Genomic DNA, 72,089 nt, shown 5'->3' with positions numbered 1-72,089 from the left:
AAAAGAAGAAAAGGGAGAAACAGCCTAGTGTCATGAGCATTTAGTTTGAGGATGTGAAGTAAAACAGTGTGTTGGGATGGTCTCCACAAAGCCCCAAGACAGAAGAGGAATGAAGGCCACCCAGTTAACCTGGAAAAAATGAACCTCAGAGTCCTTGTCAGTCTAGCAGGCGCGACTAGCTTGAGGCAGGGGAGGAAATCTAAGTAGGTGGCATAGCTTGAAGAAGGAGAGAATTTAGGCTTTTTTCTTTTCTTCTGCTCCCCCCAAGAAGTGCTGGTTAGATCTGTGATACTTTACCCAAGCCCTTAAAAAGCAGCACAGTATGTGTGACCACTGCAAGATGATAGGGAAATGTCCATCCTGTTATGGACTACTGTCTACCATTCATAACTTAAAGAGAGGTAGGCAGTGAGGAGGCTGAAATGGGATTGATGGTAGCTCATGTTTATTTGGTAAAGACTAATCTAAGTGCCTGGGGTGTTGATTGGCTGGCTGTAAACTGATGATGTCTACAGCTAGCAAAAATAATGTTGTTCCATTGGGTAGAATCATAATTCAATTCTTTAAAAAAAATATAGCTTAAAAGGAGTCCTTGCTGTTAATTTTTCCTTACAGACTTTGGAAGACCTCGATATAGAGGAGTTAAAATGTTAATAAAGTCAGTGGTACAAATGTTGGAGCATTAAACTATCAGTCTAAACAGGTCTTCAGATGTATTCACATAATAAACATTTACATATGTTCTGTCTGTTGTGGGCAGTGCTGAGTCTGCAAATGAATGAGTTTCCATTGAAAAAGTTCCAGCTAAGGCTGTCTGCAAAACTCTGCCTAATATTCATGTTCTCCTACAGAACCACATTTGCCGTAAAGCTCCAGTGAATACAAATGATTGTGTACAATATGTGTCTCCTACTACCTCCAAATCTCCAAATTCTGTTTAAAAAAAAAAAAAAAAAAAAGAAAAAGAAAAAAAAAAGAAAGGGAGTAGTTTGAAAGTTTGTAAGGAGTTTTAGCAGGGCATGGCTGTGGCAGTGAGCAGTACTGTGACTAGGTGGTGCACTTGCCATATGGTATGTAGAAACTGCAACTAGAGTGGTGATAGCTGCTTATGCAGGTATTTGTGAAGGCTCTGATAGTGTTTATTGTGTGCATACCTGTCTTCATTTTTGGGGAAGGATAATTTCAACCATGGAATAAGTAGGAACTCTGGGGTTTGAGCTCTGAAGGCACTAAGAACATATATTCAGTGTAGTAAGTGCAAACCCCAAAGAAAAACAAACCAGAAAAAGGCAAAAAAACCCCCAACCAAACAAAGCCAACCATGACACATCACAGTGTTTCTGTCCAGTCATCCACCAACTGTATTCACTTGTCTGACAATCCTCTTTCTAGGAGCCTGTGCTGGGGCTGCAATGTCAATGCCTTATGCAAGTCATCCACATTCAGTTTTCCCATGATTAATGCCTGGCTCAGGCTAATATTGTTTTAGGTCTCATCTTGGTTTCCAAGGATGAAAAGAGATTGTCTCTTCTACCTGTTATTTAAAAATAATAATCTGACAGTCATGTTGAAGTATAACAGCAGTATTCTGAAGGCTGCTCATACAAACTTCATGTCCATTTACCGTAAGTTTTAGTAGGCTGTCATGAATTCTAGTCTTTATGGAATAGTTAAAACAATAATTGTGAGGGATGCAAACACCAGGTTTATTGGAAACAACCAATCCAGGTAAATGTCAAGTATTAAAGTAGAAGGAGGTGATCCAGCCCCTCTACTCTGCTCTCGTGAGACCCCACTTGGAGTATTGTGTGCAGTTCTGGTGTCCTCAACATTAAAAGGACATGGAACTGTTGGAACAAGTCCAGAGGATGATCAGGGGACTGGAGCACCTCTCATATGAAGACAGGCTGAGGAAGTTGGGGCTGTTCAGCCTGGAGAAGAGAAGGCTGCTTGGAGACCTCATAGCAGCCTTCCAGTATCTGAAGGGGGCCTACAGGAATGCTGGGGAGGGACTATTCATTAGGGACTGTAGTGATAGGACAAGGGGTAACGGGTTGAAACTTAAACAGCAGAGGTTTAAACTTGATATGAGGAAGAAATTCTTTCCTGTTAGGGTGGTGAGGTACTGGAATGGGTTGCCCAGGGAGGTTGTGAATGCTCCATCCCTGACAGTGTTCAAGGCCAGGTTGGATGAAGCCTTGAGTGATATGGTTTAGTGTGAGGTGTCCCTGCCCATGGCAGGGGGGTTGGAACTAGATGATCTTGAGGTCCTTTCCAATCCTAACTATTCTATGATTCTATGATTCTAAGTACACCTCCTGCTGGTCAGCAATCAACCCTCCCAAAGCTTCTGACTGAAATGCATTCTCTCACATATAACAAGTTATTGTGCCTTAACTGGCCCTGGTTACAGGTTGTGTGAAGTTGCCCATCTTGGAGCAAATTAAAAAGTAATTTGTGCTGGTTTGTCTTTCAGTTTCAGTGAACTCCTGATGCTTTGGGTTTGCTGTGAGGTCACAGGGAGCAGCTGCCCCTGGTGATATCCAAGAGTAAGTATCTGTATCAGGAGTGTGATAGACCTGAGATCCTTACTCTGAATTCCTTCCAGTGCCAGAGATCAACATTTTACGACTGTCAGACTGAACACTTCATAATGTTTATTGAAAGCTTGTCTGAGATCCTTGCTCATGAAAAGGGCAAGTAGGAAGAAAATACACTTGCAGTTTGATCAAATTTTTTTTAATGTGTGTGTCTCAATAAAGATTTCAGGACAAAGCTCTTATTCTGAAACTAGAACTGAAACTGAAACCACAAGAGGGTCTTAGTATTACATTCTCATTTTACATGACTGCATTCTTCTCAAAGTTCAGTGAAAATACTGTGTGAGGATATGTAAGTTTAGTACTTCAACAAAACAATGTGCATCACAGATATGGAAAACTTGTTTTGCCCTGGCTGGTGCTGCTTGAAAGGTTTAATCCTGTCCAAATGGTCAATTTTTTTCAACAAGTGAAATCTAAAGAATCAATTTCTACTTGTAACATAGCATTTTGATATGAAGAAACAAAAAAGGAGCTGTGAATTTCACTCTTTTGTTCATTCTCAAAAGTGTAACTGAATTGATTTAGAAAAAATAAATAAAAAAGAAGTACCATATTTTCCTCGAAACAACGCTACTGAAAGGTTAGTGTTCCTGTATTTTATCATTTTGGATCCTCCCAAGACAACTAAGCCATTAGGACTTGACAGTGGTGGAGGAGGGCTGAAGTATTTCCTAGGGTACAAGTATTTCAGAAGGATTTATAACCAAAGTCAACACAAAAAATCAGTGGTAGGATGAGTTCAGGTTTTGAACTCTTTATTTCCTATGAGAAACCCAGGTGTAAATACTGTTTTCATTTGTATCACATAGAAACATGTCTGAATAGAAACATGTCCAGTCAAAGCATGAGATTGACTTATATAAACCACACATCAGTGTGCACTGGTTTTGATTCTCATTCTGAACTCCTGTCTGAGTTCCTTTTTTTAATCAGTAACACTGAAATACTTTTAGAATAAGTTCTTCAATCAACAAATGAAATTTCATTCTTTTGGTTCTCCTCTGACAGGTAAATATTTTTATTTTCCTCAAAATTAAATGACTAATGCCTTTCCAGGGTTCTTCAGTTCGGAGTCTAATTTCTGCATCAGGCCCTTAGACTTATAGGTCCTCAGCTTTGGGACACGTTTTCCATGTGCTTGCTTTGCTCCATGAGTGATACAGCAGTTGTAAGGGAACTGCTAACTGTCCTTTGTGGGGGAAAAAAAAAGTTGATCACTCTCTGTCTACTACCTTAAGGCTGCTTCTTGAGCTGTTGAAAGATGTGCTCCAGAGTGAAGATTTGGAAAGAAATTTCAGAAGTTCAATTCCTGGTTTTTGTCTCTCCATCACTTAACAGCAATGTGTACTAGTTTTGTGCCTGTGGTCAGATGGTAAAATACACTGCGCAACAATCAGTGGTGTTGCTCGCAGCTGAGTAAACCATCTTCAAACTTAATAAACCAAACGAAATGGCGTTAGGTTTTCCTGCAGGCATATAGACTCTGTTAGCATAAAATAGTCAAAGGGTATTTGATGATACTTATTTACCAGTGCAGGAGTGAGTTTGAGCTGGTAAAGCATATGTGCTGAGGAGGATGAAGAAACAGAAGGTTTCACAGGGGCAGGGAGGTTATTTTAACTGTCATGTTATGACGGCATGTGTTCATTACTTTTCTGGGCATGGCCCTTTGTTCCAGTGCCTTGCTGTATGTGTTAAATCCTACGTAGTGCTGAAGCTCTGCAGTTTCAGAGTACAGTAAAAAAATAAAACCCATCATGCAGTGCCAGGCTGAGTGTTGACCTGCACAGTCACAGAGCATGGAGCAGACATTCAGCTGGATTGGGAGAGCATCATTGTGTCAGCCCAGTGCTATGAACTCATTCTCCAGCTGGGTTTTTGATCAGGGCAGCAATGCACTGATGGAGCTGTGCTATTTCTGCTTCCAGACCCTGCACAGTCAGCACTAGCTTTCTTCTGCTCCACCAGGTACTGCAGGTTTACCCAGACTGGCTGACCTATGGCTCCTGAGTTATTTGGCTTCCTTGAAAATCCTGCACTAAAACCTGCCTTAGTGAATCTAAGGGAGAAACACTGAAAGTCTGGCAAAAAAAAAAAAAAAAAAATTGTTCTTTCTCATACATTCAGTTGCCCTCTTCTCTTTTTCCCAACTGTGGCATTTAAAGTAAACTTAGCCAGTAGTAATTAAATCTGAAAATCTGTGAAGATTCTTTTCACAGGTACTGGTATCATAAAAAATGCAAAGTAAGACATGTCTGTTTTGACTGCCAGTAGACTGCCTTTACCTACGTGATAAGACTTAAATTGTGCAAGCTGGGAGGAAAGTGTATTTCTCGTTGTGTGGAAGCAGCAAAGGTTGGTAGAACAGAGCATTCATGAAGAAAAAGGACTCTCCATTGCTTAACAGCTTTGCAGAGGTCTTTGGAGGAAGAAAAGGGAAGACAAACTCAGATGCAGCATCTATATGAAAGCATGTCATGGTACTGAATAGTAAATGGATGAAATTAGGATAGAAACACTACTGTATGTCTGGACATTCACATGAACACTGCACAGTCACCCTTCTTTAGTTCACTCATTCATTTCAGTTCCTTATATAGGATCAAACCCTATGTTAGTGTTTGCTTTCTTCTAGAATAAATCTTTAAGATTACACATAAAAATAAATTCCTTTTACTAACAGGTAAAGTTTTTAACAATGCTAAAAAGAAAGGAAGATCAGTAACGATGTCCCATTCATTCTCATGAGAGTGGAATATCAACTACCCTCATTCTTCTTGGAGCTGAACTTGCAAACCTTTCTGCTGGTGTTACAGAAAAGGTCATGAGAGACAGCAGTTGCATTTACCACGTGTAGGGAGAGGATTGCAGTTTGAGCACCCAGTTCAGTTCAGAAACTGAAGTGAACGTTTCCTTTGAACTCAGACTGATTTTGGTTTTTTTTGGGGTTATTATGTTTTGTTTTGGTGCCAAGTGCAAGAGTTATTGCAGAAGAAAATTAAAAACACAACCTGATTTTTTTAGATCTCCATTCTGCTTTTGTGAACCAGAGATTTGGCTGACTATCCAAGCATCTGGAAGCTTCCTAAAAGCATCTTCAGAAGTTTTAAAGTCCGCTCTGTTACGAGATGATTTCTAATGGATTGTGCACCATTCCATAAATAGAAAGATCATTTGTATGTCTGCACATATAGCAGTTACACTGAGTCTACCTGAAAACAGGTGTTTTTGAAAGTGATTTTTGTCACCTTCTTTTCATTTGCAATAAATCTCAGATTGGCTGTGTTCGCACAGGATTATTTATTTTGCCTGCAAAAAAGCTGAAATTTTTCTTTTGCTATAACTTTGGGCTTGAGTGCCTGGTGGGTTTGGTTTGGGGTTTCTGTTGGTTTTTTTTAGAAAGGGGCACTAGCATACTGGGAATTGTATTTAGAAAGTGTACATATGCAATGAACAAAATTAATCTGTGCTAATGACAACAGTCATTAAGTAGAGTTTGAAGTACGTGTGTTCTATTTCAGCAGTCCCCATTTCTCATTCTATTTTAAACTCCCTGGTGATATGTTCATACCCTGGACATAGGGAAAGGACAGATTATCTAGGGAAGGGGTAGTTATCTGATTTCACTGACATTTACTGAACATCAGAATCACAACAAAGCTCGGGTGAGAACTCTTTTGGCAGCCACTGCAGTCATATGAATTCAGTGCCTAATACTGATGACACAGAACAGATTTTCCTGTTTATATTCCTAAAACTTCAAATTCACTCAGAGCTGAGCCTTCTCCCATTGGTACATATCTGGTGAACAAATGGGACAAACTTAGCCAGAGCAAAGAGGGGGTCTTATATGAGTTTACAGACTATAGACTTTATTTCAAGAAAGTACACATATCAATTTTATATATGAAGAAAATTCTTGTGGTTCTATCTTACTACCAACCAGTATATAGAACCACGAAATGTCTTTCTTGTCCTTAAGACTAGCTCAATGTAAGTTTGTCAAGGTCCCTGTTTAAATATTCCTATTTGTCTCTTGAATCCTTCTGGGGCTAGAAACCCCCTAAACTGATAGCAAGATTAAAAAAAACACAACCTGTTTTCTTTCCTGTGACCCTACCCAATTCTCTTCCACAGCATCTGCAGACCAACACCCGTCTTGCCAGGGCTTCCCTAGGTGATTTCAGGAATTCATGCCAGTCAGTAGAGGATAGGTGCAGAAACAGCAGCGAAGTTAAACCCTAAGCAATACCAACACTTTCTGAAAACATTCTGTGGGATGGAATGCAGGAGCTGTGAGAAGGGACTGAAAAATAATAATGTGGCATTTAGAATTCACTGAAGCAAGGGACTGAAGCTGATGGACAGAAATCCCAAAGATAAGGATTGTTACAGAAGAAGCCAGGAAACCTTGTTCAGTCACCCCAGTTCATAAAATAAGAAATTCTAGGTGTAACTTCTGAAGGCTGAGCTCTTGCAAAACTGCAAATCTTCTGTCATAAACTTAGACTAGAAATGTACTTGGTAATGTGGAACTATTTGTGCCATCTGGCAGCTGTCAGCTTTCTCTATTCACTTCCCCCCTACTAATGCAAAACACAGAAACTGGACCTTTTACATCTTGCTACGTGAAAAAGGTTGGTGTCTAGAGGCTTTTTAAGGCCAAACCATTGCACTGTTCTGATGCCTGCTATCTGGGCACACACTACAAACATCAGTAGTGACTTACCCTGGTCAGCAACAATCATATATAGTCCTCCTTTCTCTAATATTCGTTTATGGCAGCTTTTTTTCCAAGAAAATTGCACTGAAGATACCTGAAATTCACCTCGTACAGTGCTTCAGGAGAATCTTAAAAACAGCTGGTGTTTATCTCATAGCTATATCTCCATTTTTAGCTGCAGTTTACTGACCTCCATAATGTTTATGGAAGATTACATTCTTTTTTTCCAGAACACTTACAGCTATTCTCAAATTGTCTTAATCAGTGCTGACACTTTGCTACAACCCACCTGTAACATGAAGTGATTAATTTGTGTTGTGTCCTTGTGTCCTGTGAGGACAGGCACTTGGGTCAGGCAGAACCTCCAAGTGGTTATGGAGACAGGTGCTTTCCCTGGAGGACAGAGCAGGGGCAGAGGCTTAGTAGCAAGAGGACAAGTCAAGGCAGCAGGCAGGGATAGCTGTAGCAATTAGCCAGGAACTTGCCCTGCAAACAGACTGCTGAGAAGGCAGTGAGCAAACCGCAGATGAACCTTCATGGTGAGGGAAAGACACACTCACTGAGAGCAAAATGATCTCTTCATAATCTGAGTTGGTGGAAACTAAGCCAAGAAAAAGGGTTGCTCCCATAAAGAGACAGCAAGAAAATGCAGCATAGTTTATAAATCCCTTTATTCAATTGTGGAGTAACTAGATTTCTACATGTCTAAAAGTGGAACATTAGAAAGCTAGATTTTTCAGGTTAAAGGTATTTTCCTTTGTTATTTGTATGTTTTGTCATTGTGAAGGTGCATACGTATAGGGAAATACTCAATATACACTCATTTTAAAGCTCTGTTGTGGGCATGGTCCTGCTTTGCAGTGCAAGACAAAGAAAAGGCATGACTTCTATGGTGGCATTGACTTCTGCAGGTTGGATGTCAGTATGAAATGTGCCGTGAGAGTGGTGATGAGGCACTGGAACAGGCTGCCCAAAGAAGTTGTGGCTGCCCCATTCTGAGAAGTGCTCAAAACCAGGTTGGATGGGGCTGCAAGCAACCTGGTGTAATGGAAGGTGCCTGTGCACATGGCAGGGGAGCTGGAGCTAGATGATCTTTAAGGTCCCTTCCAATTCAAACTATTCTGTGATTCTGTGTTTTCAATATAGCAATAAAAAATAAAGCATGAGGAGCTGTACTGAACAACATGCTCTGAATTGACATTTCATTACTGGGTTCATCCCTGCCTATCAAAGATGTGCTGGTTCTGCTCTCTGGAAGCAGCTCTGAAGTCAAAGGCTTTTGATGTTCATTATGTGAATTAAAGTCTCATGTATTTCACAAACACGGTGACCTTACAGCACCTCTTTTTGCCCTGAGGTGCTCAGCTACCTGGAGGGCCCAGCTCAGTGCACAGCTGAGCTTGCTCTAATATCTGTCAGAAAAAGAGAGATCTCATTATATTTTTTCTCTGCTACTATATGTTTCAGATGGGAATAGTATAGGGCAAACAGCAGCAAGTAAATCCCTGCTGTTTTTTAGAAGAAAGGTAAGATGGCACATGAACCTTTTTTGGAGTTTTGTGCCTTTCGATTGGAACTAGCGCTCATGGAGCACTGCAGAGTGGTGAGATTTTCTGCATCAGGATGTCACAGTGCTGTGAGCATGCATCGTAGGCAATTGGTTGCCAATCCTGACAACAGTGCCAGTTTCAGAAATGAAAGATGTTGGTGGGGTGCTGCTAACCACACATCTTACGTTCCAAAAAAATAACATATTACCTGGGCAAAGTCCATCTGCTGAAGCTGTAAAAATTCTGAGCTCTCAAAGGCCATAACAAACCTCACTGTGGAAACTTGATTCTTCAGTATTCACAGAAATTTTCCCTGTTCAGCATCTTGCCAGATGCATACAAGGTTCTGGCTTTACAAATTTCTGTAGGTTCTTTCTTGGTTCCATTTTACTTTTATCCTACTCCTCCAAGACACCAGGTCATCTCTGCTTACAGCGTTTCCTATTTTTCCATTGTTACCTGATTTCTGAATAGCTGTTCTCTGAATATCACTGCTTAATTGTAACACAGCATTATCTGTACTACTCAACCAAGACCAGGGTCCCATTGCAGCACACTCTATGGAAACAAAGAAGGAGAAAAATCGTTGTCCCCAAAGCACATAAACACGCCATAACAGAATGAAGAGTAAGAAAGTAGGAAGAGTTCTACAAAGGGGATGAGATTTGGTTAACAGACAACTGTAACTCAGGAAACAAGTTTGAGCTGGATAATAAAGGCTGTTGTTTTACACCCAGAGCCTAGTGGCATAATCCCAGCCTTATCTGCTAACGTGGTGTGGTAGGTTTATAAGATCCCCAAGGACTGGCTCCATGCAGCATTATTTGAACCAAGAGTGTGAATATGCCAGTTCTGATTCCACAACTTCTCTGCAGCACTCCTCTGTGATTATTTCCTCAAAAGCAGAACTAAAAGAATTCAGCCTGATAGAAACTGTTTTATTCCATTTCATATGTGAGCAGCTCATACCTCCCAAGAATCTGTTCAGCTTGCTAAAAAATGAAATTGCTACAGATGGATATTTCTTTCAATTACTGTAAAAACATGTAACAAAGCCTCTGGCATGCCAAGAACCAGGCATCAAAGTTCAAGAGCTTACATTTTCTATTAAGTAGTTTAATATTGTAAAGAAGAACAGAAAAAATATAGTGTTTTGTCCCTCATGACCTTCTTTAGGAGACCTCAGGGGGAACCAAAAAGTTGCAGTTTTCCTGTCTCCCTGCTCTAATATTAAGCCACTTAATAGAATATGTAAGCACTTGAGCTTTGATGCCTGGTTCTTGGCATAGCAAGTACAGTTCATACTGGTTTAATGATTTGGGGTGGTCTGTGGGAGATTATTTTCCCCTCCTGTTGAGAAACCACAGGACTGGCGCACAGACTTTTCCTTTTTGTCTTGGGGTATAGCTTGCTATTAGTTTTCCTTGCACTACTACTTGTTACCTCATGAAAACTTTTCATTCAAAGTGAATAACTGCAGCAAAGGTAGACGGATGGGCTCAGAGTTGTTATTCTACAAGCGACCTTCTCTTATGTGGGCCTGTTTTGAGGGTGGGGGCTGAGCCACCCATAGTTATAAAACGATAGAATGATTTGGGTTGGAAGGGACCTTAAAGATCATCTAGCTCCAGCTCCCTTGCCATGGGCATGGACACCTCTCACTAAACCAGGTTGCTTGCAGCCCCATCCTTGCTTGCAGCCCCATCCAACCTGGTCTTGAGCACTTCCAGGGATGGGGCTATCACAACTTCTTTGGGCAACCTGTTCCAGTGTCTCATCACCTGTAGAACAAAGAACCTTTTCCTAATATCTAATCTAAATCTACCCTCCCTCAGTTTAAAGCAATTACCCCTTGTCCTATCACTACATGCCCTTGCAAAAAGTCCCTTTCCACATTCCTTGTAGGCCCCTTTTAGGTACTGGATGGCTGCTAGAATTCTCCCTGGAGCCTTCTTTTCTCCAGGAGGCTGAACAACTCCAACTCTCACTCAGCCTGTCTTCATAGGAGAGTTGCTTCAGCCCTCTGACCATTTTCATGGCCCTCCTCTGGACTCTTCCCAACAGGTTCATGTCCTTCTTATGTTAGGGACCCCAGAGCTGGACACAATACTCCAGGTGGGGTCTCACAAGAGCAGAGTAGAGGGGGAGAATCACCTCCCTTGACCTGCTGGCCACATTGGTTTTGATGCAGCCCAGCACACAGTTGGCTTTCTGGGCTGGAAGCACACACTGATGGTTTGTTTTGAGCTTCTTGTCAACCAACACCCCCAAGTCCTTCTCTTCAGGGCTGCTCTCAACCCATTCTCTGACCAGCCTGTATTTGTGCTTGAGATTGCCCCAACCCATGTGCAGGACTGTGCACTTGGCCCTGTTGAACTTAATGAGTTTTGCACAGGTCCATCTCTCAAGCCTGCCAAGTCTTTTCCCTGGACTTTCGTCTATCACCAATGTACCTATAGAAGCTTTGCTTGTTGCCCTTGACATCCCTGGCTGCTCAAAGAATTTCTCTGTATCTCTCCCAGGCTGCCTGTCTTTGTTTCCACCCTCTGTAAGTTTCTTTTTTGTATTTAAATTTGTCCAGGAGCTCCTCATTCATCTATGCAGGCCTCCTGGCATTTTTGCCTGAGTTCTTCTTTGTCAGGATGCATTGCTCCTGAACTTGGAGGAAGTGATCCTTGAATATTATCTAGCTTTCTTGGACCCCTCTTCCCTCCAGAGCTTTATCCCATGGTACTCTACCAAGCAGATCCCTGAAGAGGCAAAAGTCTTCTCTCCTGAAATCCAGTGTGCTGAGCTTGCTATGCACTCTCTTTCCTGCCCTAAGGATCTCCTACCACACCATTTCCTGGCTACTTAGTAGCCAAGGCTGCCCTTGAGCTTCACATTGCCCATCAGCACCTTCTTGTTGGTGAGAACAAGGTCCAGCACAGCACCTCCCCTTGTTGGCTCCTGTATCACTTGGAGAAGGAAATTATCAGTGCATTCCAGGAACATCTAGATTGCTTATGCCCTGCTGTGCACCAGAAATGCAAAGAAATCTGAGTACTGCCATAGACCTGAGATATCCTGCGGCTCAGTGAAAATAGACCATATGTCATCATGAGCTGACCAGAAGGACATTTCGCCATGTTCCCATCAACTGACATACTCCTGTGCTAGCTCTGTATTCTTTAGTCCTGAAGCAGGTAAAAGACACTCTGAAACCTATAGTATTTTGATTTATTTTTTCAAAGGACACATGTATTGAAATTGTAATTGAGTGAGAGTGGGAAGTCCTGCTCCAGAGGAAATTGTTTCAGACTCCACTGGAAAAGCTGAGATGAAAAAATATACTAAATTTGGAAATGTTAATTTTCATTTTCTTCAGAGTCTTGTTCATTTACATACATTTAAACATCAAGTTGTGTTTTGTGAATGACTTTGTTGTCTCAACAGTCTGGGACCCAGTGCCCGTACACCCCAGGATGGATGCTCAGCCATGCATCAATGACATAGATCCCATGTTGTGACACATGGTTCAGAAGTAAAGCATGATATTGCTAATGGAAAAAAATCCCCTAACTTGAAACAGGATTTGCTCTAACTTGTAAAAGCATTGACAAGGAGAAGCCTGGACAGTAGACCCAACTGCACTTCTGCAGAGATAATTATATTGTAGCAAAGCGCTCGGTTAATATAGCAGAAAGGGAAACAGACTGCATTGGCCAAGAGGGAAACAAAATATAGCACCTTATTGGAATTAAATACTGTAGACCAGATTAAGGAGTGGAAAATACACTAGTTTGGGTAAAAGAAATATTTACTCATTGATATTTTGAGACAACAATTATTCTCACAGAATCATCTGTCTTACTAAAATTTCAGCTCACTTTGACAGAAAATTCTTTCACCTGTCTCTTTTCTGAAACTAAGCTCAAGAGACTTGCTCTGAGAAGCTTTGATCATGATTTCAATACTTTGTCTTTGGTCCATCTCTTCTTTTAATGTTGGATTTTTCTCTCTTACTGCGTCTATATTAGTACAACTTTAGGCACTTGGACACCTAACAAAGACACAAATTGGTCTATGACCTGAAAATATGCCAATCTCTTCTATTTTTAACAGCAGGAATAACAAGCATTTCCTAAGTCCTCCATTCCTCTTCTACCAGCTCAACAGTGGTCTAAATGAAACTCTCTTCAAATGTTTTGTGATTGCTTTAATGAAATATTCTGGCTGTGTACTAGACGTGGAAACATTCTTAAGCCTTGTTTCTTATTTTAGAAGGAGTATTAAAAAGGATTTTTTATTCCTTGTTTAATTTAAATCTGATTTAATAGCAATAGAAGAGGCTATTGAAGGAGGTCACCAAAATACTCAGCTCAGCTTTGATAAGCCTGTATTTCCCTTATTAACATAGGGGGAATTAATTGTTCATGAAGTTTCTTTCATTTCCAGCTGCAATTTAGGCCAGTTCATAGCTTGATTTTTTGTAGCTCTTGAATAGTTCTTAGCTACACTACTGATTTTATACAGCAACAACACACATATAGACCTTCACACCATCTCTGGAGCTCTTCAAAAACTTGTAGCCAAATTCTTGTCTGTGCCGGAAAACCTGTGATAAAATCACAGATCAGAGAATAGGTAAGGTTGGAAGGAACCTCTGGAGCTCATTTGGTCATCCAACCGTGCTGCTTGAGCAGGACCACCTGAAGTCAGTTTCCTAGGATCATGTCCAGGCAGATTTTCAATACCTCCAAGGTGGGAGAATCCATAACTTTCCTCGGCAATGTGTACCAGTGTTCAGTCATCCTTACAGTAAAAAAGTGTTCCCTGATATTTGGGAGGAACCTTCTGTGCTTCTGCTTGTGGCCATTGTTTATTATCGTGTCATTGAGTACCACTGAAAAGAGCCTGGATCTGCTTTCTATACAACCTCACTTCAGGTATTTACATACATTGACAAGGCTAAAAAGTCCCACCTCTCTCAGCTTTATTTTATGAGAAAAATCCTCTAAACTTTCAATCAGCTTTCTGGCTCTCTGTTGGACACCCTGGTACCTCCATGCCTCTCTTGTACTGAGGACCCCAGCTGGATACAGTGGTCCAGGTGTGGCCACACCAGTGCTGAGCAGAGGGGAAGGATCATCTCCGTCGACTTGCTGGCAAAAATTTAAATGCAGCCTTTGTTACCTTTTGCCTTCTTAGCAGCTAGGGCACACAGTGCTGGTTCATGTTCAACTTCATGTCCATCAGGTCCAGGTCGTTTCCTGCAAAGCTGTTTTCCAGCTGGGTGGGCCCCAGCATACACTGGTGTATGGGTTTGTTCCTCCCCAAGGCACAGATCGTCACACTTTCTTGTTCAATTTCATGTCACCCGATTTCTCCAGCCTTTTGAGGTCACTCTGGATGGCATCATAACTGCCTCTGGTGTATCAGCCATTCCTCCCAGTTTTGTGTGATCTGCAGATTTTCTTAGGGTACCCTCTGTCCCATTATCCAAAATATTAACAAAATATGTAATAAGGGATCAGGCCCATTATTGACCCCTGGGATACACTGCTAGTTACCAGTCTTCAACTCAACTTTGTGTCATGAATCACCACCCCCCAGCCAGTTTTAAATCCTCCTCACCATCTGCTCATCTAGCTCATATATCAACAGATTGCTTATAAGTATCTTTTGGAAGACAGCGACAAAGGTCCCACTGAAGTCCAGGGGTACAATATCTGCTGCTCTCCTCTTGCCTACCATGTCAGTCATTTCATCCTGACTTTCCTTTGGTGAGTCCATGCTGACTACTCCTGATGATTTTCCTGTCAGTCATGTGCCTGGAAATGGTTTCCAGGATTAGCTGCTCCATCACCTTCTGTAGTTTCCTGGGACCTCTTTCTTGCCCTTCTTGTAGATATTATCAAACATTTTTCTGAATCAATTCTGCTCCTCCCTAAATTTCACAAAAAGTCCCTGGCCTTACCTGGAGATGACCTACAGAAGCAGAATATGTATACCCAGAACAAGGATGCCTTTAATTGTTTTTCACCAGACATAGAAGTTGATTCACACTTGGTGCTGGGTAGCTAAGTTAGTAAGATGTTGAATCCATATGAATATATTCTGCTGTGGTATGGAATACCTCTTTGGCTAGTTTGGGTCAGGTGTCCTGTCTGCTTCCTCCCAGCTTCCCCTCCTCCCTGGCAGAGCATGAGACTTCAGAAAGGCTTTGGTCAGAGTAAACATTACTGAGCAACAACTAAAGCCATCGGTGTTATCAGCACTGTACCCAGGCTGAAAGTCAAAACCACAGCACTGCAGCAGCTACTAAAAAGGAGAAAAATTAGTGCTACTGCTGAACCCAGGATAGGCAGGGTAGACATATGGTGACTTGAACTTCTGGAAGACAGGGGTATCTCTGAAGATTTAGTGGCACAGTCATGCTTGGTACAAGTACTTTCATGAGGCTGTTGGCAGTAGACAAAGCTTTAAGATGAAAGAAAAGTCATAGCTATTCATAAGTTAGAAGATGAAGCCATCTGAACACACAGGAATTTATTTACTTTTTTTGTAAATGAAGCAAGTAATCTCTGAAACAATGTTCTAGTTTTGCAATGTATTTTCTATCCCTTTAATTATTCACACAAAGGTTAGATATCCAAGGAAACTAGCTTGTTTACTTGTCATAATATATGCTTATATTAAGATTGAAAAAAGGGATTGTGCAAAGAACGGAACAGTTTGGCTTTTCAGGCACCTAACAAACACACAACTAATATAGAATAGAACACTATAGGACACTACAGAATGGTTAGGGTTAGAAAGGAACTTAAGATCATCTAGTTCTAATCCCCTTCCCGAGGGCAGGGACACCTCGTACTAGACCATGTTGCCCAAGGCTGTGTCCAGCCTGGCCTTGAACATTTACCACCTCTTTGGGCAACCTGTTCCAGTGCCTCACCATCCTCTCAGTAAAGAACCTTTTCTTTATATCTGACATGAGCTTCTCCTGTTTAAGTTTGAAGCCATTACCTCCTGTCCTATTGCTGCAGCCCTTGATGAAGAGTACCTCTCTGACACCCTTGTAGGCCCCCTTCAAATACTGGAAGGCTGCTATGAGGTCTCCACACAGCCTTCTCTTCTCAGGGCTGAAGAGCCCTAATTTTCTCAGCCTGTCTTCACAAAGGAGGTGCTCTAGCCCCCTTATCATCATATAATGCATACTCATTATCATACGCACAGTATACAAAGAGTCCTCCATGATAATGACTTATATTCTAAAACAGAAACATGAAATAATGAGCTGTTACGATTGTGTAAGTTTAAAATGTTATAAATTAGATAAGATGGATTTTTAAAATACATTTAAGTCACTTAGGGTTTTCTGTCTCTCAAGATTTAAAGTTTGACAGTGTTAAGTAAGGTACTACTGTATGAGAAGAACAGTGAAAATGAAATAGCAGAAAAGAGATTCAGTATATACTGTAGAGTGCATTGTACCTTAGTATACTTTCTGATGTATGTATCAAAATCCCAGAATGTTGTTGAGTGCTAGTGCTGGTTAGGCCTTTCTGGGAGTCTTAAAGCCATCCATGTACACTAGTTCATTATAATTACTGCTTCAGTATATTAGTGAGTGAGCATATTTATTTTTTTTAAATCATCACTTAGCTTTTATGTTTGTTTCACCTGCTTCTTAGACACTCTAATACCTCTTAATAAAGCCTTGAAATTCACAATTGTAGGACATTCACAGAGAAGCCCTCAAAGCAGTTTACAAATTCCATTCAGAAAATCCTGTGGATAAAGATTATCCTCATTGTAGAGATCAGTAAATTAAGAAACAGGGTTTCAATAATGCGCTTAAGGTGGAGTACAACTCTCAGCTCTTTATTTTAGCTCTTGTTCTAATAATTTCTTTTCATATCCTCGTTTATGTTTCCTAAAAAAATGTTTCCAATGGCAAATGATGTCTGGACATCTCCTAAATCATAGGATCATAGAATAGTTAGGGTTGGAAAGGACCTTAAAATCATCTAGTTTCAACACCCCTGCCATGGGCAGGGACACCTCACACTAAAGCATGCCATGCAAGTCTTTGTCCAGCCTGGCCTTGAACACTGCCAGGGATGGAGCATTCACAACTTCCCCGGGCAACCCATTCCATTACCTCACCACCCTAACAGGAAAGAATTTCTTCCTTATATCCAACCTGAACTTTCCTCATTTAAGTTTTAACCTATTACCCCTTGTCCTGTCACTACAGTCCCTAATGAAGAGTCCCTCCCCTATAGCCCCTTTTCAGATACTGGAAGGCTGCTATGAGGTCTCCAAGCAGCCTTCTCTTCTCCAGGCTGAACAGCCCCAACTTTCTCAGCCTGTCTTCACATGGGAGGTGCTTCAGTCCCCTGATCATCCTTGTGACCCTCCTCTGGACTTGTTCCAACAGCTCCATGTCCTTTTTATGTTGAGGACACCAGAACTGCACACAATACTCCAAGTGAGGTCTCACGAGAGCAGAGCAGAGGGGCAGGATCACCTCCTTCGACCTGCTGGTCATGTTCCTTTTGATGCAACCATAGCTCTCATATTAACAACCAATTGGATTTGTTTTTGGCATTGAGTTCAACAGTACCACATCTGAACAGTGCAATACTCTCTTTTCCTCAGCCTACAGCAGGGTGTCCCTTGAAGTGGTGCTCAGAACTGTTTGAAGCTCTCTTGTAGACCCTTACCTGGCATTTCAGTTGGTCCTTTCAGTGTACTTTTCTCCACTTGTTTAGTTATTAATTTCTTCTCCTGTCTCTCTCAGAAAGTTATTCTTAATACAGTTTTATTCCATTTCCATGTCCCCCACTCTTTTCCATATCTGAGGAGAGAGGCTCAAGAAGATTAAAGCCTGGCTATCATTAAAAGGGGATCAGAGGATGGAATATCACCTTGTCTTCCCACAATGGATCTCAGCCAAGCATTCCCATGTCTTTAAACTCACCACCGCACAATCACCATTCAGTATATTACTAGAGCAAAACCTTATGTGTACAATTAGAAGAGACAGAATATATTGATTGTAACATATTCAGAAGTCATGCAATAGCCATGCCATGTGTCATTTGCTAGGATTATACAGATATCCCAAACATAACATTGGAGCTGTGGCCACTGTATTAGCTTTCTAGAGTACTGTATCTTTAATGTGTCCTTAAATAACTCACAAAACCAGCCTAGAAAGAAGATCAGATAATGAAAAAGAAATTCTATTATGTAAAACATCAGTATTCTTTCAGTCTAGCCTTTTTTTGTGGCTGAGCTAAAACAAAAGAATACATATTTCCAGAGAAAGGAAGTAAAAAGCAGATTGTCATTTAGAAATCCAGCAAGATTAAATGCCCCTGGGTTTTTGTTTGGGGTTTTTTTTTTGTTGGGTTTTTTTTTTTTAGTTGCTGAAGAGTTGTACATTACTTTTTGTAGCTAATACCCGACGTCCAGGAGCTATCATAGGCTGAAAGACTTCAAGATTGTATGTCTAAGTATTGATGGATTGTTAAATGTGTTACTGAGTAGTCCAGACCTTTAGAGAAACACTAAGAGCCTGACCCTACAGTTATTGTTGCTGTTCTCAGACAAAATAATCCAAAAGCCTAAGTGAAAATTGAAAAAATTTTGCATTAATCAACATTCTAAGGCATGTCCCCTAAGAAATGGATTCTGTCACCTACACTCCTGTGTAGTACTTCTGTCTCTAAATATTCCTTCTAAAAGCAATGGAACAGTCATATGTCCCAGACCTGACAAAACAAAAAAGCAGTTTGAACTAGCTGGTTTGGTTTACCATCTTCCGGCTAAGACCTGTGGTTACATGATCATGATTCCGTGTTACCTCTGTGCCTGACCTCTCATAACATCATAACACACCCCCCAGAGTAAGGCATGTACTGGAGTACTGTAGTAGTAACTTTGGAATACTCTCAATCTGCATTGGTCTCATAATGTTTTGGCTTTTTCTCCAGTTCCTTGAGAAAGGAACATGTTTAGTGCTATGATTTGGAGCAGCATAAAGTGTCTTATTGATCAAAATCCAGGAACAATCCTCAATTGTCTAGGTACTCTGGCTCAGTAACTTGCTATGTCTGGTCTCCTTGACCTTGTACTAACATGTGTAAGGCTGTCCCGAGTAAGCTCACTATGATATACTGAACTGTACAACATACCAGGTATTTAAATAGTATAATCAAAACACCGATTTTTTGGTAGCAGTATACATGGCAGAAAGATGACATTAATATTTAGAAGATCTGAAAGAGGCAGACTGCATTTCTAGCAGGAGATTAAATGGTTTGGCAGAAGGCAAATAAAGAAAATAAATCTTTTCTTACATTAAATAAAAATCTGAGAGTTGGCAAGGAGCTGAACATAGAGACCCCCCGTAAGCTGTACCAAACTTTTCTCTTGTAATTTCTCCATCCTCTAAGATGAACTGTTTGAAAGTCCAATTAGTCCCTTAATAATCATGACTGTTATCTAATGATGAATAAACCATCTGCAGAAAATATTGCAATCACAGACACAGCTGTTACCATATGCTGAAATTTTCTTACATGACCTTGGTTGCTACAGTACCTACCAGCTGAAATAAGATGTGGAAATATTGCCAGCTTCAATTAGGCTAGCAAGCTGTTCCTTTCCCAAGGCTGTTTAGGCACTTCAGCCATTAACATAAAACAGAAACCAAGGAGTTATTACAAATTTTGACGACCCATTCCTAAGCTGAAGAGGTGAAATTCTGGAAAGAATTTCAGTTCATCATTATTAATGTGGCTAAAAACAGAATTCTCAAGTACTTGATTTCAAAAGATCCCCAATTATCTGTTGCTGCTAGAACTGGAATCTTAAACTGGAGGGGTGGAGATGGGGGGGACACAACACAGGAAGCAGAGGGGCCCTGGCAATGAGCTGCCTTGGGTTTAGATAGAACAAAGGCACAAAAGGGGGTTTTTGGCAAAGAAGTCTGGCATGCATTTCTCTATTCAACAGGTAGGAAGTATGTGACCTTATTTACTGTTTGTCTACCATGAGGTCTATTTCTTGCAACCTGAGATATTTTAATAAAAGTAATCCTTTAAAACCTTACCAAATCTAAACTTTCAAACATGCATTCGTAGTATGGGGATGCCAGCTTCATTATGTATGCCTTTGTCAAGGAGCAAATATTTTAATCTTTCGGAGATTTTATGTTAGCCTTCCTAATCCATGTAACCCTTTCTGTATTACACCAATATTAAAATGCTGAATTTTGATAGCAACCTTACCAAGTCTAATGAAACCTACATAATTTCTGAGGCCAGGAAAGTTATTTTGCCTTTTAATTGCTTAAATTATCCTTTCAGCTAATATAATGCAATAAAGGAATAAAAGAGATGGAGAGAATGAAGACTGTGTGTTGAATTGCAGTGCCTGCAAGCATTCACAGACCTATTTTGTTTTTTAGATTGCTCACTAGCAGTTCAGTACGTGATAGTAGTATTTAAAATCCAGATTCTCCAGTAATTTTTGTGACATAAATAGGTCACATGGCCTTTTTCTGCTCCCAGAAATCTGAAACTAATTTTGTAAGGGGGTTCTGTGGTCAAGATAATGACTCTTCTGACTCATTTTCCATGAATGTTCTATAATATCTACTTAAAAAGTAATGTTTCTGAAAAGAATTCAGTTGCTGAGATTATTCATTGCAACAGGGATACTGGAATCGCTCATGGGATGCCTGGTCATTATTTGTGGCTTTTCGTTCTTTGTTCTATCTGCTAATAGTATCACCTGAACCTAAAAGGATATTAAAAATATAGCTACAAGTATTTCCATAACCTGCAAACATTTTCTATCACTTTGACGGAAACAAGAGATGATCTATACTGAGATACAGTCCAGCTTCTCAGGAGGTAAGGAAGAAAGGGAAAAACAGAAGTAGACAATAAAAGAAATTGCCTGGCCTCTACCTCCACCACCATCTCCTTTTTCATTCGGCACATTTACAATTCTTGTCTTTTCCCACTTACTAACAAAAAAATTCCTATTTTTGTTTTCAGTAGTCCTTTAAAGCATGTTCCAAGTGTCATACTGAAGAAACACAAAATGTCTCTGCTGTACCAAACTATGACCTCATTTACATTTACACAGTGTGGTACCACAGGCCTTACACGTCTGTGCACCAGGAAACACTGAAACACCGAAAACACTGAAAGAAACTAAGCTATAAGAATCTGAGCTAAAAACCTTGCTGTGTGTCCTGCTAAAGAAAACTCCCTCTCAATAGACAGTAAACAATTAACAGAATATTGCTAATAATGTTTTATAGCAAGGGAAACCCTAACTTAGGGAGGGCAATGGGAGTTTTACAGAATCACAGAATCCCAAGGGTTGGAAGGGACCTCGAAAGATCACCTAGTCCAACCCCCCCGCAAGAGCAGGGTAACCTAGAGTACATCACACCGGAACTTGTCCAGGTGGGCCTTGAATATCTCCAACGTAGGAGACTCCACAACCTCCCTGGGCAACCTGTTCCACTGCTCTGTCACTCTTACAGTAAAGAAGTTCTTCCTGATGTTAACGTGGAGCATCCTATGCTCCAGTTTACACCCATTGCCCCTTGTCCTATCACTGGATATCACTAAAAAAAGCCTAGCTCCATCATCCTGACATCCACCCTTTACATATTTGTAAGCACTGATGAGGTCACCCCTCAGTCTCCTCCAAGCTAAAGAGACCCAGCTCCCTCAGCCTCTCCTCATAAGGGAGGTGTTCCACTCCCTTCATCATCTTTGTGGCTCTGCACTGGACTCTTTCAAGCAATTCCCTGTCCTTCTTGAACTGAGGGGCCCAGAACTGGACACAATATTCCAGATGCGGCCACACCAAGGCAGAGTAGAGGGGGAGGAGAACCTCTCTTGCCCTACTAAACACACCCTTTCTAATGCACCCTAAGATGCCATTTGCCTTCTTGACCACAATGGCACATTGCTGGCTCATGGTCATCCTCCTGTCCACCAGGACCCCCAGGTCCCTTTCCCCTTCACTACTTTTCAGCAGGTCAGCCCCCAACCTGTACTGGTACATGGGGTTGTTCTTCCCCAGATGCAAGACTCTATACTTGCCCTTGTTGAATTTCATCAAGTTTCTCCCTGCCCAACTCTCCAGCCTGTCCAGGTCTCGCTGAATGGCAACACAGCCTTCTGGTGTGTCAGCCACTCCTCCCAGTTTAGTGTCATCAGCAAACTTGCTGAGGGTACACTCAGTTCCCTCATCCAGGTCGTTGATGAAAATATTAAACAGCACTGGTCCCAGCACCGACTGCTGAGGGACTCCACTAGTCACAGACCTCCAGCTAGATTCTGTGCCATTGACCACTACTCTCTGCCTTCTTCCTTTCAACCAGTTCTTGATCCACCTCACTACCTGATCGTCAAGCCCACACTTCCTTAGCCTATCTATGAGAATGCTGTGGGAAACAGTACCAAATGCCTTACTGAAATCAAGAAAAACCACATCTACCACTCTAACATCATCCCTCCACCTAGCCACTTCCTCATAGAAGGCTATAATGTTGGTCAAACATGACTACCCCCTCATAAAACCGTGTTGGCTGTTCTTAATGACCCCCTCATCCTTGATACGCCTAGAGATGGAGTCAAGAATAAGTTGTTCCATCACCTTTCCAGGGACGGAGGTAAGGCTGACTGGTCTATAATTACCCGGGTCCTCCTTCTTGCCCTTCTTATAGACTGATGTGACATTTGCCATCTTCCAATCCTCAGGCACCTCTCACGTTTCCCACAATTTACCAAAGATGATGGAGAGTGGCCTAGCAATGACCTCCGCCAGCTCCCTCAGCACCCGTGGGTGCATTCCATCTGGACCCATTGATTTATAGATGTCCAGATTGCATAGCTGATCCCTAACCCAATCCTCATCTACCAAAGCAAACTCCTCCTTTGTCCTCACTCCTTCTGGGGCTACAGGAACCTGGGGCCCCTGGGGAGAGTCTGCAGGAGTAAAGACAGAGGCAAAGAAAGCATTCAGCACCTCTGCCTTCTTTATATCCTCTGTCTCCAGGGCACCCACCTCCTTCAGCAGTGGGCCTATATTGCCTCTTGTGTTAGTTTTATTTGCTATGTATTTGAAGAAGCCCTTTTTATTGTCCTTAACCCGACTAGCAAGATCAAGTTCCAAGGAGGCCTTAGCTGTCCTAATTGCCTCCCTACATCCTCTAACAACTGTCCTATATTCCTCCCAAGTAGCCAGTCCTTCTTTCCATAATCCATAGATTCTCCTTTCCACTTGAGTTTGCCCAGCAGCTCCTTGTTTAACCAGCCTGGTCTCTTAGATCCCTTTGCTACTGCCTTTGTAAAAACCAAGACTTTCCTCACTACAATTACAGTGGGATTAATTTGTCAAACACTTTATAGTGCTTGTAATTATCAGTAGTTTATATGATTTAAAAGCTCAACACATCAATCAGATTATTTACTGTGCAGTTGGAAGAGTTTATGTTTTTGCACATATGTTGATGTATAACCAAGCATACTGAAGCTGGAATATTAGGACATATATTAACCTTGAAGCTATACAACTTAGTGGTAAACTCCTAATAAAATAACAAAATCCAAACTGCAGTCGTTTTGTGATTGCAGTTTGAGAAGTCTGTATCCTTATTACAAAGTCTACTTATGCTATTTGTCAGGCTTCTGCAGAAATCCGTCCATGCCTTCTTTAAAAATTACAATAAAACTTCTAAATGAATAACCACCTCAGACAGCCTAAATTGACTTTTAATTAGAAGGGAAATTGGTTTTGTATAACTGATAGGTATGTTCTAATGCTTTCAGGATTTTAAAAAGTAGAAAACAGTCCCAAACTAGTTTCTAGACATAGAACAGCTTTTGGCAAGACTTAAGACATGTCTGCTTGGGCTAGAACACGAAAGGCATTTGAGACTAGGAAGTCCTTTTCAGTCTTCAGTTTCTAATTGCAGTTAGTGAATATGTGTTTACAATTGACAAAAAATCTTTTGAGTGGTTTTACAGATGTGTATCTTATCAAATTAATTTCACCAGTCTCCTGGGAGACAAAAGAAGCAAGAATGATCAAGTTATAATATAAAATAAAGAGGCAGATTTATATCACTTCAAACAGCCCATATTTTTTTAGGGACGATAAACATTTTAGGTTGATAGGTGATTTATGTTATCTCTGTCCTGCCTAGGAGAGTACTGTGTGCTCACCATTAGCATCTGTTTGAAAACTAGTGCATTAGAAATTGCACCCAAAGTCATGCTGAGTGAGGAGCACATTAGAAGGTAGAGACAGGAGTTAAAAAACTTTTTTCTTTGTTTGTTTCCTCAAAACTCTGTCATTGTCTTTCTTAGTAATGTGTTTCCTTTGCTATGGTACTCAATTCTTTACTGCCTAAACCTGGCATCTACACTGCTGCCTCAGCAATCTTTCATATTTGGCTGCTTTACAAATTTATTTCTATTTGGGTGAAAAATTGTTTCCAAAGCATGTTCAGGATCTATCTTTTCTTTCTGCATATTCCCTCCAGTTCAACCATCTGTGCAAATAAGCAATGCTGAAATGTTTATTAGAGATATTTTCCCCCTTGATTAACACTTTTTGCATTTAGTGAAGTTTCTTATGAACAGTAGAACAAATGTTCACACAGCCTTTGTCACCTGGACCCAGGTCTAAGAAGAAACTTAGACATGATGATGCAGACATTTGTACCACTTCAAGTCTGAGGCTTTCAAACATCCAGAACAGTGAGTGAATGAGAGAGGTGCAATACTAGTGTGTGATCTGGCAGACTGCGTAAAACAGCCTGTCTGAAAACGTAAAGCATTCTGCAGTCATGTCTCAAATCCTGCCTGTCTCATGGGTTTAGGCTTCTAACTGTAAACATAGACTGGTTGACACCATGAAACCTGGATTCACAAATCTCAGGTTTTTAGGAATGTAGACAGGTATGCAGAGATTTAGGCTGAGGAGAGCTGTGAACATTAAGGAACTACATTGCCTGGTTCTACCTTCATCAGGTACCCTGCTGTCATCAGAGCTGAGTGTGGAGGTGGACTGGCACTAACAGCTACTAGGAGGGATCCCCAACAAGGACATGTCCATCTAGAAAAGGAGGACTGGAGACTGAGAATCAGAGACTGTGGAGCAAGAGCCAGGGTGCAGTACCCTCTTATAGGACAGCCCACATTGTGTTTCTTCATTCAAGTTTGGGACATCTGTTCAGACATGATACAGTTTGAGCAGTACATTTACTTTCTAAAACCATCTAGTCAAATAGAACTTTTATCACTTCACATTGTGAAAATTAAAGTTCAAGGATAATATGATCAAACCTCAAGTTGTGTTGTAATGCCAGATGCTGGAAATAGACCTCTCTCCTCCCTTCTTCTCCCTCCTGAATCTTTCCTCCCTTCTTCTCCCTCTGGCAATATTGGTGAGATAGAAGGAAGGAATTGGTGGGTTCAGAATAATGCTGCAGGAGAGGTGCTACAGGCAAAACAGGGGGACTGGATTCAGAATTGGTTTCATATTTACTTATAAGCCTGGAATATAATCCCAAGGAAAATTTTGGGGAGCCAATATAGTCACTGTCAGACAATGAGAAAATCTATTTTTTTTTCTGTAAAAATCAATTTGAATTAATTTTTAATCTATAAACCTAACACCTTAGAAAATTTTTGTTGTTTTTGGTTTTGCTTTTGTTTTTTTACTTAGGAAGTGAAAACATACAACTTTTAGTGCCAGGGGCTGTAATTCTGGTTGACAGCCTGATTCTAAACATCCCCTCTTTAGGCCAGTGTTTCTTAATTTCATTTAACTGAATGACTGTAAGAATGTTTTTAGGGAAAATAACCCACATAACATCTCTACAGTGTTCTCACAATTGTCTTCATTTACAACAAAAGTAAAAATTTGGCTAAATTATTCTAAGTTTGAATATTCATTTATTACAAAATGAAAGAAAGTCTATTCGCTTGGAAGTATGAAGAGTATGTGTGGTTTCTTTCTAATTTCACAGACCAGTGTATTAAACTCTGCCAGTGATGCATGGAGCAGAGTTTGAGAAACACAACCCAAAAGAGCTATTGAAGATACTATATTGGATGCAGACTGCATATCTTGGTTCCTAAGCTAGCTGTCTAATGTACTAATATGTTGGAAATGTCCAGGCTTTATCGTTTGACTGCTCCCCCTGATGCATCTGCTAAAAAGTGAGCAGAGGTGATTGTACCACATATGAAGCTTGTTGCTGCTGCATACATGAAATTTAGCTATTAGCTGTCTTGTAGCTCAACAGGCAAATGCAGTCAAAACTGTTTAAATTCTGAGGTTTGGCAAGAATGCCATTGCCAGCTTGGAGGACAGAAGGAGATGGTTTTATAGGAACCTTGTGAGGCAGTGCACAGATTTATTTCTCTCTTTCCACCCTGCCCAATGCTCTGAGGCAAAAAGGCTCTTCATTGAAAAACTGAAATTAAGAAGTGATGATAAAGTAAAACCAAGAACCCAGCACAAACTCTATACCTTTCTGAACCCACAGACCTTTAAAATTTAAAGTCAAATTACAATATACCTAGAAAAAGAATTTGACAGGTGAAGAAACTCCTATGTTGAATCTGGCAAAGCTATTGTGCTGACATAATAACTCCTCCTTAAGGTTCTAAGGTTCATATGCTACCCTCTTGGTAGTAAATACCAACTTAGACATCTTCCACAGCTCTCTTGCAATACTGGTTGTCTTTTACACTGCTCATTCAGAAACTGGTTAGCTTAACAATTTCCCTTCACTTGCTTTGGAAATAGGTACCTGTAATTGTCATCCTCAGCATTACCTTTAGAGTCTTGTCAATTAATATTAATCAATTTTATTTTCTAGAAATATGGGTAATGCACTAAATTTGTATATTATTAGAAGCTATTTAAAATCCTTAGGACAGCTCTTTCAGAACATATTTCCTTGAAAATAATTTTCAGCCTAAAAAAGCAGGATTAATTAACTTTACAATGATCTAGACAGATTGTTCAAATTGGCTGATTGCTATTAGCCATCAAAGGAAATAGCTAAGCAAATTGCACTTAGTTGATCTCATACAGGTGTCATGGAAAAAAGAGCACATTATTTACAAGATAAAAGAATAACATGCTAGAGACATCAAGCAGTCTACTGACGTCATCTGGCAACTCATTTGAATTTATACTCAAGGAAAACTGTTTTAGAACTTGCTATGGCCAAGGCAATAGCAGAAAATAAGGTCACTGTCATTATTATGAATAACAGTAGCTATTGACAGTCTGTCTGGTGGTAATTTTACTGCTGCCTGTCTGTCAAAAATGGTAACCATGTATTTTTAGTCTATCTGTTTCTGCTCATACAGCACATCTCTTTTTTTTTTTTTTGTCTGGCATTTTCCACGCAGTTTGAAACTGTAAGTATTCTGAAATTTAGTCTTTTTTTTGGAGCATTTTCATGCTGTGTTGTACACTACATAGACTCTTGACTGTATCTGGGACTCTTCAACAATATTTGTAAGGGAAGATGAATTAAGCCGGTATATAGAACATTTGTCCATTCTTCTACAGCAATGACTGCTAATGGTAAAACTGCACAGCGTGAGCATGGCAGAACATATGAGGAAAGGACACATTAAGTCTTTTGTGGACTGGACTTCTATCACTTGTGCTGCAGCATCCCAGGAATAATGCCCAGACAGAGTCACATTAGATCAGCTGTCATGGTATCCCACAAAGCTGCTCAGCAACTGATAAATGGCCAGGATTATTTGTCCCTCCATTACCCAGATCAGCAGGCTTGATATAGCACCAGGAAGGAGCAAGGAAAACCATGAAGGAAGGAATCAGCTTTAAGGCAAACTGAACGCAAAAGCTTGAAAATCCCTCAAGGAGCAATAACAACAGGAAATCTAGCATGGTCTCTGGATATCTGGTCCCTCTGAAGGAAACCCTTCAGAACTTTTTCTACATCATGTTTCTCTCTTCATCTTTCTCCTCTGCACATTGAAGAGCCTCCCTCCATGCAGCAGCTGCTCTATCCTCACAGTAATTTTATTTTCTCTTCTCTGTACCTTCTATAACTCCACAATGCTCTTAATGAGATGCAGAATCCAGAACTGTACACAATACTGTGCAAAATGACACTCTGCCTTGTTCTCAATTCTCCTTCCTGGTGACACTTCACATTTTCTTGGGTTTTTTCAGACTTCATCTCCAGCTGGTGGCGGTGGAGGATTTTCAGTGATGACTCTAAGGACTCTCTCCAGAGTTATAGCTGCCTGTTAAGAGCTTGGCATTACATAAAGATGTTAGACTGTTGTTCCTTTGATGCCTCACCTCATGTTTTCACCACTACTGAGTTGAAAACTACCATCTTCTGTGTGACCACTCACTCAGTTTAGCGAGGTCTTTTGGGGGTTCTTCACTACCAGTGGGTCATCTGATGATGTGAAAAAAGCTTAATACCAGGTGAAAACTTGCCAATTTCCCTGAGTATTTCCTTTCCAAGATAGCTGATGAAGATGTTGTATATAAGTAGTATCAGTCCTTTAGGGACTTTTTTTTTTCCAATAATGATCAACATTAAAAATAAGACCTATGAAGTGGCATGTCTCATGGCAGATTCTAGTGCAGCTAGATCACAGTATGGGCATTTTATTTAATAATTATTGGATCCAACATATGTACTCTATGTGCAGCAGTAAGTAGTACAATACAGAAGATCTTTGTTAGCATTGCCAAGAAGGCAGAGGCTCATCCATCCAGACCACAGAGATTTTGCAGTACCTCTGCCTCCCTCCCTCACACAGTCTGAATAAGTTGTTAACATCGCCATTTCCAGGACCTGAAGTTTTTTCAGACAACTGGAAGGTACTTACAGAATGCAGAAGATGGTCTTTGCCTAGTGAGTAAATCAGCAGAATCCAGGTTAGGATGGACTCTGTCACCAAATTCTTTCCAGAACTTTATCCTTTAACTCCATGGTACATAAAATGTTGCTAATGCTGCACCTCTTGAGGACGTCAGAAAACTTTGCTCCTTAACATTTGCAGAGTTCAGAGATGAATAAAAAATGGTATAAAGTTGCAAAGTAAAATTGTAACAGTAAGCTTTTCCCTGAGAAGCCAAGTCTAAACCAGATCCAAAATATGTCATCTCCCCTGAGCTCTGTGTTACATCTCTGAAACCAGATGCAAAAACCTTGGTAAAGCCTCTCTGAGTAACTAAGAGGCAAGCTGAAAAAGCCAAGGCCAAACAAGATACAAAAATTATCCAGCCAAATATACAGTCTGCTTGCAATAGCATAGAGACTAGAAGTGCTGAAAGCCTTAAGGCTCTTTATTCCAACTGTTATAGGCACCCAACTTGGGCAATGACTTGTAAAAGTTAGGTGCTTGGCTCATTGGGGTGTCAGAGCTTCTGTTCCAGCTGTATCTGCCTCCTTTATGACTGAAGTGAACTTTCCTGGAAAATGAGAGGGGAGTTACTAAGAGTCAGTCACTCTGCAGCACTAGGCTCATAGTTGTGCCTGAAAGACACCAGAATTGGGATTCTGCAGTAAACACCATTGTTCAGTAGGGATTCAGAGCAGCAAATGTTTCTAAAGGTAAGCAAAAGGAGCAGCCAGCTTTTGTACACCAGTTCAGTTGCAGGAACAACTAGATTCTGGACTACAGACAATTGATTCCATTTCAAAACTGATGCCTGGCTGGGAGTGGGTGTGGGGAAGTAATAATCATAAGAACAGCTATTCTTTTTTAGGAAGACTGAATATAGGTAATGGAAGCGAATAAAGGCTGGCAGCAATTTACACAAGCTATAATCTCCTTATTCTTGCAGACCATATCTACAGATAAAGAAAAGCTTTTAATCAATGGCAGCATTCCTCCTGCTCAGTTTGTTACAGTCACAGAAAAACAACAGCTCAATCAAGGTAGAACTCCTCTTGTTTGGGGGCAGAAAAATGCCCTAGGACAAGCTTTATTCCAGCCCTGTTTTCTGTAGTGATAATTTAGAGGACTTGCAAAAGATCTTAGAATTTCACTCAGGAAAGCCAAGTGTTTATGTAGAATGTGTTAAATTTCGTAATGAGAGGCAAGAAGAAACTGAAATGCTGTGTGATAAAATGAACGCTAAGTGATTGTTGTTCATTTGGAAATGTTCTAGAGGGCATGTTATAATATAAATTGGTTTATGGTATTAATAAGGAGAGAATTCAAAGGATGATTTTTGGCAGAGGGGAACTTAACCTGGCCCAAACCTTTGATATTAACAAAAGTAATTAGAAGCAGTACTGAAAAGTTACAAGATATGTGAGTATAACACAGAGACAATCAAACTGCTTCAGTAAACAAAATATGAAGCCAGTTGGAATGAACTAGATCTCCTGAGGGTTGTTTCCATGTGGAGGAGCTCATTTTATATCAGGTTGTCAGCATAAAATGGCCCAATGTCATAAGAGCCTGAAGATATAATGCTAGGCCAGATAATGCAATGGTGCAAGCACAGTATTAAACCAAGGGTACAAATTCCATCAGAGGACAAGGAGACAAACCAGAAGAGGGGGAAAAGGTTTAATCCTAAGAGGAAGGTATGCGTTCTAACACAGAAAAAAATAAAACACAGTGTTTAGACACTACCAGTGAGTACTCTTTAAAATAGATCTAGATAAATCAGTTTCAGCAATGAGTTTGTATCTATGACACTGAAAAATTCCCTACGAGGTGGAGGGCTCTCTGCTTCCCTGTGTGAATTAAGTGTCAGTGATGTGAAATCCAAGGCAAAGTCTGTTAGGCAGTGGGCACTCCAAAGAACTAACAGTTAATATTTATTATTTTATGAGCACAAGGGCATGTTTTCCAGATTCCATCTGCTTGTAGCTTAACTGTGGGAAATAGGCCAGTGTGCAAGGCCTGAGCTGAGGTGGTACTATTAATATTGACCGTAATATATAGGTGATGGCTCTATGTGCCTGCTGGAAGAGATTTTTACAGTCTACCTCAGCTAGATACCAGAGGAGGCTTTCTAGATGGGCAAACAAATTGACTTTGGCAGCAAACAGAAATTTAAGGTAGAACACCCACTTGAATCAAGGATTATAGAAGAAAGAAGAGAACAAGTCAAATCCTGGGAGTTAGATGAAACATTTTTGGCGTTCACTAAATGAAATCTTCGTGTTTATGGCAAAATATGAAAGAAGACAAGGAAAAAAGGGGAGTGAAGGACAGGAATGGCATCAGTACTTAATCCACTATCAAACACACTAAACTCATCAACATCCAGAAGACCAAAAGTTCTATATATCCATCAAAAATTTACCAGTGTGTATATTAAAGAACCAATGCAAAAACGAATAGAACAGCCATGTTGATCCTGCTGCTGTTAATGGTAAAGAAATAGATTATTTGATAAATAAAAGTATGAAGAAGAATTTTTATAGAGTGTTTCAGTTATTAGCATAGTTTGGTTACTTTATTCCCCCTCCTATACTTACGCTTCTTAAGTTCATGAATTTCATTAACTGATGTTTTAATCCATACTGACAGGTTTAATTAGTGTATGCCTGTCGTGGTTTAAACCAAGTCCCCCAACTCCAGGAGAGTTAGGAAGGAAATTCCAAAGAATGTAGCCCCCACCGGTTGAGATAAGAACGGTTTAATTGCTAAGGCACAACACAAATCACCACTGCCATTACTACTACAAATAATAATGATACAGCAAACAACAAGCGAAAAGAATACAACACCCCACCAGCCACCGACCCATAACTCACCCCACCCTGCCCGGCCGAGCACCGTGTGCTCCCTCCTCCATTTTCCTCCAGAGCTCCACCCTTCCAGCCCTCTCTCTCCCAGTTGCATCCTGGGCATCACGTGCTATGGTATGGAATACCTCATTGGCTAGCTTGGGTCAGGTGTCCCATCTCTCCTTCCTTCTGGCCTCCCCTCCTCCCCGGCAGAGCACGTGCTCAGAAAAAAATCTGAACAAAAACACCCTCTAAACATGCTCACTATCAAGCAACTGTTCCCAGCCCAGAAGTCAAAACACAGCACTGCACCAGCCACAAGAAGGAGAAAAATTACTGCTAATGCTCAACCCATGACAATGCCCTACAAATCTGTTTATTTCTTTACTAATTTTGTTTGCTTGTTATGGAAGTTTAATTTTTTTTTTTTGCTTCTACAATATCTGTGTAGTGAGTTTTATAATGTAAATTTTTCAGTTTGTAGAAGTTACTTTCAAAAACAACTAATTGAATGAATGAAAATGAGTACTTTGAAAACTCTGTCTCCATGCTCCTATATGGAGTGAAAGGCTCAGCAGTTTTCCTACTTATTCGTGGTTTTATAGTTTTTCCGTTTCCAAGCTGCAAAGCCCTTTTCTTTTTTTTTGCTCTTTCTTTTCATTAAAGTTGTCTCAAATACCTGGTTATTCTTGTTCTTCTCTGTACTTTTTCTGTGTCTCCTTTATCTATATTAGTTCTAGTTCTACTGTATGGAATCACTCAGTCTACACACTGTATTCAAGATACGCAGCATTCAAAGCAGCGTGTTGATATCTTACCTGCTCTCAGCAATTCTATCAGTTCCTCTATCATGGAAACTAGTGCAAAGATTTCAGATTACTTTTCCTCCTATGTCTCCATCCTACTTAAGAGTTCGTGTTTCATCTTGAACATTTGTAAATCAAACAAATGCAAAATTCCCTCTTCACAACTTCTATTTTTTTTTTTTAATTTTTTTGGTTTTACCTACCTTTACTCTTCTTTGTTCTTTCTTTGGTAGCGTTTATCCCCTTTTCCATTTCCTCCAACTGGATATGACCTCCACCTTTTGGGGAGGGTGTCTTTTTAGAGCTATTTTACTCTTTCATTTGGCTGTTTCACAAAGATGGCTCCTTTTCTTTTTGTAGTTAGGTTTTCGTTGAATGGTTCTGTTCAATTAGCACTGTTAATTAACTGCAATCCTCTGATGTGGTGGTTTTAAACATTGTCTATACAAGCTACAAAAGATTTGTCCTTCTAGCTGCTCCTTTTTACCTTCCTTTTAACTAGGTTTCTCATGGTAATGTAGTTATATTTTAAAAAAGAAAATGCTATTGTGCTGTATTTTCCTTTCTGATAATCCAGTTCACCCTATTTATATGACAGCATGTCATAGTCATTTTGCAATGTCTCTGCCATAGATTTTTTTTTTCAGATAAAAACTAATCAGATAGAAAAAGAACTTAAAGAAGAACACTTTTTTTTTCAGAAAGAAACTCTTATCTGGGTAAGGACTAAGCAGAACTTTGTATAATAAGGAGGTAAGTTTTTCACTATGGGACATATGGATACAGTTGCTGCTCTGTGCTCTCATTCTTCCATATTAGGCTAACCTTAAGGAAAAAACAAACAAGCAAACAACAAAAAAACCCCAAACACTACAAAGCAAAAAAACCAAACAAACAAACAAAAAAAAAACCAACTGGCTCCAGCTGCCTTAGAAAAGCAGAGAGATGCATGGAAGATTGAAAGTCAGATGACGGCTGCAGAAAACCACTTTTGTCCCTTGGCAGTAGCTAAGGAGCAGGAAGAGCCACAGTGCAACAGTGGCTCTGACATAAGTTGCTGAGGTGAAATGATCTAACTAAGTTAACTCAGTGGAAATGACTGAAATAACTAAATGTAAGTTTTTAGATTTGGAACAGAAGACTTAGTTATGTCCACCTAAAGAAAAACACCTCTACTTACTACTTCATTTCTGTAAAGAAAAAAAAAAAAACTAGATATCTCACATCCTTGCAATCTTTTCTCCACAATCCTTTGTCTTCCAAAATTCCTTTTAATTTGCAGTTCAATAGTAATAAAATAAAATTATGTGTCATACATGTCCTGATTGGAGAATTGTCACATCAAATTATGTACTGAATTCTGCCAAGTTCTTACTTTTTACAGCCGGGAAAAAAAAAATCAGTCTGCTATTGAACACATATTGTCCACTACTCATATTTTCTTCCATAGTCCTGATTTTGTCATATTGGAAAACACTGGCAATAAAGTCCATAATAAGTAGGAATAATGCCTGAGCAAAAACTGCAGGAGCACAACTTTTCCACAAGTTATATCATATATTTGTTGTACATTGTTTCTCCATATAAAATGTTTCCTGACAATCTATGACATGAGAGCCAAGACTAACTTGTTTTATGGCAGCAACTGAAGCATATAATTAAAATTAAAATCAGAAGGCTTGTAGGGAATGTCTGTTTGGAAGGAAAAATAGACCAAGAGATATTTGAAGATCTCTGAAAATCCATCTGTGATGAAGTAAACACAGCAAGGAGCTTTTGCTAGTGACCTAAATAGGAACAGATATGAAGAATCTAGATCTTAATGTCCTTTGTACTTGGAAAAATAAGCAGGGGAAAGACTTAGTCTATAGTTCATGCAATTTCAAGGCTACTTATAATGTAGAATTGAAGGAAATTATAAAATTCATTGGAAATTTAAAAATATTTTTTAATCCCCCTTACTTATATATATTATCCAATAATTACACTAAAAACATTGCTTCATCTATGGTTAGCTAAGAGCTTTTGATGATAACTGTTAGGTATTAATTTCGTACAGTCAACAGAAAAATGCTATGTATGCTTAAGTCAGTTATGTCCATGGCAGAGGGGTTGGAACCAGATGATCTTAAGGTCCTTTCCAATCCTAACTGTTCTATGATTCTATGATATAACCCTAGCTAAGTAGAATGTAAAAAGTTTAAAGGTAATACCTCTCAGAGCATACACCTAAGAAAGAAGCAGCATCAGCAAAACTTGTAAAATAGATTACTAAATCATTATCTGTGTGAATAACATGGACAATTTCTGGCAAACTTCAATTTTTATTACTTGTTCTCATGTGCAGCGGCACGAGAGGTAGAGGATCAGAGAAAAAGACAATCACTGTTTTGCACTATACTACAGAATGCTTTGAATGGTCACATGATACTGTCTTCTCTCCAGGCTCCTTTTCACCTGTTTATAAGACAAAATATGATGCCAAAAACTTGATCAGCTAGTGATTAAAGAGAACTTAAATGTCTAAGTGAAAACCAAAACCCTTCTTTGCTACTAAAAAGCTGATGTTTACCTAAGCTTTACAATTCACCCAGAATATAGGATTGCACCTGTGAATACAGCTTTCTAATTCTGTCATGTTTCATTAGGGAAACCAGGAAAAATGTTCTCCAAAAAATTCAGTCCAAATGGTATAATCAAAACATGTGTAATGGGATTAGTTCAGTTTCTTCAGAAAATGCAGTTATGGGTGCTACTTTCTTCTGATACAAGTGACCTTCAATATTTCTCTTCAGAGCACTTGAATAAGTGGAGGTAGGAAAGCTAGGAGGAAGAGGGAATGTGAAATATTATTAAGAATGATCAAACATGCAAATATATAGTGTGTTAATGAGAAGCCAGGTAATAATTATTCTGTAGAATAAGAGTTAAGAGTGGTTTTGGATAACATCTCCCAGAGAAAAGAGTGAATGTGATCAAGGTGATTATTTGTTGCTTGGATAGCAGTTGGTGGAATGGGACCTGAAGTTTCATCTTAATCAACAACTGAGCAATTCAGTCAACAGTTTTCACATTAAACAAATGTGTACTTCACAAGACTAACCAGCAGAGAGCAACGCTATTTAAATTTGATCTGAGCGTGATATCTTGACAAACTAATTATTACATTACTGTGCACAAAAACTGTATAATGAAGTATGTTAAATGTAAGGCTCTGTTACATTAGTCACAGCCACTCACTGCCAATGCATTCCAATGCAATGTCTAACCCAGAAAAACATCTATGCAAATCATGTGAATACTTGTTTTTAATTTGCATGATGTTGGGGGGTTCTTATAAGGTTATGATGTATGGCAAACTTGTAAAATTAAACACAGATGTACTTTCATTTCACACACAAAATATAATTGCAGAGCTTTAACAAGGAATTTGCACAATGAAATTATTCTCACTAGTCACCTGAAGCAGTCAGCTGGTTCAGAATAAATGCAGCTTGCACAAGTTATGTTTGGGCAAATAAAACCCATCTGTTTTATATGCAAGTTTTTCTGTATCTGTTGGTGTAGAAAGTTTGTCATCTCCTTTATATGGTAGCCCATGAAATATCCTAGTGTGGAATTACTCAGCCACTCCCTTGGTGTGACCACTGCACAACAGCTATGAAAAACATCTGCACATTTTAGGCTGAGGGCATTGGTGAGGTGATCTGCTGTGCCAAGTCACCCTGAGAGATGCAGCCAGGATCTCTCAGGATAGGACCTATCTCTCAGGATAGGATCCTATCTCTCAGGACAGGATCTCTTGTGATACGATAAGGGGTAATTGGTTGAAACTTATACGGGAAATTTAGATGGAATATAAGGAAGAAGTTCTTTACTGTAATGGTGGTGAGGTACTGGAATGGGTTGCCCAGGGAGGTTGTGAATGCTCCATCCCTGGCAGTGTTTAAGGCCAGGTTGGACAGAGGCTTGGGTGGCATGGTTTAATGTGAGGTGTCCCTGGCCATGGGAAGGGGGTTGGAACTAGATAATCTTAAGGTCCTTTCTAACCCTAAATTACTCTTGATTCTATGATCTATCCTTCAGTGAAACTGGCAGTCCAGGCAATGACATTTCTTGCCTTTGTTTCTTCCAGCTTCCGAAAGATGTGTGGACCAGCTTAAAATCAAGTCTTTAAACTGTACCAAGAAGAGCTTTCCCAGGTGCTGGGGAACACTGTCATGCCTATCCCTCCCCAGAGGGTTATATTGGAAGACGGTGTGCCTAATGAGGAGCATTAATATTTCCCAGTCTTGCCAGTGATCAGAGCATCTCTGCCATTCTTTGCCTGAGTGTACATGGAAAAGATTATTATATAAGGAGCTGTCTTGGAACAATTTTCAAATGTATAGTAAGAGATATTGCTAATTCCCTGGCAAAGGTGAAATAGGTTCTGAAGGGAGAAATCCTGAACTGTCCAGGTCGTATAATTTCTCTAATGTACTTTTCCCATCTCCATGATTTTTCCACTGAGGCTCAAACTAGCAGTTACAAAAAGGAACATTCTATTCCTTTTGATTTCTTTCTGATGAATTTAGAAATTTTGTGTTGATGAGGTTCCAGAAAACAACAAAAATAGAAAAAAAAAGAGAAGTGTTTAACCCACAGTGTAATGTTAAAGTTAGAAAGTTAACTGACTTACTGAGCATCTTCCAGTAATACAATACATACCTTATGGTAAAGGAGGGGCAGGCAACCAACTTTCCATGAAAATATTTCTTGTTGGCCAAATGAAAGTATTTGGTCTGCTTCCACACAATTTCACCCACAAAAGTATTCCTGTAGTCTGGCTTGCAAAAAGGGATATTCACTGTAAATTTTAATTAAATATTGCTAAACATTTCCAAAAAAATGAATTTGAAATTAACACAGAGACTTAACAGCACAATTTCTGATCCAAGAAATTGTGCTCAGCTAATCAGGGAAAAGGATCTGTATCATGCATCTCAGCAAAATATTGGACCAGCTACAAATTATCAGAGTTCAAAATAAACAGTGTACAGAAGATGTAGAGGTCCAGCACAAGTCATTTTGGTTTGTTAATCAGGTTTATTTCCCAAATCATCTGAAAGAGCATGGAGATCTTTACAAGCAAAAGCATGGAAATACCACTGAGTAAATTACTTGCTTCAAAAATTCCTCCAAGCTTGCCTGTACTCCTGAAGTCGCAGGCATGCATTGCATTGTAATGTAATACAGAGATTTAAAGCAAGAATACGGGACTTTAAATTCCTAGAGCTATCAGAAGTGCAACAGCACTAAGAGGAGGCAAAGAGGCACTGATTCCTCTGAGCATTTTTTGTCAATTCCTAGTCTGTTTGTCCTGGCATTGTTTAACACTGAAAGCCAACTGAACTCGGGGAATTTCATCTTCGATCTAAAGTGTAGCAGATGATTCTTATGGTACACAGTGTGAGTGACGCCTTGAACATTTGCATTTATGAAAGGATTTAAAATGCAACTATTTGAAGACTCATGTAATGTCAGGAGCCATCCTACCTTGTATATGTATGTTACAGAATACCATTAAATCAGCTTTCTTATCTTAATGTGACATATCTTAAGTCATTTGCTTCACTTGGACAATATAGTCATACACTTCCCCATTAATAAGTCCCCCTTGCAGTTGTGTCACCCGTGTCCTTGGGGCTAGATATTCATGAGCGAAATGACAAAGCTCCAACTGGAAATTCAAGCCAAAAAGTAATATTCTTTAAGGAAAACAGGTGTGAGGGAACCCTCAGAAAAGAGGGTCTTCTTGCAAGAGAAGTTATGGATCCCATCTGAATTAGGGAAAAGAGCTAAAAGAATATTATTTCATTAATAGAGAGACATGTAATTGGAATTTGAAGGATTATGGAAAAGTGTTAAAAGAATATTATTTCATTAATAGAGAGGCAATATGAGAGGTAAAAGACTCCTTTGTCCTCTGGAAAGATTACTCAATTCCATCATATCCCTTGTTCTTGCTGGCACTGTGTCCAGCCAGATTTGTCCAGTAACAAGAAGGACTAAGGATAATGCAAAGTGAAGTGCATCTTTTCCATCTCATGCAATATCTTTTCTTATAATTTATTTTTCTTTTTTTTCATAAAAGCATTATTTAAAGCAAAGAAGCAGGCACAATACAGGCTAGGGGTTCATTTCTGTGTCATATGGTGAAGTGCACTTAGCACTCCCTCCTCCCTGTGCCTGAGCACAGCCCTGTCCCACCTTGCTCAATAGCTCTGTGATGGGTCTGCTTAGAAGGTACAGATTGCTATAAGATCCAGCACATTTGGTCTAGATTGTATTTATTCCTCCAGCACCTCTCGGGTTAGAGAAACATTAGATTTGCATGACAGCATAGAGGATGAAGACATAGCTTCTCCAGCATTGCAGCCTAAAGATTTCAAGGGTGTTTTGTGGTAACATGGACTTCTTACTAATCTGCATCATTGCAGATTTCTCCTATAACATTCAGCACCATCAAATAATACATTCCTTCAGGGGTGCAGATCCAAGCTGAGATAAACTGTATGTACGAGAGTACTGTACATACAGTACCCTTGTAACAGGGCATAAGAATGGGCTCCTCTGCTCCCATCATTTGACACTCTATTTTCCCTTCAGTTATTCACTATGCCAGGGTGACTACAAAGCCTCAGAACTAAGATGCATGTCTGTATCTTAGTGATTTAGTATTCTCTGCAGTTTTCACTAGAGAGGTACAACCTTCCTGCTTTCAGTAGATGGCTGGCACTTTACAAGAATTGTGATACTTCTATTTTTCTTACATTAACCTGTTACTGACTGGTTCTTTTTAGCACCATCAAGAGCTTCAGAACCACATTTGAGGAAGATATTCTGGTCCCAACAAATGCATACAAGGAGAACATAGAACACTCCTCCCTGAGGGATCTAGTAAAATCTTGATTCAGACAAACACTGCTTTCTCAGCAGCCCAGGTCAGCTGTGTCTGGAGCACTGACTTGGTGGCTGAGGGTGATGGTTCATCATGGATGACATCTTTGCAGGCTTTACAATCCAGCCTGTTATATTATCTGTGTAGTTACCTTCCTGCCACTGATAACTTTCCTGCTGCTAGCTGGGATGAACTGGGGGATCAACTGGAATGAACTGGGGTATCCAGATGCAGAGCTGGAGAGAAAGGACTCCTGTAGTATTTTAGTTTCCAGGGAGATGCAAGGGCATACCTTGTGTGAACACTTCAAAACCCACTGCTCATTATCTCTTAATCCTGATCAGTTCACAGAAGTTCTGGACTTTTTCTGGTTACGGCTACACTAGCTCTTTCAGGGTCTTTAACCTCCTTCAAAAGCCACCCATACCTTAAACTGAAAAGCCAATAACACCTAAAAGTAGACCTGTAAGGAAGGACATGCATTAAGGCATCTTGTAAGGATGTAGGACATGCATTCAGCAATACTATCAAAAATACTCTCCCAGCCTCCATCAAGGTGCCGCCCAGGACTTTCCTGATGATAATCCTGAAGTAACATCACTGTACAGCAATAAATAGATTATCCTCCCATGAATGTGTTTAGAAGGCTTGCAGATGCATATTCATGAATTCAGAAAGGCTCACGTATACTTTGCCTTTTCTTAGCACCACTGGTAAGCATAAGAAGAAGACATACTTAAACATGATAACATCCTCCTTGTCAGCACATGTTTAAGTTCCAGATGAGTTAATGTTGTTTTCCCAGTTACACATTAGAGATCATTTTTGAGCTGTGAGCTTTGATTTGGGAAAATCAATAGGCAAGTATCCATCACGTGAACACACATCTAGCAAGTTAATGACCCTTGTATGCAGAAGAGATTCGAGGCACCAAATAAGCCCATAGGAGGGTGAGAGGGCTAGTCTTTTCGATTTATGACTGTTTCAAGCTAAAAAATTAAAGCATCAACTTTGAAAGTGCTCTCAATAATTGAACTAACCTGTCTTCTGGAAAGTGGCAATTGGCATTAAGAAACATGGAAGAGTTGTGAAAGTGCTCTTCAGAAGATGGCATAATCTTCAAAATCATCCCACTGAGTACATTTCCAACAAGTAATTTTAACAGAGCTCCTAATCCATCATGTACATTTTATTGGAAAGGCCTTCCTCTTTTATCAAATCTGTTGGGCTGCAAGTTGGTCTTGGTATGTTGTGTCTTCACCTGTATTCTTTGACTGGAAGCCTCAGGATAAAATATATTATCCCTCTTATATGCCAAGTTCTTGAATGACAGGGATAAAAATATGGTTTGGAAGCTGCTTATTGTTACATTATGTAGTCACTTTTGAAATAGTTAAAACCCAAAAACCCCAAGTTAGGTAAACTGGAATACCTTTTGCTGAACATAAATTTCTAGATGTCTGCCCACAAGTGAAAGAGAAGTCACTTTATGCATTTGTTGAGCAGAAAATGTGGCATTGAAAAGCCTATGAATTACATCGTGTTCTCCCTGAAAAATAGAATTGCATAATATGTTGTTTTACTACTGCACGTAGTAAAAAATCATTCTTAATTTCCAAAGCCAGAAAAAACAACACATGAAAGGATAAACTGACTACAAGTTCACTGCTTTGGATATAAAAAGGTATCTGGCATGATGAAGACTTTTTTAGTCCATGTGTTTTTCATTTGAATTGGTTCATGTAAGGTTCTTTCAAGAGGAGGAAAAAAATGCGATAAATCTCCTTAGGAATAAAGCTGTGCAAGCTTGGGAAACTGACTAGACAAGCCAGTTTCTTTTGTTTGCCAAATTCTGGGGGCACAAGAGCCTAATGAGAGCTTAATTAAAATTGATGTGAAAAAATTAAACACTTTAAAGTATTGTTTTGGGGCTTGCAAAGCTCATGCCAGTGAAAGTTGATCATTTTGTGGCTTTGGAATTTGGCTCAATTAATATTTTTTTCTCTTCATATGCAGGCCTCTCTTGCTATCTCTTGTCTCTTCATCTGAAAAGAAACAAACTAGGAAAAACACACTTAGGAAAGAGCCCATCCATCTGATTTCCTCAGTTTCCTTGAGTCCAGGGTGGTGAATATTTAAGGATTCATGTCAGAGTTTAGATGCTCTTCCTCTTTCAGAATATTTTTCTACATGGTTTTTGCAGGCAAGCATGAAATCGTTCTCTTTGAGTTCTGAGACTGTGTGCATTCACTCTACTCATCCTTGGATAGAGCACACTGCTGAGCACAAATTGATGTTTTCGGTCTTTCAGCAGGGGCTTTAGTCTGAGCTCTGCATTGTAAAAGCAGTAACATGGCTTCCAGTTCAGGGCTGTCATACATCCAACTGGCTCAAGTCTTGGGCAGAGAAACTTGTATTCTGCCTGCAAGACTATGTAGACATATTCTAATACTCATTCACACTGGGGTTGATCTGATGCCTGCTGGAATCAGTGACAGTCTTTCTACTTCAATAGGTTTTTCAATCATCTTTTTTCAATGCCTTGCATGAAGTATTTACCACTCAGAACTTCTAGGGTCTTCAGTGGGCCTTAGGATGCTTGATATCTAGAAGCATTGGTTCTTGCTATTTTAGTTCAGTCAACCTTTTCATGCTAAAATTAGCATTCCCGTTCCAAAAAAAATTCCATTTTGGTGACAGATTTAGTGAGCACGAGTGTCACTCATCATGTCAGCAATTCCACTGGCATCTTATCTTGGAGAACTTTGAAATATAGTAAGTTCAAGGATGCAACAGAATCTTACTTCACTTGTAGAATTGCCTGATTAATGCCTACTGTGTACCAGTACAAATTAGAGCTAGGAATCAATGGTGCTACATCAACCTGATGAATGTGAATAGTCAGTCATTATAAGGATAATAATAACTTGAAAGAGAAATGGTAGCAGAACTTCACGTATTTTTAAATAGAACAGTTTTCTCTAGACCCGTAGAAGTAACACTCTCCATAGGTGCTCTGACAAGGTTTCAATGACAGGCAACTAATTCCCTGTTTATTTTTACATCAAACATATTTAATCAAGCTAAAACAGAAAAGTTTGGTCTATCAGCAATGATGTTGGGGGGTTGTTGATGTTTTTCATTTGGCAAAAGAAACTAAAATAAACATTAAAAACTGTCTTCTGGGTTTGGGAGGAAAAGACACACTTCCTGAAGTGGTTAATCCTGAAAACAGAATCTTGGGACCCTTCTGTTATGATCTTGTATTAAAAACCAAGTAGAAAAACAAAATAATCTGACTGGTGGAGCAACATGATCAGGTGTTTTTTGCTCAATTCAGCCTTTCTATGAGCTTAGCCAATGGATATCAGCTATCTCTGGACATGAATGTGTTTCTTTCTCAAGGGAATATTAGGGGTATTTTAATGAAAAAGTCAAGCTGCTGGACAGCGCAACAGACACTCTTTCTTACATATTGTTCCCAGGGAAACCAAACTGAAAGCAGAACTTTCCAAAGAGGAAGCAGCCATCTCAAAAGAGGAAGCAGCCATCTCAAAACACTGACCAGCTGTAGGTGGATGTACTTCACAAAAATACTTCTGGGTTTTCCCCACCCCCCCTTTTTTTCTTTTTTTTTCTTTCCTTCTTATTTTTCTTTTTTTTTTTTTTTAACAGGAAATACATCTTTCAATCCCATTGCTCCTGCAGGTGAAGTCGACTCAAAAATAAAGAAACTGCTTTTGCAGCCACATCAATTTTACATTTATATAAAGCCTACTGCAGTCAGTTCAGTAAACACAAAATTCTGTCCCTGGGGCAGAGAGACATGATGACACCAAAAAAAAGCACAGTCAGAAGCGTTTGTCCAAATGAACTTTTGCAATGAAAGCATTTCTTCAAGTCAGTGGTAACAAAGCAGTCAAGTTCAAGCTCTGTAAATTCATGTATAAATTTATTTTGTGGTAATCATCCCTACCTCTGTACTAAAGCTAGCTTCTTATATTGTATGCACTCTTATCTGTGATAATTACGGCACTATTAGGGTCAACCCAGAATTTTTTGATCAAATAATCAAATTAAATATCAAAAGGCAATTAAAAATGAAAAGATTTCAGTCTACTTCCACTTCTCATTTAGCATGATGAAAGCATTATTATTATTTTATTTCCTCTCACCTTCTTGGGTCCTGCCGTATGGCTCAGGTGATATGGATACACAATTATTGAAGCTGAGTTAACTTAGATCAAAGCATCATGGAATTCAAAATTTTACTACTTTCTCTGAATTTCAGAGATACTGTTCCATGTTTTTTTCTGACACACTGCCTTGTAGTACAAAAAATCCTCAGTTTACACAACACTTCTTACATTCCCAAAGACATTGACACATCACAAAGAATTGCTATGGCACTTATATTTTTTGCACCCATCAATTGTTCATCTTAAATTAAATGTTCTTAGCAAGAGGCAATTAGATCTTTTTTTTTAATAATCATGGCACCTAGTAATCTAGTATATAATGTGAACAGTATGCTGCTGTTGCTATTATTAGTGATAGTTTTGTTATTTCTTAGGTACTGTGTACCTTACATAATGTTCAAAAAAAGAAATTTCCTGTGATTTTGTGTGCCCAGAGTATTTACAAATTAAGGGGACAGGTTGCACCAGTTGCACCTGGAGGAAGTGCAACACAAAGAAGAAGAGTGGCTTTAAGAACATACACGTAGAATCATAGAATCATAGAAGAGTTAGGGTTGGAAAGGACCTTAAGATCATCTAGTTCCAACCCTCCTGCCATGGGAAGGGACACCTCACACTAAACCATGCCACCCAAGGCTCTGTCCAACCTGGCCTTGAACACTGCCAGGGATGGAGCATTCACAACCTCCCTGGGCAACCCATTCCAGTGCCTCACCACCCTCACAGTAAAGAATTTGCTCCTTATATCCAATCTAAACTTCCCCTGTTTAAGTTTTAACCCATTACCCCTTGTTTTACCACTTCAGTCACTTTGCTGTGGGTAGGATGAATATGCTTTCTCCTGTTGAATAACCAGCTCTGCAGGCACTGAAGCAAACAACTAGCCCCATAAGATCTCAGAATTGTTAGGCTGCCAAGGAGGTATTTGCATCAGCTGACCTGAAGCTCACAGTGTACAGGCCTGCTTGAAGAGGCTGATGTCCCTAGCATGCCCTCCACACATAAAGCAAATGGATTCTTTAAGAAGAATTCAAAGCAAGACGTGTTATGAGCCATTATTTGCAAAGGCACTTCTGTCTCTAGTGATTTTAAGAGGAGCCAAGGAAACCTTCTAACTTGGGAACTTAGTGGTAAGATATTAGGCAATGTGAATACTGAGTGATACAGAGACAGGGTAGCTCGATAGCTCCTTTGAGGCCTTAGCCCATTGTTTCCATTGCACTTCTACAAGAGCTGTGGCTTTCCGCGCCCTTCACATTTCCCAAAACCCAGACAGCCATCTGCAGAGCAGCAGAGTGCAGCCACCAAGAGAGTACAGGAGAAAAAAAAAAAAGAAAAAAGAAAAAGAAGGCAAGTGTGTGTGTGTGTGTCTGCCATGATGGTTTAAATGTGGTTTGGTGTTGCTATGTCTGTAGAAAGGAGATGACAAAATTATTTCAGAAAGGTATTACAGCAATAAGGTGGTTGTGAGGGAACGTAATTAAAGAGATGTTAGCCTGTGAGTGCTGATACAAAAGAATGGAAAGGAGAAGGAAATCAGAGACACAGGAACATGCCTGCTCATGAAGGATCTTAGAGGCTGAAGCCAAGAATTTGACTACAAAAAGAGTACATTTGGAGCCCAGTGTTCTTCAGGAGACAAAAGCCAGACGCACTGGGTCTTTCTACGCAGCTTTGTGTCACTATTACATGTTGGTTGCATTGTTTCTGTCTTCATGAACTGCTATTAACTCATCATCACCACAGGCTATCTTTTTGTCATGTACTGCTTTGTACTCTGAGCAAGAAGTCACTCATTGCTTATAGTTGCCGCCAAGCAGAAGAGTGATACCTTTGTGGCTGGAAGGACAGTCATGATATCCAAAAGGCTGGAGCACACAAAGCACAACAGATCCTGCCAGTGAACTGTTGCCTTTGTGGAGGAAAATGGACCAACAGCTCCATGCTAATCCTGTTATGCCTTTAAGATGTGTAAGTGTATATAACCAAAAACATCTTTATTGTCAAAAACCACTAGGTTTCGGACCCAGATTAAAATGACAGCCCATCTGAACATTAATTTGGCTTAAAGTGAAAAGTTTGTTTCGGTTTTAATTTTTGAATGATATTATGACAAGGATTTTTTCATCACAGAATGCTGGTTTCACTGCCAACTACTTACCTGTCTTAATATTTGAAACGTGTCATCAAATTGCAAGGATTGTCCTCCACGAGATATTCATCAGCTTTCCCAAGAGCTGTAACTATCATTTTGACTGAGTTTACATTCAGAAGCACATTGGAGATGGATTTCATGGTGGAGACACACTGCTGACACTTTTCTAGACAAATTTTCTAGCTAAATCTTTCTGCTATTTTTGTTTCTTGCCCTCATTATTAAACAATGTAATTCATTGCTCTGTAAGACCCTAATGAGGAAGTTATCCTTTCATACTTCAGATGACTCTAATGTGCAGCATATTAATCCTGTCTCTTGCATTGAGTTTAGCTGTCTGTCACTCCCCTGTAGAAGCAGATATTTTTTCTTTGTGAATGACTTTTGCTTCTACGAGATATTATTTAGCTCTGTGATGTCACTGTACAAACTACCACCACTGAGAGAGGATGTTTCTCAGGTTTCTTTTGCAACCCGCTCTGTATCAAACACAGACACCTTCTAGGAAGCTCGTGAGAAAGATATGCAATCCCTACCTTCTTAGTTTCTTCTCACTTTCCCAGAAAAGCAAGGCAAAGCCTTCTGCTGATTGTAGTTTCTTGACTTTCTGCAACCCCAGGTTATGGGTAGGCTCAGCAGAGTAGTGAAGGTGGCTCATCTCCCCTGGCCCACAGAAGTGTAGCACCATTTCACTCTCAGAAGATGTATGGCATGAATGTGATGTCTCTGTTCTAGTGAAGCAGTCACAAAACATCTGTTCAGCACATGATCACATCAGCTGTTTTGTTCTGTCATAGACAGAAGGGTCTCTCACACAGGCTGGATAGGTGTCACAGCAGATAGGGTAGATGCAAGCTGAGTGAAAAGTACCTGGCTCTAATACAGGCACAAAACCAGACACAGAGCCTGACACAAAGCCACGCTCATGGTTAGTCCCCAAATGCTTTGATCCCATTAAAAATCTTCATCACTCTCTTAGGGCATGTTTATTTTAGGAAACATCTGTTATTCCAGTGCAATTGCATGGCATGTTGTGCTATCTATAGAAGCCCAGGGGAAGTTTCATGCCGTGTTACCATCGCGTCTTTATTGTTCTCCTCCCTTTTCATCTCAGTGGCATCTGTGTCCTGGGCAAAGCTTACCATTTATATGGAAAAGTGTGGTACTTTTAGCCTGATTTCCTAATAATATGAGAATTGTGAGATCATGTCCTCCACGTGACCGTATTTGTGCAGAGGAGGGACACTGTATATGTCTCTGGTAGCCCCTCATCCTCCCTGGTAGTTTTTCACTCTGTTTATCAGTCTCAACCAAATATGCCAGAAGGGTGAAGAGCTCTGAAATGACAAATGTCTGGTATATTCTCTGAAGAAAAGGTGCCATTAAAAGGAAAGCATTAACCCTGGTAATAACAGCACACCAAATACTAGACATCAGAAAATTTGCAGGGTTTCTCTTCCTTCTGCCCTCCATCCATGAGACACAAATGTATACAAAGTCAAACTTCCTGCTGCTTGTTGTTACTTTTTCTGTAAGGATCAGTATAAACAAGAGTTATGTCACTGAATGCTCCTTCATGTCTCACTTCAATATATAGACAATACTGACAGACAAGAACTGATTCCTGCAAGCTGTGTAATGACTGAAATGTGAAAAATCATGTCATACTATCTTATGTGTCTTCTGCTCTCAGTTTGCCAAAGCTCCAAAGCTATGAAGGCTCAAAGCTTACACCATTGGATATATTTTGATTTTGCTTTATATAGTGTTTATTTTGCTGTTTTCACACCAGCTGATAGACGTACAGAGGGTAGCAGAGACATAAACTGAGAGCAGTTTCATCCATAAATCTCTATATACAACAGGTCGCCAGGCCATATAGAAGAAGCATGACCTTCACTGACAGTTACTTTTTGTCTTTGCTATTTAGAAAACATTAGTAAGAAAGGTCATCTACTAGACCAGTTATCACTGATACATACTAAATAGATAACACACAAAAGAGCCAATAATGTTAATTATGAGTAATTGGGTAATTCAGAAGTAAATTATGAGCCCCATCCCACTCAGTTTGAAGCCTTAACCTCACATTGCTTCTTCTCCAGTTTGTTAAAAGTTTGTGCCCTACTAAATGCCTAAATTTCAGTAAACTAAGAGTGACCTGGAAGTCAAATCAAATAATTCACTGTCATGAAAGAAATGGCCTTGTTGCACACCACAAATTCTGAGAAATTCCATTAGTGCCTGCAGACAATATACTTAGATTTACCACTATTTGAAACACCAAAAACAGATTGAAGGGCAATGGGCAACTTGATCTTTTTGTCAACTTTCGCAATTTTCTAACACACACCTGTTTTGCAAAAATAAATTGATCCTGAACGCAAATTTTAAAAGCATTCGAAAGACTTTTCCACTTTTTTTTCCTTGTCCTTACTCTGAAGCTAACTTCAAGCTTAATCAACTCAGAGTCTTATTTGCTAATAGCTACTGGCAACAGTTATGCAACATTGTCGAGAATTTCCACCTTTATCCACTATGTTTTATCAAAACTACTGAGAAGGTGATACCTTTGTATTTTGATAGGACTCTTCAGACAGACTATGGAGCCTGTGAAAGATTCTCAGTAAATAATGGTTTTATTTCTAGGTACAACTTTGGAAGACAAGGGTACCTTTCACAATGCAACATCATCTCAGCAGCATAAATTAACTTGGTCTCAGTACCATGCTACTCTGATTTTACAGCTTTTGGATCAGAGCTCTGATCCAAATGGCATATGGTTTAGCACTGGTAGTGTCTTGAGTCACAGGCAAGAGTAAGCTTATGCTTTTCTGCAAAATATCAAGGCCCCAGAAGGGATGGGTTTCTTGGCTTGCCACCACAGGGAGAAAGGTGAAAACTGGCTATTGAAATTATGTTCCTTTACTGCATGACAGGAATGTGAACACTGAGAATTCAGAGAGGTAGGAAAAAATGCATTTTATAAAATGTGAGTAGATCTGGTTTTGAATCATAGAATCACAGAAACATAGACTCATGGAATGTTTTGGGTTTGAAGGGACCTAAAGAATATCTAGTTCCAACCAACATGTCATGGGTAGGGACACCTTCTAATAGACCCACTAGATCCTCAGAACTCCATCTAACCTAGCTTTGAATGTTTTCAGGAATGGGGCATCCACAACTTTCCTGGGCAACCTGTTCCAGCGTCTCAACACCACAGTACTGTGATAGAAATTCTCTACTGTAAAGAACTCCTATCTAATGTCCAATCTAGATCTAGCCTCTTCCAGTTTAAAGCAATTACCTCTTGTTCTATCCCTACATGCCCTTGCAAAAAGTCCCTCTCCAGCATTCTTATAGGCCCTTTTTAGGTACTGGAAGGCTGCTAGAAGGTCTCCCTGAAGCCTTCTCTTCTCTGGGCTGAACAACTCCAAATCTCTGTCATCACAGGAGAGGTGCTTCAGCCCTCTGATCATCTCTGTGGCCCTCCTCTGGATTCACTCCAGCAGGTTCACAACCTTCTTATGTTGGAGGTTCCAGAGCTGTATGCAGTACTCCAGGTGGGGTCTCAGGAGAATGTAGTAGAGGGGAGAATCAACTCCCTTGAGCTGCTGGTCATGCTGCTTTTGATGCAGTCCAGGATTCAGCTGTCTTTCTCAGCTGCAAGCTCGCATTGCCAGGCCATGTTGAGCTTCTCATCAACCAACATCCTCAAGTCTGTCTTCTCAGGGCTCCTTTCAATCCATTCTCTGACTAGTCGGTATCTGTGCTTGGGATTGCCCTGACCCATGTGCAGGACCTTGCCCTTGGCCTTGTTGAACTTCAAGAGGTTTGCATGAATGCACCTCTCAAGCATATCCATGTCACAGACCAAGATGCTAAACAGAGCCAACCTCAACTGGGAAGCACCAACTTCAGCTGGAAAGATAATGAGCTCTTGAAAAGCCTCCCCTTGTTCTGCTAATAGAGACCTGCTTGCAAAAATATCAATATATCATCTCACCTTCAGAATGTTCTTCTTGTTCAGCCTTTTCTGGTTTTGATAAGATAGGTGCAACTTTGCTTTATTTGATAAAAATGGGGTAGTGAATGGTCCACAACCCATTAAGGTCCATGGAGAGACTTAAAAGAAGCATGGCTGGCAAACAGACCTTGTCCATACTGCATCAGTTGAAACAATTACTCATCTTTGACATTGTTTTCAAACATATGAGTGTTTTTTAATGAAAGGAGTAAAACAAAATGTCAAACCCTTTAGATTTGCTTTTATCCTGGGAATCACAACTGAAACAGGCAATAGCTCTTAAAAGTTGCATAAATCTGTTACAGAGAAAAAATTCTTTATAAGGAAAATTAGAGAAAGTGGAGAATGTTAAGAAAGTGAAGAGCAACAATATCAAATTTGTACATGAGGTGAGAGCATGAAAGAGCAGATATTAGTTAAAGAGAAAAGACCAAAAATGTGTGGATGTTTTATTAGTGTGCAATCTCATTAGAATGAGTCATAATTGAGCAATTTTGCCTTAGAGGAGTTCCTTTGATTCATGGTAAGAAACTGGGAGGCTCTGGAACTGAAGAAAACCAAAAAATATTGGTGGAAAATACCAAAAGTTTAGAATTGCTAATTTAGGTTATTATTCCAAATGTTCTGAATCTTGTAGTACTGTACTGGTTACATGTTATATTTCATGCTAGCATGCAAAGGCAGATAGATGGTCTGTCCCAAGACCACTGAGGTCGTTTCTACAGTACTAAAGCAAGACCAGTTTGTTATACCTGGTTGGTTTCTCAGAGCTCTTTGTCTAAGCTGTTCTTAAAAATTCACAAGGAAGGATGCTCCATGCTGTCCCTAGTTTGCGTCTGTATTTTATTACATGCTTTAATATAGATCACTGAAAAACTGGGGGAATTCTGTTAACCAGTTCTACATTCACCTTGATTGAAAAACTGCTGGACTTCATTTTCAGATCTCATTTTCCACCTTTGTGAATCTCTAAAACCATTTGTGCTGCCCTGAAGATTTTCTTCCTGTTGTTACTGGTGTTAGATGAAGCTAACAAAGACCCAAACATAACTATTACAACTACTTTAATGGCACTGACACTATTTTACTTTATTTGAGGGACTGCTGATAGAGGGAAACTGAAAATGAAACAAAATTTAGATAAGCTTCTATGTAAAGCTCAGGGAAGACAAACCTGTCCTCAAAGACAAACCCCCCCGATCCCCTGACAGGCGTAGCTGGTGATACAGTGGAGAGTTAACACTGGGCCAGCAAGCAGCACAAACACAGAGCCATAAGAAAATTACTGCTGAATTTCATGATCAACACAAGTAGGGTATGCCCACCAACAATCAGGCCTGCAATAACCATTTGTCATCTTTCCAGGAAAATGTTTCCAACACTTAAAAAATTTCCTGCACTTATTGGAGATTTTGGCTTTTTGTGGCATTTATGTCCATTTATGTAACTTCTGTAAATCTGTTGCTAATTGTTGCATTTGCTTCGTTATTCCATTTGTCCGATGCCCTTTGAGTGGTTTTAATAAAATCACATATTATGACTAACATTCACTGTCCCCCATCAGAGAGTCCTTTTATGTCTCAAATAAAGAAGGTCTGCCAATTAGAGCCCAAGCCTTTATTCCTTAAGCACCCGACTCCCATCCTGCTCATTGACATACCGGAATTCCCTCAGGATGGGGCAAGGTGATGTTTACACTGTGCAGGCCAGGAAAGCATTGCATCCACATGGTACTCAAATTTCTAACTCAGCTGGGACAATAATGAAGCACGGAGACCCAGTCCTCGAGATTTGCAAAGGAAACTGTTAACAGTGTGCACCCCCCAGACCCCTCCAACCTGACCTTTATTTCTCATAACTCTGCTCAAATTATGTGTAGCCATCATAATGGATATACCCGGTTATGATGGCTGCATCCAGTTCAAAGTGAATTCAAGGAAGACAACAACACAACAGCCAAGGCCTAATTTAAGCAGCATGCCCACCTAACCATTGCACTATTCAAGGTCTGACATAAGCCAAGTTTGGAAGAAACTAACACATGTAGTTAGTACACATATTTGACAATATTTACCTATTTGACCACATGTAGTTAGCATGCATATTAGGTAAATATGACTATGAAGCCATTATCTTACTCCATAAACAGTGGACAGCCCAGGGCCAGTTGAACTTTCCTCTACTGCAATGGGCTGCATGCCAGGATCTCCTGGGGCACCTCTCAAGGTTGCTCTTCAAGATTGAGAGAATCCTTATTGCATAGGATACTCAGTGATCTAGTTGGGAATAAGTGTGATGAAACTCCGAAATTTTAGCGGAGTGATATAAAGGATTAACTATGCATATATAATCCTTTAGACATATACTGTTGACCAAGTGCAGGACTAAGTCTGGATCCAGCCACACCTAAAGTCCCCTCTAAGAAGGAGATTAGAAAGCAAGGGGGTCCTTTCTGAACCACATGACTCAGTGGGAGGGTCTCCCTGGAAGACTTGTCTGACCCTGTCCTCTATGCAGTAAATACTCTGTTATACTTTGCCATCAAATCCTGTTAAACCACTGTCATATTTACTATTGAAGTTTGTTAAATCAATGTTTTATATCAATAAACATATTGCTACTTCTCTCTTAGAAGTGAAATGCATCATTCCACCCATGACAGAAATGCACTTAGAACACAATCAGAAGCTAGAGTGTATCTAAATAAATATCCATGTTTACACTGATGTAAAAAAAATATGAAAGAGGAAAAATCATGGATGGCTTACAGTAGACACTACTGCAGGTTTTTATAAAGAAACTACTCTTCTGAATATATTATTGCATAAGTAGGCTATGTCCAAAGATCTTATTCACAAAAAATTGCACGTGAGCCACTATAGTGCTAATCATTACAAGAGCAATTCTACTGAACAGCACTAGTTTGCTGGGATCAGAAATGGCTCTGTACTGAATAAGGCTGTTCCAGGAAAAGCTAATCCACAAGTAGCTACCTTTTTTTTATTTCCTTCATTCTGTCTGTCTGAAGCCAAATCTGATTGATACTGCAGCACCTGGCTTCCAAGATAAAGCTGTAAGAGACACGGCCATGCTATAGCCTCTGTGTATTCACAAATGGCAGCAGCTGGTGTAATACAGTTACCTCCATACTGGCTGATAGTGGTTGCCAATTCTGTGTACTTGCAAAGCTTCCTGTTATGTAAATCTAGACTAATCACAGAAAGGTCACAAAGAGAAATGTGGAAGTTTGAAAGGCTGATGCCATCAAATCCCACAATTTCAGCAGTTCTTAATGCAACCCTGAGCAGTGAGAATATGCTGATCCCAGCAACCAGTTTGGGATGCTGGTCCAAAATACAGTATTCTTATTCCAAAGAGTATCAGTGCAATATTTATATACTGATTCAAAGACAAATGGGTAACATTAGTCAACAAATTATCCTAAAATGACTATTGCCAACAATTTCTGTGCAACATAATTCAATATATCCTTCTTCTGTGGCCAGTAACTATCTCACGCTATTTTTTTTTAAACTCACATATGTATAAGGTATTTTTTTATAGTTATAAATTAATAAAATATTGGAAAAAAATATACATTTCATTAATATTGGTGGTTGCTTTACAGAGCGTGGTAACTTGGAAGAAGAAGATTTCTTTCAGAAGTAAGTTTACATGCAGATGTGTGTCTTCCTCTGAGTGTCCTATTTCCAGTTTTGTTATATATTATAGTATAACATAGAATATCTTTTTTTTACTCTAAAATAGTGTTTGAAGGCAATAAATATTTCTGAAGCCGGTTAAAAGTCTGAGCTTTAGCTATTTCAATTTTAGGATTTCCCATTGTATATTCAGAAAAATATCACAGGTAAAGTATCACAGCATTGATAACTATAGTATAAGTAGAAATGTTAGTGAAAAGAGCATTATGAGGAAGGCAAAAAAAAAATCACTTAATTTGCTAGAAAAAACAACCATGATTTCCCAGCAGTCTACCAAATGAACTGCAGTTTGGGTAAATAACAAAGCAGAGGGGAAAAAAAAGTCAGCTTGTGTTACTGAGGTAGTAAAGAAAAGGTTGCCCAGAGCAGTCATTTGCATGGTTTTAATAGCCACCTGCACCAGAAAGAAGATGTTCTCTTGATCTTGGCCTTGGGTAAGCTGCAGAGGCTGTTTAGATGACCTCACAAGCTAGCTTAGAAATTGGAACAGCTTAAGAGCATCTGGAGTAAGATCTTATTGCTCTCTTTTTTTATACTTTGTTTCATAACCTTGTTGCAAGTTCCACATTTGCAGTTTTCAAGTAAATTATGTGTCTAATATGAAACCAACTTTGCGTCATATGACAGACGTGGGTGAGGCAGTCTTTAATATCAAACTGTGCCACTCTCACTCATGCAATGTACTGGCCTAGGTCCAGCATGTTAAGAGAACAAGACAGTGCCTCTGGCTGTGCTGTAAAGGCCAGTATAGACATTAGCAACGTGGGTGTCTTGTGCTCAGGATGTCAGGGCCACCAGTGAGTATGTGGCACCCATGAATGATCTTCACATCTGTTATCCACTGTCTGTTCAAGGCTTCTTCATGAAACAGGACAAAATAGGAAGAATAAAGCAGCTAGCCCCACAAGTAGAAAGGAAGAAATGAGGAAGAGACAGGGCCTGAAACCAATAGGAAACACAATTTATAAGACATTATGAGAGAGCAAAGACAAAGGTGAGGAGGGACAGAAGGAAGGACTAGCCTGCACCCAAGAAGGGTTGCATAAAGACAAGATAGAGGAGATTAAGATGGCATGTGTTGAGGGCCCTTCAGGACCAGATTATGAGGTGTGGATATAAGGGTCACAGGCACAAGGAACAATCCCATGAAACCATGCAAGGTAGTGAAAAAAATGAAGCTCATGCCATACATAGATTTTATTTCTTTGAAGATAAGGAGGGCAGATCTTATCAACTTTAGAGAGTTCCAAAACAGGGTATCAGTAAAGAAGTTTGGGATACATTCACAGAAAGAAGATTTATCTTGCAGTGTAATTCATGTGTAAGCAAGTATTTTTCTGAGGTAGAGCACAGTTATTTAGAGGAGCTTGCAACAAAAATGTGAATGGTGATAAATGGGACAAGCTTGTGTAATTTCTTCACTTGATTTCAATGCACAAGGAAATCACATAAAGAGGGCAGTGGCAATAGATAAACTATGAGATGACAGATTTCCAGCAGAAAAAAAAATCATTCATATTGATGAGAATTACTATGCAAGTACATAGTTTACCTCAGGAACTATACATAAGTATTTTAAAAAGTAAAACTATAACATTCTCTTAATAAAAGCAAGCAGCTTGGACAACAAAATAAAAGTAATAGCATGGGGTGAGGAACTGGATATTATAACAGAAAACAGTGGGCTAACAGTCATGACTAGAATGCAGGTGCTGGAGAATACGTGCTATTCAGTGAGGATATGACCAAATTGGTAAACAGTTGTTAGCATTTTAAGTTAATGATGTGGTATTCTGCACAATGAATGGTGAAACAGGATCCTTTTGGGTCTAAATTGCACAAGGGAAGGAGTCATCAAGATTGTACTGATGCAGTCCTGGGAATCAGCCATGGGCCAGTACAGTGACAGCAGGGAACAAAGCTCTAGTTAACATTACTAAAGGCAGAAATCTGACAAGGAACAGTCTCATTTGGGAAGATCTTAATTTCCAGATAGAGGCTGGAAAGCAAATACAGCTTTCTGCCAGGTGCAATAAAAAAATCTGGAGTCAATTTCAAGAGCCTCTAAAGAAATATAACAAAAGCAAACACAACCCAAGCTTTAAATGACCCCAGCTGAGCTCCCTCTCAGAAATTTGTGAAACTAAATTAGCCACTTGGGCACTCAAGAATGAGCAAGATTTCCTTATTCACAAGCCTTGACTTCAAAAACATTATTTAAAGAAACAGACATTTATTAACAGAATAAGGGGAAACCACTAAATGATAACTTAGCAAACCCCAGTAATTCATGGTACACCCACAGAACTACTATCCATTCAAGAACTGTAGTAGTTGTTGCCTTCAGGTGTGGCTACCTGTTGAGGTGAAGAACTAAATGTCCCTTCCCTTTCTTATACCATACAGTATGCACCCGAGTTTCCCACTATTACTGCACACACAGCTTAGCATTAGTATCCTAATACTAACCCCAAATGAAATACGCAGATCTCTGGTCTTGGATGAAGAGGCCAAGTTTCAACTGCCTCATCTAGGCTGCTAATCCTAGTAGTAGGTTAAGAGTAGGTAGCTACTCCTAGGCAGTCTTCATTTGTCACTGTTTTTGAAGCAGGGCATTACTGTTATCCTGGCACTAAGTATGGAAGATGCATTTGCAAACAAAACCATGGAGTGACAGGACCTAAGGAAGGACTTGTGGAAATTAAATTTTATTGAAGTAGAAATAGTAATGACCAGTGTGTGTGTGTGTGTGTGGGGGGGGGGGGGGGGGGAAGAAGGAAGGGGAGAAGTGCTGGGGAAGGAAAGAATGGGAGATTAGGACAGAAACTATCAGAAAGAAGGCAATAAATGAGAGATACCAAAATCCACATTCAGCCAGGCTTACCAAGTGTTCTAAAACTTGTGATAAAATGCTTACCTTTACAAGGAGTGCAAGGAAAGTGTCAATACATGGTGGGAATGAATAGTGTTGAAGAGTTATCATGTGAAAGAAAATCAAGTGAACAATTTACCACAGGCTCCAGTGAGAGAAATAATGTTGACCACTGAGGTGAATCTGGGATGAGTGGATGGAACACGAAGACAACCTCAGGGCTTAAAACAGTCCAGTTACAATATTACATGTTCTGCACTCCAGAATGTATCAGAAGCAGATACATTAAATACTAGAGTAATAAATTATCATATAGGAGCTGTATTTTGTAAACAGAGTATTTATCTTTAAACTGATTATAAAAAAATACATAGCATTTGGACAGAGCAATTAAACATTTTAGGAGAGAACGACATTCAGTAAGGCAAAACACAAGGTTGTGAGTCTAGAGGATATGACATCTCTGCCCCTGAAAGGGACACATCCATTCTTGGAGGTTTTCAAGACTGGACAAAGCCCTGAGCGACATGGTGTTGACAATTCTTTAAGCCAAGGTTGGACTAGAGGCCCTGAGATGCTTTCCAACCTGAATCCTACTGTATACTGTCCTGGTTTCTGCTGGGATAGAGTTAATTTTCTTTCTAGTAGCTTGTACATAGCTGTATTTTGGCTTTAGTCTGAGAATAATACTGATAACACAACGATGTTTTAGTTGTTGCTATGTAGCACTTACCCTGATCAAGGACTTAATCTCCCAAGCCCTGCTGGTGAGGAGGGGCACAAGAAGGATATAAACTGGATGGACTTACTCAGAAGGGTAACTGCTTAGGTTGGGCTGGGTATTGGTCAGTGAATGGTGAGATATTGTATTGTGCATCACTCTTCTTGCTGGGATTTTTTATTCTTTTTTTTTTCCTCTCTCTCTTTTAGTTATTGTCCTTTTCATTATTATTATAATTAGTGGTAGTATTATGTTATGCCTTATTTTAATTATTAAACTGTTCTTATCTCAACCTACGTTTTTTACCTTTTTTCTCATTCTCCTCCCCGTCTCACTGAGGGGTGGTGAGTGAGTGAATGGCTGTGTGGTACTTAGTTGCCATCTGGGTTTAAACCATGACACATCCCAAGAAGCCAATTCAACCACTGTTAGCAGATCATGTGTATCCTTTGAAAACCCTCTGTTATATACTAAATGGCAAGATAGACAGTGAAATGTATATGCCACATTTTCAGGTTTTGTATAACATGCATCATTCATGAAAAACAATATAAAGCCTAAAATACTGAAAAGGTGTGAAAAATCATGACAGACAAGAACTCAGTAAACTGTCGAGGCAGAGAGATTCAAACCGTTGAGTCAGAATGTCTGTTTCTGTCTATATTTGCTTAAAATATTTTTAAAGCTTTTTTTTAAATGTTTACAGCAAAGAAAAACATTAAATGTTAGGAACCTCCAGTCAGGAAAATTATTTGCAAGATCACACTGGAGATAAACCAATTTAGAAATCAGCTCTTCACTTACTACTCTAAATTTGGAGGAATGCAAATGAAAGAAAAACAGTGCCTTTTATGGACATCTACCTTAAAATATGCAAACATGTTCTTTAAAATTTTTCCTTCTTTTTTCATATAAATTCTTTAAGAGGTATTATTTAGTAGGTACTGTAAGAAAAATGTGAAGCTAAATCACAGATGCTGTGAGCAATATGATGCTGAAGTTATGTCTTGAGCAAGAATATAAACAAGCTGGATGAAAAACAGTAGTACCCCTATTTCATTGGTTCCACCACTGGTATGACTGGCAGATATGTACCCTGCTTACATGCAGAAGAAAGAATTTATGATGCATTCTGAATACAAAAGCATTTGAATTAGAATGCAATCAGGTAAAATTTTGTAAAAAACACAAAAATTCTGGAATGCAAGATGTGCATGTAATTTATAATAGATTATCTCCATGATGATGGCTTGTTATGATGTCTTACCCCACATTTAGCATTTAATCATAAAGTTTTTAAGAAGTTCTGAATTTGCTGATTATAGTACACTAGGTGAAATGTACTGATAAAATTTGAGGATTTATTTATATAGGATGAAAACATTGTAGTAATTATAAGCATATGTCAAGCAGGGGAGGGGAGGGGAGGGGAGGGGAGGGGAGGGGAGGGAAGGGAAGGGAAGGGAAGGGGAAAAGGGAAAAAAGGGGAAAAAGGGAAAAAAGTAAAGAGCTGTAATCATATCAAACCTGAAATGTTGACCTATACAAAAATAAGCAGTAAATCATAAAGTTCTACTGACAGGAAAGATAATGAACAAAAAAAAGCCCCTTGAAATTATATAATGTTTTCATTGTTCTGTTGGTTGAAGAAAGAAACTGAAAACTCTTGAGCTCCTTTTTCTTTTGTCCTACCTTTTCAAGATCATAGTTAGCTGGAACCTGGATTAAAGAAGCTTTGAGTAGGAAAAATACAGAGAGCAAATTATTTGCCCACTGGTCAATCTGTCCCTTCCTGACCTTTGGAGGCACATCTGAGGAGAACATGCAAGCTTTTTGAGCTGACTCATTCTTGGTTTAAAATGGTTGGTCAGTGATATCAGTGACTGGCTGACCTTCTGTGCCAATTACCCACCACAGCATCAGTGAAACAAGCTGACATAACATCTGGATTTATCAAAGTAAAAGCTTTTAAGTCACAACACTTTATTCTTTGTCATGGTTTAAGCCCAGCCATACAGCCTCTTTCTCACTCCCCCCTTCTTCCCCCCGGGCTCCTGGGGGGATGGGGAGGAGAATTGAAAGAATGTAACTCCTACAGGTTGAGATAAGAACAGCCCAGCAATTAAGGTATAACATAAACCATTACTGCTACCACCAATAATAATAATGATAAGGGAAATAACAAGGGAAGAGAATACAACCACTCACCACCCGCCGACTGATACCCAGCCAGACCAAGCAGAATCTAACCTTTCTGGGTAACTGCCCCCAGATTATATGGCATGATGTGGTATGGAATACCTCTTTGGCTAGTTTTGGTCAGGTGTCCAGTCTCTAATTCCTCCCAGCTTCCCCTCCTCCCCGGCAGAGCATGAGATTCAGAAAGACCTTGGTCAGACTAAACATGACTTAGCAACAGCTAAAGACATTGGTGTTATCAGCGCTGTTCCCAGGCCAAAAGTCAAAACCACAGCACTACAGAAGCTACTAAGAAGAAGAAAAATGACTGCTACTGCTGAACCCAGGATGTTCTTAAAAAAAAAAGATAAAATATAATAATGTTTTTGTACAATCACTCTTAGCATTACAATGAGTGTGCAATGTGTGCAGGACACTGCATTACTACAACATAGAAGCCTCTTCTTGAAAGAGGTCACAAAGACTTTTCAGGTGTTCAAGTGTCCTGCCCTTCACTAAAACATCTAATTCTTGCCCTTCACAACAAATACTCCAACACAGCAAAACCATAAAAAAATAAACTGTTATGCTCAGAGCTATACTCAGAATACTTCATCTCAGGGAGTCACAGGCTTCTGGGACTGATTAATTTGTAACGTGATGACATCCAAAAGTTATATTGATGTTGTAGAGACCAAAACTGTTCTAAAAAAATGTGCTATTTTTAGTAAACTCAATTTGATATAGATGTATATATGTAGATCTATCTGCATATAGATAATATGCATATATATGTATGGTTTGGACAAGAACTGACTGGTGCTTCTGCTGAAATTCAGTTTGTCAGGAAATGCCCAGTACAAAGAAAAGCCATTTAATAGGAATGCCTTGTTTTCAATAAATAAGATGTCAAGGTCATGACAGCATCCACTTTTCCACTTTTTGACCTGATTCATGTTGTCAACAACAAAACAATACTTTGAGAATTATCATAAAATGGAAAATGTGATGCTTGCTCAGCTGTAATGAACAAATTTCTGTGTTGTCATTGCCAAAATTAACAACTTTCATAATTAGGAAAGCTATTGTATAATTCATTGTTGGGAGTATCTGGCATCTTATCTCTATCAAAACAGAGAGAAACAAATTTCCCTCACCAGCAGGTTAGTGGTGTAAGTGAGGTGACTGAGAAAGTTTCAAGCATGACTACTATAACCAGTTTTCTGTCCTTATCAAACCTCAAATTTCAGAAAGAGATCCACCATCAATTAAGCTTTTTGTTACAATTATGCTTTGCAGAACTTCATTCTTCTGGTGCTGAGAAACTCTTCTTGTAATTTCAAATTCAATTTTATAATGCATGAATTTTAACCGTTTTTTTCTTGTTCCAAGATAAACTTGAATTATTTCTTTTCCCAACGTTGTGCTTACCCACTGCACTGTATACACAAGAAAACAACCTCTCATAAAACAAGATTTCTGCTCCTTCATTTACCCATAATATTCCTTTTCTTCATGCTTGCTCTTCATCTTTCTTGAGTAAAATTTTCCAGAACTGAACACAGCACTCAAACTAAGGCTTCCACAGATGTTTTGTCAATGACTGTGATACTCCTCTAACTTCTTGCAAATTCCCAATGCACCACTATACATTTGTCTGTTTAGTAACTGTTTTGCATTGACAGCACGTAGTCCTCTTGTACTGGACAAATTATTGCTAGGTCTTTCTCACCAACATTTCTAACTGCTAAGTTCCTAGTTGCTACCAGATGTTACTATTACTGTTTCTTCAGGTTATTCAATTTCATTCCATCTCTGCCAGTCCTCAAGTTCCTCTTATTCTTCAAGGTGATATCATACTATATTGGTGATGCTTCAACTTTGGATAATATGTATTCTTTTTTAGCATAAACCTAATATTTGTGCAAACAGAGAAATCTGACACCTTTAAACAAGATAAATCTCCAAACAAACAAAATAAACCCCCAAACTGTTGTCAATAGAACTAGCATTAAATTGCCAGTTTAATGGTTAACCCTTCACATACATGTACCTGTTGTCCCTCTGCAAGCCAACTTCTTACCTGCCTTACAGATGTTTAACCCCAAGATGAGACAGAAGTGATACAGATAAAATGAATCTGGTAGACAATGCACTGAAGTATTAGGCTACTTTACCATATGTACCTTGGGTAAACCTAAATTGTGTTTTATAGCTTTTTCTCTTTGTTTCCCTCTTTTTCATGTCCAAAGCCAATTCAAAATGGTAAATCTGCTTAGGATGAGAAGCACATTGTTGCAGTTGTTACTGTCAGAAAATGAAGAAATTCCTCCAAACTGTGCTGTGCTGTACTTTGCCATGCAGTTGCGGGGGTCTATTTAGAGCTTTAGGCTCTTTTCACCTGTAAAGAGTGCATAAATATTTAGGCACTTCACAGGAGAAAAAGCTTTACTTGACTGATGGATAACCCTGGAATTATGTAAGTAACTCAAACTAAACAACAGTTTAATAACATGCCAGAAGAGTTTGTGAAGCTGCACCTATAATTCAGGATACCCTGCTCACAGGGGAGGGCTGCTGGCGTTGCAATGCAAAGGATAATGGTGCCTTGTACCCATTCGGTGGTAGAATGAACCAGAACTTTTCTGTTCAGTTTCCCTTCCTTATTTTATTAACAGAAAATTTTCCTAGGTAGCATAATGTCATCATTTGCCTTAAAAATATATCTTACAAGGAGCTTTTGTTTGTATGGAGGGGTAGGCTATGGCTGATGTGAGTTTTCCTTCACTCTATACGTTATGTTGCTAAGTGACATTTGGCAATGAATATTGTATGTTGCTCCCATTTCTCTGAGCCAGCAGCATTTTGTTGCTATATTCCAAATGTCAGTGTAGTAAGATGTCATGCCTGTAAGGACCTGCATTTGAACAGGAGGAGAATGAATGATTTGCAGTATCTTTAACAGCTGTATTGGTATCAAAACAGATAAATTATTAATTATGGAACTTATTTTACTGGCATATCCTAAAGAGAATTTCTCAAAGCCTTTAAAGTTTTTTAGATGCTTTGAATAATGATACCAACACAAATATACATTTAAAGGCATATACGTTCTGAAAAAAAAAACTTTTTTAAAAAAATCATTTCTTAAAGCTTCCTCTTTTCTGTATGAAAAAACAGATAATAATTAATAAAGGATATGCACACACTGCAACACAAGAAAGGTATTGAAGGTGGCTTATATTTCATAAACACGCTCTGAAAAAAAAGTATGTGGGTAGATATTATGGTCTTTCTGAAATTTTATATATCGTAACTATCTCATACCATGAATTTGGCTCCTTATCCAGATGAAAAATTTTTTCAACTGTTAAACAGTCTGGGCATGTGTTATGTTTTGTGCAATGAACATCTTTCTAAATACATTCAAAAGCATGCCTGGAGCCCTAGGACCCAATATGTACAATGTGACTTTTCAAATGTTCTTGTGCCAACATCATGACATAAACAGTAAATCAAACAGATGTACTTCTCCAACATCAATCTTTGTGTAACAGCTATGCAGCTACCAAAGACCCTGAATAAAGACAAGCAAGTTAGAAGGGTTACACAAAGCAGACCATGTGATCAAAATGTTACTGAAAGTGTTAACTGAGTCCTTAGTTTCTGTAATCATACAGGAAGGGAAAAGAAATTCAAGAAGGGCTGTCCTCCACTGGGGGAGGTCACATTGTCCTCCTGACTACATAATAGCAATCCAGACCCTCCTTACTCTTAAAGTCTGCATAAACAGTCCTTTCCCCTTTTCACATGAGGAGGTACAGCTTCTCTCAGTCTTTCTCATGCCATACTCCCAGTGCATATATTCCAATATTTGCTGTCTGTGTCATCCATAGGTGTATCAGAGGTCACAAAACTTTTCCTGACCTTTAGGTTCAATGCAGGAGTCAGAACACTCAGACAAATCTCAGTGAAGTTTTCAGGACTTCAAAGTCTAAATTGTATGCTTAGCTTGGCACCTGGAGAGCAAGTCTTATGCAGTTCATCTTCCTATTTGTGGTCATGAAGTTCAGTATAGGAATATGTCACTTTTGCCGGGCCAGGGCCCTTTAGCAGTAAATTAGCTGAGAATACATAACTGGGCAGAAACACTTTCATGCAAAAGGCACTGGGGAGGTTTCTTTTCCTCATATTGACTCTAGATCTGTAAGAGATTGCAAACATATTCATATCTCTTTGATCACCACAAAAATAAATGTGTTTCTTTGTCTAAAATCTATTACAGGGCAGAGTATTTTATGTGCACTCAATCCAAAATCTCATCAGGCAGGAAAGTGGAATGAACAGTTTGCTTCATGTTATCTTTCTATAAAAAGTCTTGTTTCTGGAGAGAAGCTGTGCTTAAGAGAGAAAAAAGGTACATAAATTGACTTATTTAGCAAGATTGGTCAGATTAGGGATACAGTATTGAATTCTTAGTCTCCTAATTTTGTAAGAGACAAATGTTCTGTTTTACCTGAAAAGCATAGACATAATTAAGTGAAGAATACAAATGGTTGAAAGAGAAAGAGAAGAAAAAGAATTTCTGAAATTGCAACTATGCTTGCAGATGAAAATACTTCTTTTTAAATAAATGTGGGTAAGGGATTGACATTTCATTACTCACTGTAGGGAGTACATCGTAATTTGTATAGGAGTTATAATGCAAAGGGAGGGCCAAGCTGTGAGAGATGAGTTTGTTGCTTGACCTGTCATTAAGTGACTGCCTAAAAGCTAACTTTCTGAACACACACCAGTCAAAGTCAGTGGTCAATGTCTACTTGTTCTTAAGGACAAATATGTGTAAATCCTCTCACGAAAAGCTTGATTTCTTTTCTCCAACTACAGAGATTTCCACCTCCTGCTAAGGGGTTCATCTGTTGACTTACAGTCATCAACCAAAAGACTGTTTAATTCTGAAAGCTGAGAATTCCAAAGGAAATCTGAAATAACTTCCTTGCTCATTACAGGCAAATTTATCCCTACTTCACCCCGTGGGAGAATGAGCTTTTTTTCCTTTGATTTTTCTGGTTTAGGGGCAACTTTTTTTTTTACTATTTTGTTAAAATTCCTGCTTTCCAACTGCTAATTACCAGCCACACTACAAATAAAGAGCAGGTCTTGGCCAACTTCTTTAAAAGGTTTTGCTCTGTTATACAGATTACCTTTACACAGCAGTGAAGTAAACCATTAAATATGTGTAAATGCCTGTAGGCAATGAAAAAAGTGGTAACACTAGCCTCTAATTGTGTTGTGTTGCTGATTTCTCTCCACGTTGCTATTTTTACAAAGAAAATGTTTAGATTCAAATCCTGACTCTACTGTAGAATGACTCCTGGGACTGTGCAGCTAGCAGAGTTCTAAGTATACTGCAGGGATTGGATGGGATAAGCAAACTATGGATGTCCTATAGAGAAACAGAATATCTTGTATATCTTGAGACATAGCTCTAGTAAGACCTCAAAAAAGGAAGTGGTAGTCAAGAACTGTCTTTTGGATATAGTTTAAGGGTAGTCTAAAGTAACCTGTACATACACAAAATTTAATTTATTCAGGCTCTGCATTCACCTAGAAATTACACATTGCATCAGTGTTTCAGAACTATAGTAAGCTAGACTCTGGTTAATGTGTTTTCTAGGTATGAGAGCTAATATATCGTACTCTATTTGAATTTTATTGGTGTTATTTAAAGGACCACTGGAAGAAAACACTTAGAGCTTGTAACTGCTATAAATACTGTTACATGGTAAACAAATGCCCTGTTCCTAAGTAGAGATGTAAATCAAGCAAGGTCCATATGAGTCAATGTAATAAGAATATCTCTACCAGACTTTAGATGGTCATTATTTTTAGAATTCAAGTTTTCCATCCCCTGAGAACCTTATTCCTACATCCTAAATCAAAATCACCAAACACATCCCAACAGTTTATTCTTTAAATATACCCTTCATTCCTTCAATACTGACAAAAAGAACATTGCTTCAAAGCTGAGCCAAAACCCAAAACAGTACATATTCCAAAAGTGAAGTGAGGGAAATAGATTCTTGTTCAGGAATTCATCCAAGTAGAATTGACTGCAGTACAGCTGCAACATAATCAAAAGCAATGCTGGAATCCATGGCTAGTCTTCCCTCTGAGCTACAGACAATGCCAGAGCTCTTAACTCTTCAGAGACTCTTTGGAAGATGTAGCTCAATGGTCACCATACTATGTATGTGGCTATGTAAATCCCATGTAAAGCAGCTTAACAAGAATTCCAGATGAGATCTATAAGCTCCATAAGCTGCAATAACTCAAAAAAAAATAAAGATAAAGGAGATAAAAGAGAGAGGAGATAATCGGGAGATGCAGACATAATTTTGTTTGCATTTACAATTCTGAAAGGTAAGTGTTTGGCATGTTTGGCCATAGTGCATGTCACCAGACAGAATGAAATAAGATAGGCATTCTCACTGTGGGTCTAAATAATTTATTCCTCATTTGGTGAAAATTTCCTTAAATCATTTTAGTTGGTAGTAGTGGTTAAGTTCCAAGGCATTTTGGAGGAGTAAAGTTGCAGAGGAAAGCAAAAGGATTTGAGGTGGAATGGCATGTTGGGTTGTTTGTTCTGTCCTTTGATTGTACCTATTTAGCTAAGGCATTAGATGCTTTGGTTTGTTTTTCTGTAGCATGCAATTATTGTGGGAAAGCTACGTCAAATAAGTGAATGTTTTCCTTTGATCAAAAAGGTGATGAAATATGTGGTCATTCTGATGTGTTCCGGAGCTAAGTTCCCCAGCATAGCTGCTGATCAAACTCTTATGAATCCCACAGATAATTCAGATCTCTGAAACCAGTTTAAGAAAAATCCATTGGGTTCAAGTGGTTGAATTGGTCTTACAATTCATTTTCTCTGAGGGCATGCCATACCCTCAATTTCATTTAGAAGATATTTGTTGGCACCTGTAACAACCTTTAGCTGTAATTTAGGTCCTGTTTTTTGACAGGGTTTACAAGTTTTTGTAAATATTTAAAACAAAAGCACTTGACTAAATGATAGAAACTGTTTACATAAACAATATGCACTCAAGAAAGGGAAGTGACAGGTGTTTTTACTACAGGTATTTACTAGTCAGGTATTCTACATAGATCTGTCATAGACAAGATAGTGTCAAAACACATAGAACACTAGAAGTGAAGGAATATGGAAAAAAAATCTTGACTGAAGTTTATGTAATTCTGTTCATGATGAAGACAAGGCAAGAGCAAACTTTGACTTGTCATCTCCTACAGAATAGAAGTGTGATAGTAGGAAAAAGGGATACCAGGCTTCCTGGGAATTTGAATTTTTTTTTTTTTTAAACTGATGTTTGATTCTTAGCCTTAAAGAGGGTTTTAGTGCAGAACTCAGACAGTCAGGGATGTAACCCATGTGCAGTGACCTTACAGCTTTGTGCTTCAAAAATGTCCTTGAGTGTTGTACCTCCTACTGGTTAGAGTGTAGATTGTCTGCCCACCATAGCAGCTTGGAGCCTTTGCTGCATGACTGAAGAAATAAAGTACATAGTTCTTAGACTAATAATGGACAAAAAATTTGAGGTTAAAAAGACTGAAGTACATGATGCTTGACTTCAGCAGAAAATGAAGAAGCATCCCATGTCTGCCCATTGCAATGAAAATGTATCATGTATTGTTGTTGCTACTGTCATTACTATTATTAATCTTTAATGATGGCTCAAAAGGATTAAAGTCACATTATGCTGATATAGTACAAATGAGTATCAAAGAAGGCCATCCTTGTCCAAGAGAGTCTATAAACTGGAACACAGGGTGCAGTAAAAAATGGAGAAATAGACTAAGGTGCCTGTCGGGTGAACAAAGTCATGGATCTTGCTGAGGGCAAGGTTATGACTGAGTGCATTGTAATTGGAAGATCAAGAGTCCAGATGATATGAAGATTTCTACATACAAAAACCTGGTACATGAACTTCGTTCTTTCCTAATCAGGACAGCACTTAGGACAAAGCTTAAGCTTAATGCAACATAGAAAATGTTCTGAAGTGGATGGTACACATGTGTGCTGGCTTGAATTTTCGAAAACTGTTCTAAGGACAGATTCTGTGGTTCCAATCTGAAGGCACGGCAGGGACAATAGTAAAAAGAAATAAATATGCTGAAGGCATATTGTTTCTCTTTTGGTCAAGCAACTTTAACTGTTAAGTTCTATCTCTGATTTTCCTGTCTTCTGTCAAGACATGAGCTTCTGTCATATATGAGCTGATGATAGATCAGAGTTAAAAACAAACTAAAGGTATGACTAACAAAGGAAAGAGAGGAAGAAAAACCAGAACCTTCTTTTTATTCAACCATGCTATGCCAAACCATATCTTGCTGTAGTACTTTGAAAGCTGGTTTAAATTAGCTGTAACTGTTTATGCAGCTACAGTCTACAAAATTGTTAACTTATTTAACACTTTCTGTAAAAAATTCTGCATAATTTATCATTTCTCTTAAGAACACTTGAAACTGATTAAATATTTCCCTTGAGAAGCTACTTTTATTTTGTATTTCATTTATTTCACTGCATGATTAATTTGTAATCAAGGCTTGTTTTGATTTTCAAAGCCGTATTTTAAAACCAAACATGAAGTAATAACTAGTGGATGGCTTGCAAATAGTGAAAATGTGTTCCATTAAGAAAAAAAAGAAGTATTGTGCAAATTCATGCACCACAGAATTAACCACTCTTTGGTAAGCATTCTGAAAGTATGATCAACATCCCAAAGGTCAAGTGTTGTGGGATGATATTAAAGATTTAGGGCCTAGAAGACAAGAGAATATGAATGACTGCATAGATTGCAAACTATCATCTTATCTTACAGAATTGTCTCTTAAAAATTTTGAATGTAGATCTAATGTAATCTCCTCCAAGAATGCATGTTTCTTGCTTTGTTTTTATTAAAAATATATGTAAATCTCATTCAATTTAAAATTATGCAACCAAATGTCATCACATTTTTCACAGCCCTTTTCCTCACTGGGGCTGTGCACAGGCAGTGTCTAAAGCTAAGATCTCTTTGGAGTTAAAAATAACGTTTATTTCTTCTCATGTTAAAAAAAAGAAAACAAAAAAACCCCACACAACTAAGTTATGACTCTGTGCAGAGCTGATTCTTGCCAGAGACCTTGGCAAGTGCATCTCTTCCAAGAATACATGCTCAGTGTCATTAGTCCATTAAACTTTGCCATGAGCAAACATTGTACTACTGAGTCAATGGGCCAATAGAATATTTCAAACTGCTCAAAAGAGATAATTGACCAGCTGAAAGTATAAGTTGACACTACAACTGAGATTATTGAGTAATGTGATCTCATTCTGAATGTGGGTGTTTTCTTTGTTTGCTTTTTGGGGGTAAGTTGGAATGTGTATAAGTCAATATTTAATTAACAAAGACTAAGAGTGGGGAGAGGGAGTAGGGAGAGAGGCCCAAAGAAGCATGTTTAAACAGAGACAGAACGAGATCAGCCATTTCATATGACTTTCCTGTAGAGAAAACAGGAGGCTGGATGTAGAAGAGGGAGGATAAAAAAAGGTCAAGTCCCCCAGTAGTATGCTTAATAAATTTTCATTTTCTCCCATAGTATTTGGGAAGCAGAGTGAAGGCAAAGTCTTCACTGCCTTTACTTAGGCTCTTCCTGGCTTCAAAGACTGGCAAGTTCTTACTATATTTTTACAAAGCAGACTGCTTTTCAGGCAGGTTTTCTCAAGTTCTTGCTTTATGAGTTTTGGAGAAAGATTCTGGCCTGAAATGTTCAGAAGAAAAAGTGTTTGCAGTCTTTGGAGGTTGTTAATTCCTGGAAAAACTTCTGGCAAACTCCAGCTCACCAAAATTTCACAGAAAATATTTGTTAGAATTTGACCAGTTTAAATGAGTTTCTTGTGTTGGTGTCTTTACCTAGTGGAAGTTCGAATCGTGCTTGGTTTTACACACAAGTCAAGCAATGTTGCCAACATATACAGCCCTCTTCTCTCTGAAATATTTTATTTATTTACTCTGGAGTCCAAAGACAGCTTGGAGACATGTCTCTTGCCAGTGGTATTTGCAGTGGTATTCACAGAGTTGTCCTCTAATTTTTAGAGTTTAGTTTGCACTTATTTCTTAAACTTATGTAGAAATTCAATTTTTAGTAATAACTCTCTTAGCTATGTCTGAGGTTGCCACCATTGTTCTATACAGTTATTAAGCTGGCCATCAGCCTCCAACATTAGAAGATTTACTACACTGCTATGTATGTAAAACAGCCTTATACCTAGAAAGTAAAGAGGACATTAATACTGTGAAATCTTTATTTTAAAATATAGATCAAGAATTTACTCCTTCACACGTCATAAATTATAATAAGAATGGAGGATGGGAATAGGTATTTTAGAATAGTGAATCCTCATGACTGCTGAAGAAACAAGTTGGACATACTGTCTTTTTTGGGGCTGTAGCAGGTTCCATCATGCAATTAGATAGGACTTGGACATGGGTTGTAATCTTCTGCTTCTTGCTATTGACATCTGAAAGCTGTGATCACTAGCACCTTCTTGTAGATCACAGCTGAAATATTAACCTGAGTGGCATATAGTCATCTTTCCTTTTGTTGAAATAGCCTAAAATACCTTCTTCCCAAGAGCACAGTACTGATGAAGAGGTATTAAATACCTCCCTCTGCCTCCATCTTTCTAAAATAAACATACCTCATTCTCATTCTATCTCATTCTTCCCATAGACGAGGCTCTCCAGTATGGTTATCAACCTAATAGCCTTTTTCTGTGTTTCTTCAACTTTGAATGGGATTTTCAGGACTGCAGTATTTTCCAGCAGTGACAGATTTTGTTTCTGCTCTTGAAAATGCTACTACTGGTGAATTATATCTTGCAATAATGAACCCCATCTTTATTTAGGATGTGAGAAAAAAGTCTTCCAATTTTGTGCAATATGTAAAGCAGTGCTCTTTGATGTGATGGCAAGGCAAATGAATCATAAACAGAACAAGAAATGGCTTTCAAATCTGGCAGTTTGGTATGACTGTCCTGTAGCTAAGGTCCCATGCCCAAGTTCAGATCAGACCTCTACACTTTGAAAAGAATGCTCATATGCAAAAGGATGGTACAGATGTTTTCCTGTACCTTTTTGTGTGTACAGTCTAATATATGTCATAACTAGAATTATATTAATTTTTTGTAGGAATTTGTGAAAATTTGTGAAATTGCAAAAAACTAATTCTTCTTCAAATATTATTTAAGAATTTTAATGATAAATTACTCTTGGCTTTCAGTTTGTATTAAATACATAAGTATTATGGCAAACAGTCTCAAATAAGCCTCATATTCAAAATACCCTTGTCAATCTATAACAACTGAGGATCTGTCCCTTTCCTGTTCAAACACATAATACATTTAAAAACTTATAATCCACAAGACAACAGCTCTGTACCAGGAAAATGAACTATCCACCAAAATGGAAACTAGGAAAGAAAGAAAGAAGGAAAGAAAAACAAATCTGCTTTACAAGATGAAAACGAGACATTCCTAAAGCATTCAGGATGACCACACACCAAGCGCAAAAAAAAAAAAAAAGATTCAAAATGCCTGCCCCACACAAAGGATAACTCCACTTGGCAGAATACAGGACTATCTCCTTTTACTAAGAACTACTCAGCAATCAGTCAACACCACTTTAACTAGTTTACGTATTTTTCCACCTTTCACAGAGTACATCAAAAGTTCAACACATACTACCAGCCAAGTCGAATATCCACTAAGCTATATATATCAACATATATAAACACACGTACAAACACAAATGAATATAACATCAGGTATTCTATTTTGAGAAAAATAAAATCCAGACACTGACAGCAGCTCTATGACAATGTCCATCCTGTCATCCATTTAACTTTCTCGCTTTTTAAAAGTTTCATGTAGAAAGATATAGAATATTTCCATTTCCTGTCTCATGTTGCCAACCACATACATCCGCATACACAAAGATCTTCAGACAGTCTCTGAATCATCAAAATGTAGTACTGTGCAATGGCAGCTGCTCTGTTGTTTCTGTTTCTTACAGATGTTTTTCTTATAATCAGAATGTAGTGAATACAGGTGGAATAAGAAAGGTGAATGGATCTGAGAAAATTTACACTACTTGTCTAGGGTAAACAATTAAATAAAATTAAAAAAAGGAGGAGGAAAATTCAAGACTTTAGTATCATCGCTTTAAGCTTCCTAAAGTCCTTCCCAAAGGAAAGGGGAAAGGTAGAAAGCAATGAGACAGCTTTATAGATATTTTACAGGAAGTTTTCTCTAAATTTTGCCATCAAAACAAAAAGGATCCTTGTCAAGGAAGTTAACAGGGAGTAGTGGAAGCTTAATCTATGTGGCAAATGGAAGTAAGCATGAAGAGCTTTGACTCTGAACACAGTCAGTGCTCTTATTTGTCATAAGAAAGGAGGATGTAGAAGAGGGTGTCAAGGGCAGATACATGAAGAGATACATGAAATAACCCTGAGCTATGAAGCTGGGATATTGTCTTGCTGCTGTTTCCTGAATGAACACTGGTCGAGCAAAAATGTCTTTGCAGGGACTGAGGAAAAGATACTGTATAAACTGTCAAAAAAAAGAAGAGTCTAAGGAAAAGACAGCCTTTTTAGTAAGGCTTCTAGTGACAGGAAAAGGAATAATGGTTTTAAAGTTCAAGAGGAACCTGTGGATGAAGAACT

This window comes from Melopsittacus undulatus, chromosome 4, assembly GCF_012275295.1.
Source record: "Melopsittacus undulatus isolate bMelUnd1 chromosome 4, bMelUnd1.mat.Z, whole genome shotgun sequence".
NCBI lineage: Eukaryota > Metazoa > Chordata > Aves > Psittaciformes > Psittaculidae > Melopsittacus > Melopsittacus undulatus.
Note: the sequence above shows the minus strand (reverse complement) of the source record.